This window comes from Mchenga conophoros, linkage group LG19, assembly GCF_057382185.1.
Source record: "Mchenga conophoros isolate Kocher_MC1m ecotype Shallow Benthic linkage group LG19, M_conophoros_male_GT1.1, whole genome shotgun sequence".
Classification (NCBI taxonomy): domain Eukaryota; kingdom Metazoa; phylum Chordata; class Actinopteri; order Cichliformes; family Cichlidae; genus Mchenga; species Mchenga conophoros.
The window spans coordinates 6,281,735-6,352,403 of NC_140544.1; the positions used below are offsets into that span (position 1 = coordinate 6,281,735).

Below are 70,669 nucleotides of genomic sequence, written 5' to 3' on the forward strand. Positions count from 1 at the left end.
CTCCAGCACCCATTATGCATCAGCCAGTGTCCTTAAATACAGCTAAGTTTCCACTGACTCTCCTCAGCTAGTATTAGACTGGAATCATGAGACTTTGCTCTTTGTTTTGGGAAACACTGATGCAAATGTCTCAGACATGTAATTTAACCCTATCTTGGTGCAGATAGCACCGTTGAATTCAGTGAAGTTGGTGATAGAAGCAACTTGCAGGTAATTTTTTTTTTTCCCCTCAAACCTTTGAGGCAAAGTTGGGAAACTTTGTTTAAGAGACCTGAATGAATAAACAAGCAGATGTCCCAACATGCACTGACATCAAATGTAATTTAGATGAAGCTGGAAACAAAAGCCCAACACTGATCAGACTCGAGGTTTAGGTTGACAGACACTTTAATTGAGACATGAGTGACCCTTAACCATGTGGGCATTTACATGGACTCCCCATCTCTACTTTTTAACAAAATACAAAAGGAGAAGAAAAAACAAAATGAGTATTGCAGAGAAGCCATCTTCAAAGTAAGATACATTATTTACACTGAAAACAGAACGCTACGTCATTTTCCTTTTTCCAGGAGAGAGAAAAATAAAGGTGAAATAAATAAGACCAGAAATGCTTTTTTGTCCACATTCACAGCATGACAAATCATATTCAACTCATTAATGTCGACCCTGTGCGGTCAGAACAGACTGAGATATTAGTAGGTAATTCGGTGATTATTGCCAAAAGCCTTAATCTATACATTATAATATTCAATACATACTCTGTGTTTTGTTTAGAAAAAGGAGACATTTGGAAACTGCTACTTGGATGATTGTACAGCTTAAATACTTCTAGATATATATATATGTATACTTTAAACCCTTTTGTTCATAGCTTTAACTCATTGGCAACTTTGGAAGCAATGTTTTTGAAAGCGATGGATGAGCCGGATATCCTTTTGAACCTGACGCCATTGAGGGAGAGACGGGGAAGCTTGCAAACCTCCATCTCCCACTGCACCAGGTTTTCAGCTCGCCCGTCTCCATGGACGCAAAGAAGCAGGAAACTCTCTTGCTGTTCGTAGTCGCAGTTGTTGGCGTCAAGCACCTTGCGAATCTCCCGCATGATATCACAGGGCTCCATGGAGCTGGTGGTCCTCATACTCCAAGTGAATCTGAGGGAGCGGGGTTTACTGTCTTTATTTTCCCCTTTTTGATCCCCAGGTACATGGCGACTGTTGGGAGAAAGAGACACGGAGGAGAGGTTTTAGCCTCACACAGTATTCCTCCTGCATTTTACAAAGCAGGATCTGTGAATATATTTGAAAGAAAAACATTTTATTTTGAAAAAAATATGTTTTAAACAGGCAGAAGCAGCAGGAATTAGTTTGAATTAAATCATGTTTTACACAGCTCTGATGCATTTCCACATGAGATTTTCTAGCCCCAGTTTGTTTATTTTCATATGAGGGGAAACAAGCAACATGAAAAAAAAAAAAATCATTTAAGTCTCAGCATGAAGCTGAAAAGCAGTGAAACTGACAAAATGCAGTAAAAACTTAAGATTGCACTTTATTTAAAGAAGCAAACCTCAAAGGTTTAGATTTCTTTCTACACAACTTTTATCATCATTCTTTACTCACCATTTGTTTGCATTTTGAACTCAAATATTTCACGTTTACTACATTTTGTCAGTTGTTTGATAGTGAGCAGCAAGTCTGAAAAACCCAGAAGACCGCTGCACTTTCTGCAAGCAACTTAAATCTGAGCCCACGTTTGACTCATTTCTTCAGGACCTACATCTCGTTGTTTTTATTATATTAGACACTTAGATTAGTCACACTTTTGTCCGCTTTACATTACTTCTAAATCTGGGATCCCATCTTTTTGCAGTTTTATATCCAGTGTGTTGACTTAATATTGAGTCAAGATGAGGCGCGCAAACTGTGACTGAATGTCATTTATTTAGTTTTATAATCATATAAAAGATAACCAGTCTGGCATATTGGACAAATTAAGCCCCTACGATATTTATACACTACAGCAGTCAAATATTTTTGAGAGTATTAATTAAAAGACTCTAGTGGAACAGATTAAGCAATAAAGGACAGTAATCACTGGATGAAGCTGTGATTAAAAGACCATCACCATCATCCACCATAGTCTTGTAAATTATCTGTAATTCAAAGATATTAGGGTTAGTAATGTAAGTACTGGGTAACAATGAAAAGCAAAATTATCCTGTACGCATTAGAAATGGTTCTGTTCTAGTCCTCGTCTATATTTTGACCTGTTTTTGCTCCTCCCATCACTTCATTTTGAATTTAATTTTCATTTCTTATGTTCATTAGTTTCAAATTCATTTACATTGTAACCAATATGATCATTCAGAGGATTAAAACGTTTCTGGGTTTTTCCACATATAAATTTTTATTCTCTGGAAATTAACTTGTATGTAAACTGGAGCTAGACACATGGCGGCAGTCTTTGAGCTTCAGGAGTGACAAAATAAACAAGCATGCCATGCTAACAAAAGTAGCTCACAAATACAGTGCCATGCAAAAAACAAAAAACAAAAAAAACATTATGTCAAAAAACACTCAAAGACGAGGCTTTAAAGATGCAACAGTACATTCAAACGTCCCTGAAGGGAGTAAGCACAAAGTGGTTCCTATGCAGGGGGAAGGGGATTGAGCAAATTGGATGATGGTGCAGACGGAGACAAACTGAAGCCTACGTTCGGAAGGGAAGACACACTGAACGTGGGGGAGGTAACCTCACCTTGAGCCCTCAAGTCTCCCGTTTCTCTCAAACTCGGTGGAGACTCTGGGGCGTACAAGAAGATCAGACGGGGAGGAGGAGTCAGGGCGGGGGGGAAAAAAGAAGAAACAAAAAAAAGATGTGGGTCTTGCATGACAATCATTTTTTTTTATCATTTCCAGTGAAAAATCATATTTAAAAATGAGAGAACGTGACGAATACTTGAACGACGACGAGAGCCACCACCAAAAAACAGAAAAAGAAATGGAAGCTTTGACTTCCATTGAAATCAACAAAGAGTCGTGAGAGAGAGAGAGGAGAATAAATAAAGAAATCAAACAAAGAAGTGATGACCTTTATGTCCCAGACTGAAGCCAACAGGAGCACACACAAAGAAAAGCTTGACAGCGGTGTGTCGACGCAAAACAGCAGCAAAATAAGAGGAGATGCAGCCTGCAGGCCACATTCAGGTGAGGTAGGAAGTGAAGGCAGTGATGCAGCGCTACTTGACTGGACTTTATCGCCTCTCAAAAAGAAAAAAAAAAAAAGATTTTAATCTACATCTGAACAGCACACAGCTAAAATAATAAAAAAGCAGATCCTTCCACTGGCCTATAGGATGACAGGAGATAATAGGGGGGTAAAAAAATAAAATAAAAAAGTAAAAAATTACAAGAAAGCTGATTATTGCTCTGCAAACACGTCCTTTGACGATGTATCGTACAGTAAATGTATATAAAATCCCAGTTTAAGCCTTTTAAATACACTGTTAGTGAACACGTGACCCATCTATTCTTTCTATTTAACAATTCGACACGTGACATTTTAAAGACGTCTACTTGCATTTGGACTAATTATCAGAATTATTTGATCACTTTAAATATTACATTTAAAACAGCTTCTGAAATGCTTACCTTTCCTAATATTAACAGTAATTATTATTATTTTTTTAAAAGGCAACTGATGATTAAATCCTGATTTGAGCCGTGTGTGTGACGCACATGAAAACAGACACCGTTTAGAGAAAAGCTCCCTCCAACATGAAGCTCAGGCTCTAAAAACCAAACCAAATGTTCACAGTTTGTCCCTGTGACCGAAGCTGCAGCACGTTCAGCCGCGCTGCAGAAGCGCGCTCGCTCTGATCGACAGAACAAAAAGCTCACCAACTATTTTTAAGTCACAAACGTGAGCCGTAGACAGGACTTTGTGTATATGTGCGGTTCTGTAATGGCTCTCCTACCAGCTAGAAGACAAGCTGACAAACTGGGCAGTGAGATGACATGCGGGACATTTTAAGGAAAGCACGATGAAATCTTCTGCATTAGTCAGAAGTAATTTGCCTTCCTTGTTTGTCCTCATACAAGTATTTCTATGGCAGGCATAATGAAGAAAATTCTTTACATAATGTGTTTCATGTGCAGTTTTTCCCCTCCATAAAGCAAAAATGACCTCTTTGGCTTACCGCTGGATTCATTCTGAATCCTTTACTGTTCCTGTGCATCTTATACACAGGAAAAATTAATTTCCTAGCCTCACTAGACTCAAGACAAAGACTCAAACAAAGACTCGAGATAAAGCAGGGGATTCCTTCCTACTAACCAGGTTGATTTCACAGGAAAATTTACTGGATTGCAATAAAAATTTAGACCTCCTGCAAGATCTTTCGCTCAAAGTCTTGACTGCCAGAAAAGACTTTTTGGGAGGATGCTGAACGACTACAAACAAGAAAAAAAAAAGTCTGTACTGTAAGACAAGATTAGATTAAAAGCGAATAGTCAGTAATCTCCCCGTTTCTCGGACAGGATGGGTGTACTGTGTCAGGCTCCCAGCATGCATTGCAGCCTGCAGAACAGAAAACAGGACGGGGTTGTGGAGGAGGGACAGAGTCCAAACTCCTGACAGCTTGAGGGACTCGACAACAAGAAGACGAGCGAACAGACAGGACTGACAGCAGGTCCTGGGTCGGCCAGAGAGGCTGTGAAAAATCACAAGACCGAGGGGGGAGGGTGAGGCAAGGCGGGGTGAGGCAATGTAGGAAGGGAAGTCTGAAACTCAGACTTTAATCTCAGGAGAAATTGAGGGATGGAAACAGCCCCTTACTCTAGATCTTCATCTTCCTACAACTCTCTATATCTTCCGCTCCTGAATCTGAAAGAAAAAACGTGAATCTGAGGATGTGCCGGAAATCTCAGTGGACTCATGACAAGAAAAGAAAGAGAAGGAAAGAATATTTAAATGAATGGCATGAGGACAGGCTGAAAAGAAAAAAAAGAAAAGAAAGAAAAACATGGAAGATAATGAGAAGGAAGGAAAGAAGGAAAGGCTGAAAGAGACTGGAGGGCAGAAGACTTACTAAGGGTCTTTCCTCCCTGGGTAGAAGGGTTGGCAGGCCCTGTTTTGGCCGACTGCCGTTTGGCCGGGTCAATACTGACCCTAGGCAGAGAGGAAGAGCAGCAAGAGGTCAAGGTTAAAGGACACAAGAAGGTAAGGAAGACAAAAAACACACCGGGAGGAGAATGTGAGTGAACCTAAAATGTCCCGAGGACGAGGAAAATAAAGAAAACTCGTTAAGATCAGAGATGAGTTTTTAGCAGAAATGTACGGCGGCCCAAACCGGACAAAATGAAGTTAATGCCTATAAGACGAGTCAAAAATGGAACCAAGTAAATAAATAATATTGTTGGTTAAAATGGAGATTTTTTAAAAAAAGTGTAGCTAAGACTTTTCATCTTCAGAGGAAATTGAACATAAGACAGTTTAATAACTCCACTTTTCAGTTTGTTATTTTTATGTCTGTTCTTTGTAGCATGAAAAAAAATAATCATGCAATTGTTCCACATTTTCTGATTAATCCTTATTTAGATAATTAATATAATTGGACTCATTTTTAAGCTAGTGAACTTACTATTTTTGCTCTTTGTTGTGAACTTTTGCAATTGATATTTTCAGTTATTTTTACTTAACAGCAAGATCTTAAAATTGATGTCGCAGACCAAGATTGAAATAGTGACTGCACCAGGGTTCACAGGACAATAAAGATAACTTTAAACTAAAAAGAAATTAAGCTCAACTCTTATTTGAATACTCCATTATATTCATTTAACCAACTATACAATTTATTACTGTATTCGGTTTTATTTTCGACTCATCTTATAGTCTTTTGCTCTATTTTGTCACAGTGAGTGCTCCACAGAAATGAGGACAAACACAAAAACCCTAGTGAGACGCCATGAGTGGGAATGCAGGATGGTGATGACACCTGAGCAGAACCGACAGGAGGCTCTGGATGACGATGATGCTGCCAAAGGAAGATGACAGTTTACAAATCAGCCACCAGAGGGAGCCATGGGCCTCAAGACAGCTCCCTGAGAAGGCCGCAAAGCTCCTCTGATCTTTTGATATGTACATCAATGACTGGTTCAGTTTGGCCACAGCTACCATGCTGTTTCACAAGATCCGTTTGAGGAATTCAGTGTTTAATAGCCTCCTCTCTTAAATCCCAACCCCTATTGGAATGGCTGATCCGACTACTTGGAACGTCCGCAGGAAACCATCAGCATGTCCAAACAAAATAAGGCCTCCTTTTATAAAGTGGGACATTAAGAAAAGTTAAGAAAATGTCTGAAGAGACCCATTTACACTATCGTGTCACCACACACCCATTTTAAAACAAAAAACACCTTGTCGTAGTGAAAAAGTCTTACACATTGTTTAGTATGGGCCCAAATGCTGGAAGACACTAAACGGAAAGCAACGAGGGGAGAATATTTCCAGCACCTGCGTCTAAAACAACTTTCTGAAGACACAAAAATACTTTGAGAATTAGTATTTTTGTGTCTTCAAACATTCTCTGCAGCTTTTGCTTGCCTGACAGATAACCGTGAGACAAATGAAGTGCACTGAAAGCAAAACATGTTACAGAAGAAGTTTTCATTTTCTTCAGTAAAAACAACCTTGCTGATTTAAAAAGAATCACAAAATTAGAAAATATTTAACAGAGCATTTTAAATAAGGTCATTTCCATGTTAAGTTTAGGAACTGTGGAGTTTTTATGTTGATTTCTAAGTTAAAATCCTAATCTGTGATTTGTATTAGTACTAGTGCTGTCAGTGTTAACCTCGTTAGAATGACGTTAACGTCATGCTGACAGCACTAATTAGTACATTACAAAAAATTTAATAAAAATAGCCAAAAATGGTCAGTAAATAAATGCTGTATTATATACCTGTGTGATCCCCCCCTTTTTTTTGTTCTTCTGACTTAAACTGAAAGTAAAAAACTAAAGCCCAGAAAACCTTCAAAGCGAAAATAAAGGGCAACGAGACAAAAGCTGAGCGACGTGCCTTTTAGAAGACCCTTTCTCTGAACATGATGTTTGTACCCACCAAGGGAATGAACCAAGTCTACAAAAAACATCAGTGTATACAAAGTTGCATTTATAAATGTACTAAACGGCTTAGAAACAGATAAAAATATAATCCTTGGTGGTTTCTTACTGACACAACTGGGTCAAAGAAAGTAAGAAAATATATATTTTGGTGAATAATGCAGCAGCAGAATAACCTACGATGAGTTCAGTCATTAAAATCAAGAATCAATGGCAGCTGTAAGAAGCAACCTCATGCATGCAATGACGACTGATTAGTAGCAAGCTGCTTTGTTTTTGCTGTATGGGTAATTGACTGATTGTTCAAGGAGTCCGGTCTGCTTTCCCAATCAGCCTTTATCCACCCAGACCAACCGTGGCCACCCCGAGCACATTTACACACAGAGACCAGGTAAAACCCAATCAAAGCAAAAGGAAGTTTCAATTTTTATTTAAATTGCAATGCATTCATCTTAAAGGAATAGTTTGCCATTGTGATAAATTTCAATTAAGTCACTTTTTTAAATAAAAAAAGATGAAATGATTGACAGCTCCCTTATGTACAATAGATATATACGTGTATTAAAAATAAAAAACCAACACATCTCAGACAACGCCGTCAACAAAAGCTAACTGATACAACCTACCACCAATACTCAGTTGCTAGTTTTTTACTACACCTGGCTACGAAGTCTAATCGTCCCACAGTAAATCCTCCTGTCCTCGTGAAAGCTTAAAATTCAGAGCTTCTGATTCTTCTGTATATTCGTTCTGCAGGATGTTGAGCTTGAGGAGGAGGAGCTTAAAAAGGTCCACAACATAGCTCCTCCAGAACAAACACCTCCATAAAACTGTTTATACACAAAACAGCACAGATAGCGTTGGGCGATCCAGTATCCAGGGCAGGACGGGGAGTTTAATTTCCACTTGAAAGATTAAGAGAAAGAAAGTGGGCTACACCTGCATCACAGCCTCCTTCGCATACAAAAGGTGACAGATTTAGTCTAATCATCTGACTGCACTTAATGACCATAAATGGGCGGATATCAGCCGAACAGCTAAAACAGTACTGAGACCTAATGTCTGCCCAGGTCTTTTTTGCTTCCCCTGCTTTAAGCCAACAGTTCTGCTGACTCATGTAAGCTGTTTGTATGTGTGTAAAATGAGTTTGGTTGTTTCCACATACGCACGCTTATCTTAAACTCAAATTTAAAAGACAAAAAAACCCCAAGAAGAGTCAAACCAGAGACAGAAATCCTCTCAATCTGAACAGGAACTTGTGCTCATGCACACAAATGACAAAACAAGCCCACGTCCTAAGTGTCATTTACAATAGTGAAACATAATGAGACAACAGTGAGTCTGGTTACATTTAAAATGAATCTAGTAATCAGGAAGTGAAATATCACCGCCATCACTGACCTATGAGATCATCATCCATCTCCACCATCTAAAAGTATAACCTTCATGAAGGGAGGACTGCACGCACAAGTCCTCTAATACATAACACATAAAACCAAACTATTCCTTTAAGGACAATCTTACCTAGACATTAAATTATGTTACTGTGGGTTACTTAGAGTCACGTCAGTAGACCTAATATGTGAGAACAGAAATCTGTCACGTTAATCTGATTGTAAGCAGTGTGTGTAAATGCACCCAGAGAGCGTTACTGTTCTGCTAAGCAATGTGTTAGTTCAGTGCCAGCAGCCCCACACGTCTAAAGAGTTTCAGAGGAAGTTGTTCTGTGAGACTGTTGTCATTGTTTTGGTACAGAGTGAAAGGCAGTACAAGAGTCCTACCTTTTGGTAAACCTGAATGACATGTTTCTACAACAGAATCAGACAAAGAAACAGTGAAAATGGTGAAAGAGAAGTGAAGGAAAGGGGAGGGGGAGATCGAATGAGTGAACAAAAATGGGGTGATTGGAATCATTAACAGTGAAAGGTAAAGATTCATTTGTAATTTTTTTTTAAAAATTCAGTATTAAATGATTTCAATTCCTCATTTTAGGTCAGTCATTGCAGGTGGGATGTCACTGGCTTGGCTGCTGCTTTCAGTACCTGAACTCGAGACTCTCACTGTGACAATATTAACCACAATAAGAAGTGCACAAGAATCTGATGTCGAGATTTCAGGGAGGCCTGAAAATGCAATTTAAAGAAAAGCTATACAAGACTAACCTCGATTCAAAATGTATGCTTTCACTTTGTTTTGTTTTTAATGGACTATATCAAACTACAAGTATAATAGTAACACATCAGCCCTAAAGCACGCATAGTGCAGGAAATGATTACCGTATAAAAACATTACCACCCAAGATCTTTAAAGAATCATGGAAGTGAAATGATCTAAAATGGTCTGCTGTGTGTAATGAATAAAATGTTTGAATATCCAATCAGTTTCTTTACGGTGTTTGTAGGTTTTCTGGCAGCAACCAGGCAGCGACACACAACAAATGTAGACTTGAGCATAAATCACATTGTACAGGACAGTGAAGTGTTCCTCCAGCATGTAATTATTTATCTTAACTCTACATGGCACTGTGCTGATTGGCTTCAAATCTGAACAGAGTCACAGTAGATTATAAGGCACAGAGCAGAGCAGCGCTGGAGTCTTTCCTCTTTATATTCAAGCTTTAATGTTTTTAATCACTTAAAAAAAAATTTGCTTTAGAACAAATTAAACCTTTAAACTGACTGAACAGAAAGGAGCTAAACATCAACCCGTCACACTTCTCTACAAAATGTGCGCAGACGCTTTTCCTCGCCTACCTGCGGGTGAGTTTAGAGGTGAGTTTGGAGAAAAGGTTGCTGGTTCCACGGCTCCGGGTCTGAGACAGAGGCGTGGCATCGTGGGAGAGAGTAGGGGAGGCCGGCGGCCCGTTGTACGTGGCCGTGCGGCGGTCTCTCAGCTGGCCACCGTGGAAGGTGCTGCGGCTGGCTGTGCCTCGGGGGAAGCGGAGACGGTCGGGCGTAGTGGTGTTGGCGACGCTGTGGGTGGACGCCACCGGGTTCCTCTGACTGCCGGGAGACACGGCAACGTTGCTGAAGTGGACGGAGGGGGAAGTTACAATTAAAGCAGGTTTTACACTCCGTTTTTCCAGAGCAGACGTGTACTTCAACACACTGAACATTTCCACGTATTTGTGCAGGTAGAGTGTGATGGAGCCAGATTATACACAGTCACAGAAGCTGTGACTGTGCAACATACTCGAGTACACTTCTGCAATGGAAAAATGTTTGTGCAGAGTCACTGCACGTGCCTCTGCATTCCTAAAATGTGTGGTCTGGTTATTCTACGTGGACTTCTAAAACTGCCATGGGTTTCAAATACTGCAGGTTAGACATCAGCAGGGTAGGAAATTAAAATCACAACAGGACAAAGCCGCACATCAGCTGGTGGATTTAGACGCAACAGCCAGTCTGTGAATAACTAATTTGCAATACATTTTTTTTTTAAATTACAGCGAATGTTTTAGTCTTGCGACCACTGGCCTCACACAGCTGACCAACCACAAGCAGAAGCTGCATGTAGCACAGAGTAAGATCATCATTCCCTATAAACTGCTGAGCAGTTGTAGCCATAACTAACAGATTAGAACAGAGATGTCAAACGTCCGTTACCTTAGGGGACACATACAGCCCACTTTGATCTTAAGTGGGCCGGACCAATGAAACTCCCCTTTCTGTCAGTCTAAAGAAGTGCACATTTAATCTCTGAGGTATCTCAAGAAGAAGAAGTGCAATTTCAACAGCACATCTCAGTTTTACTAAGTGATAAAGAAATGTTGCTCTATTTAATGAAAGAAATCTTAGTTTATCTATTACTTTGGTGTATTATGGATGGTTGTGGGAGGTTTTCATCAGTAAGACAAGCTGTGAAAGTTATGAAAATACAGTTAAAAGTCTAAAACGTATGTCCTCCTTCACATTTACCAAAGACCGCCAGTGGGCCAGATTGGCATCTTTGCTGGGCCATTTCTAGCCCCTGGGCCTTATGTTTGAGACCCCTTGATTAGAGCATAAGTGTTTATTTAAACTGAATCCATAAAGCAGTGTCTGGTAGTACCAACAAGAGGCAGATTTATGATAGAGAGATTATCAGTAAACAAATACAGCTGGAAGATTAATTTTATGCATTTCATACCCACAGATGTGCAAGTATTTTGTGCAAACTGAGCTCCAGCACAGATCTGGTCTAAGAACCCAGCTTTAGTGCCTCCCTTTGGATTAAACGACTAATGCGCCACAAGGACTTCTGTCCTCATGTGTCTGTGAGTCATTTGAAGATTCTTCAAAGCAGAAAAATAACAGGAGAAATCTTTATAAGATCATTACATTGTTTGAGACCAAACTGAAGAGTTGGGACTTTCTGGGAGCAGAAACAAAATTAGGTTAACCTATTAAAATGGCGGCAGGGCAAGAAAAATAGTATAAGTGAGGTCACATGACCAAAACATCTTTATGATAATATTTAAGGCCAGTGTGTGAGATTTATTTCATTAAATTCGGAGCAATTTTAGAACAGGAAACGTATATAAAGCAGCTGGAACCAAAATTCACCAGCAATGAGCTGTTAATTTCACACCCCAGATGTCAAGCTGTTGATATGTACAATGAAACAGTGAGTTGTGAGCCTGATCACTTAAGAGTCTAAACAGAAACAGACGAGGGTCTGAGGAAGCTGGGACAGCAGGGGAGCCGTGAGCAGTGGGGGCTTTTCCATCATTTCGGAGACCAACAGGTGCAGGACCCAGACAGAGAAAATCAGGGGTCAAAGTTCACAGCAGAGGATGGAGGAGAGATCAGGAGCAGAGCTGTGTGAGTGCGTTACTGCAATGTCGCAAGGAGGGGGGGGGGCCCAAGCGGTCCTCTGGTTTATGGCTGGCAGAGGGATGATGGAAACATGGAAAAATATTATCACACACTGAGTTTAACCTATCGCTCGATTTCAGTGTGTAGATGCATATTTTTCTCCACTTCTCCTCTGGTTTGATCAGCGTCTGAAATAAACACTCAGAAATTTATCTGTCTAACTGACCTGCTTGGTCTCCCTGCTTCATTTATCATCTGGATTTTGGACAGTTTTGTGGAAATTAAATCTGGAAAAAAAATGTCTTTATTTAGCCACCTCCTGAAAAAGAAAGTGGCTAGTCCTAGTCTATGTGTCTGACTTTATAGCAGTGCAGTTACATGTCAGATTGACTACAAGCACCTTGACTAAGCCTCATTTTTAAGTCTGTTTATGTTGTGGAAAACTAATGATTCTTTTGATTCAGTAACACTAGCATACAGATAATACGTACTGAGGTGTTTTGCAGATCCGAGTATACAAATGCTTCTTCCTATCAACACCACCTCAGCAGTGTTACCAAACATCAGGTAAACCAAACAGTAGCACTAAGGCTCGTGTTTATATCTAAAAAGGTCTTCATTCTGACCATGAATCAGCACGTTAGACCGGCTAGACTTTGGTAGAGTAACAATAAAAAGAAGGAGGACATATTTTATTGAGGTATACCAGTCATTAGAGCAATTCATTTTACCTGCTCCTGCTGATGAGCATACATTTCAGACTCTGGCACCAAAAACCACTTTGCTTACTGTTTGTTGCAGGAAATGGTGTCCATGGTTTAGTTGTAGGGTTACAGAGTGTGAAGCTGGCTGGATGTGTGGGTTAGCAAGGGGCCAAACAGGGGCTGAGACATGAGAGGAGACAGACAGGGGGGTTTGGAGACCCTGTCGTCTTACTTGGGCGAGCAGTAGTCCAGAGCGTAGTAGGAGTGGGGCAGTGTGGCCCAGCCTGCCTGGCAAGCGTACAAAGGGCCGACAGTTTGATACCTCAGCCGCACCGAACTGGACGAGGCACCGAATGCAGCGGCTGCAAAGGCAGACGGGGGGCTAGTGGCACAAGCCATCTCAGTCATGCTGGTCATGCCGTAACAGGGGGGGGGACAAAAAACAAAAACCCCACCCCGAATCACAAACACACAGGCAGAAATGGAAGATAAGTTGATGAGAAAAGGGGAAGTAAACAGAAAGAAAGGAGTAGAAAAATCAGGGACTGAGACAAAGGAAATCTTTTCTAGGGATCCCATGTAGGTCCTTTTTTCCTCTATTAACAAGAAAAAGGGGTTTAAATAACTTCGACCAGTGTGAGTTTGAAATACCATACAAATATACATTTTCACACAGGTTGAGTAGAAGAGTCTCTAAAACAGTATTTATCTAAATCTAAAGAACTACATACAGACTTCAGGACCCACAACAATGATCTCACTAACAACAGTTTACTGACAAGTGGGAAAACTCAAATTCTGCTCCCTGTACTGATTAAGATTTACAATCATCCTCCTCTCACCTGTTCTCTTTCCCGTTAGGAATGACGGAGAGGCGGTCTGTGTTGTTTCTGTCACTGCAGACATACGTGTTCCTCCTGGTCATACCCGCAGATGCAGTGTTATTCTGCAAACAGACAAATGCATTGCTTCAGTGGATAACCTTTTTTTTTAAATGAAAGGCTCAAAGAAACATGTGTTACAGCAATTAAAGCACAGTGCACTTAAATTCAGTCTATCATGCTGCCAATCTCACCAAATTCGAATGAGTTTTGTTTAAACTTGGAAACAATGCGGCAGACTTTAGAAGTAAAACTTGTTTCCTTTGTACTGTACTGATATGTCCCTCGTGTCTTTGATCTCTTAAACATTTGCATTACTCGATTGTATATTAGTAGTACTCGTCTGTCACATTTTGTATCGCCACAGAGGCTCACTGTGGTCGATGTGGACAGGTGGATTAATCGGAAGTGACTCACACAGAGACTGCCACGTCATGGTTTGGTGGCTTTAAAGTGATAGAGTGCAGCTTAAAAACATTTCCTAATCTCCAGACCATGAGACTGAATCACATTGTTAAACAATACTCGGGCATTGTTCGTTGTGTAAATCTGGACAACTACATCGACACACAAAACCAGAGCTCAGGAGTCGATTGCTCACTTCTTTGATCTTTTGTTTTTTTTCCTTACAAGGTGGGATCACATGTGATGTCACCTGTTAGAGGAAGCTTTACCCATTTATGCATCATTTTCTCACAGATGCATCTGAACACAATAAAGTCTTTACACCATTATTTCCCCTTAAATGTAGTGGACTTCCCCAACGCCAGGAAGTACACACTGATGTGTAAAATTGGAATTTCCTTTTAAGTAACCATGACAGCCACTGTCACTAAACACTCTCATTTAGCTTAACTCCCCCTCCCCAAAACTCTCATACAAAAACAGAGCAAACAATCAAGTTTAACTTTTAAGCCAACTGCTGAAACACTCACGCTCGGGGCCGTGGTGGCTCCTTTCCTGCGGTCAGGAATGTCAGCCTTGTTGGGGTTGTTGGCGTTGCCCAGCAGAGGGCTGGAGGGTGGTGCCCCGCGGGTTCCTGGGATGCTCGGTTTACGGAGCTGGACTCCACCTTCCTCTTTCACGCTGTTCTCAGCAGTAGTTGTCTGACTCCTCTTCGGATGAGCCATCCCTGGAGGGAGGTTCTGACCAACTATAGAAAGAGAAAGTATAATTATCAGAGTAACGTTTGCGGGATGACTCAAGAATACGTCTACCTCTGTCAGCAAATACAATTTTTAAAGTAGTTCTATCTAACCTACATTTTGAAAAAAAAAAAAAATATGACCCAGACTTAGTCAAACATAATTATAGTTACAATTTACAATATAATCATCATCACATTAATGTTTGTTTTTCTTTTAATCCATGGTGGCCTTGAATCAGGTTTCACCATTTACTAAATGAATAAAGTCGTCTTCTTAAATTCCCAAAATATCAGAAACACAAGGCTGAAAATGCCACAGCAGTTTTTGAAATCACAGTTAACAATGTTTGAATGTTGGGTTTCTGCTGGAGTATAAAAAGGTTCTCAGCGTTGCCACTTAAGCTGCAGATCTCACAGACAGGAAGCATCGCAAACTGAGGTTACTGACAAAGCATTATATCACAGTGGACAACACAGAGCTGTGCAAACAAAGGAAAGGCTAAAGTGCCTCTACCATGTGACAGGTTTCGATTTGGCTTCTTTTATCAGCTGAAAACAAGCAACTGACAGAAAAGTACTTTTATTATTAGAGGTGACGTACAGCAGAGTTTCAAGTCTGTTCCTTTTCACGTGACATTGAAAAGGAAAGCTAGGACCACGACACTGTGTTTCACACAATGAAGAAAACAACACACCTTGCTCGCTGTAACGTCTCTGTTTGTGGTTGGAGGAGACGCTCCTCTGGACTTTGAGGTGGGAGGGCGACTGGCCGTTGAGCTCACTGCTTGGCCTCGGTTTGGCCAGAGACAAGTTGCTGCTGGAGGCCGAGTCGCCGGGCTCCAGCTGAGAGACAAAGGACACATACAGAACATACAAAAACCCTCAGTTTCTACAGTTTTACTACAGTGAATGTGATTTATGAGTCAAGACAGACCAAAAATCTAGGGCACATGATACGCGATCAAAAGAATTTTTGTGTACAAAGGATCATTTTAAAACTATTATTTCTGATGAGTGAGAAAGCTGTCATTTGTGAGCTTAGAGCTTCAGATGGCGACTTCAGACCCACTTTGTTTCAATTCCTGCACCTTTATTTATATCAGAACCAAGCCCTCATGGACAGTAAGGGGACTTACATGACTGCTTAATTAGCCGTCTGAAAAAAATGCCCCAAATGCCAAGTCTTTGACAACGAACTATTTCACATGATCAAATTTAAAACCATTAGGCTTAACAAACGGAAAAAAGCCCCCAAATGCTTCAAATCAATTATTTTAATGCACTTTAATATGTGGCGAGAGTCTGCAAACAAGGTAGAAGTCTATAAATAGCCGAGTCACACACTGGTTTACGAACCACTGATAGCTGAACGACTGAAGAACTAAGACGTTTGTTATGTTTGTACCTCAGAGGCCTTCCTGCCCAAGAGCAGGTAGGTGGCTGTGATCTCATCATACTTCATCTTGGCCAGAGACTCCTGGATTTCCTCCAAGTTGTAGCCCATCCCGACCATCACGTCTGCACAAGCAAAAATGATCAAAGGCTCAATTTAATAACCACTTTTCACGACACCACTGAAACTAAAAGGGACACTGTAGATAACTGCGATCATTGACAGTTCATTGGGGTCTACATTCACCACAAAGTGAGTGAGAGAGTGCTTAATTTTAGACCCTTTCACAGTGATCTCTGGCGATTACAGCACAAAACCAAAACATGACTATTTCTTTTAAAAAACTTGTTTTAAAGTTATGTGGTTATCAACTTTATGTCAAATCTATGTTATTAAACTGACTTCTCTTAATGTGATTTTGCACATTCAAGAATTGTGTGTGTTTATTCTGGTGACTGAGCCGTGCAGGTTTATGATCCCGTGATATGCGGTGGCGCTACAGCGGATATCACGGGATCGACTACATTACACTAGAAGTTTGTAATTTAGTCAAGCTAGACACGCAACGTCAGAAGCTTCAGGCAGTGAAGTTCAGCTAATCAACTTCCTGCCTTTCTGGTTCACCTTTGAAGCAAAGCAATGCTGACTGGAAAGGGTTTGGAGTGTGAGGACAACATTTTTTTCCTGAAAGTCTAATCCGAAAGTTAAACTCAGACTACTTTTAAATTCCAAATCACAGCTGTAGTTGGGTTCAGAGCAGTCAGGTATGTAATCTGCTGTGTCTCATCTGAACAAATAGACACCTAACAAGTTTTTAATGAATGTCCACACATCAAAGCTGCGTGAAAAACGAGAAAAAGAGTCCCAACAAAGGAGAGATCATCGTCCATCTGTGATTTGTGGGTATAGTTTGATCTAGTCTTAAGCCAAACTTGAATCTGTTTCTAACCCTTACCTACCCTTTCAATGTTGGTCAAGCAGCGAAGACACAAGAGAATTGTCTCCACTCGCAATGTATGAAACTCAAATTTGTCCCCAGGAGACAGATTTACAGAGAAAGACATGCACAGCTTTGACATTAAGCTTCCTCATTGTCCAGGTCACATGTGTGGCAGCACACCAGGTAAAGCTGTACAGATCCAACATGATTTGTAAATATATTTGTGCTGTGTGTGTACACGCATGTTTTGTTCATTTTAAAAAAAGGTACATGAATCTCTGCAAAAAGCAAAAGCAAATACCTGCAATGTAATTCATTAAATTGTAGTAGGAACACTTGGTTTTTCACTGTAGCACTCATTTGTAAAGAAAAGAAAAAAAATGCAGCAATGTCGTCTGAAGTAATGGAAATATGACTTTGTTACGCCACCATGCATCACATGAAAGCTTTTTACACGCTGTGCAGTCTATAAATCTTTGAAAACGCTCTTCTATCTGAGACACGTTGGAGAGCTTTTTTATGCAGATTCCATCTTCAGAGATGGAGCGTCTGGTCTCCAAGGAAAGGTGTAGAAATGAGTCACCGGCTTCGCAGTGACCTGTGATGGGCTCTGACTTCCTGCCAGTAACCGTTCTGTCAGTGCAGGCTGTTTGTGTCCGACAGGAGATCGTTTTTTAAAATCACACTCTTTTTAGTGCAGATGATGTGCTGCCGTAGCCAAAAATGTATTTCTCAACCACAAACTCAGCTGCCAGACTTGACAACAAGAGAGAGGTGTGACCGCTTCATCATCATTTCAGACTCTTTACCCAGCATCCTCAGGGGTTTATGAATTGATTTTAAAATGTTACCTATTACTACTAAATATTTTCATGGCTTCTCTTTCTACTACACTTCTAAAGGCTTAAAATGTATAATTTTCAGCACCACTCGAGGGTTTCTTTGTGCTTTAATGATTTTAGTTTTTGAAACAAAAAGCTCAGCACAATAATTTTAAAATATCTTCATTCCTTTGTTAATTGCTAAGTATCTACTTCACCTGGGCACGAACACTTTGAGTCTAACACCAGGTTTCACGCGTGGGAAGAGAGAAAGCGAGCAAAAAACGAGCTGCGCCTCTGTAACCAGGCAGAACCACTGATCTGCCATCTTTTCCCGTCCTTTGTTGGATCAAGCTCATCTTTCTCACTTTCACACTCCTGCGTCCCAACACTTGTGTTTCCCTCTCTGATTCTCGGCTCATTAGATGGTTTATGGCTGCAATCTTTGACAAAATGCTCATAGCTGAAAGAAGAAAGGACATTTTAACACTTATCTGGTAACACTCTACCTAAGAAGAAAAAAGGATTACTTTCTAGGCTTGAATTATGTAACATTACTGGCTTTATTCATCTGTTAACGCTACTTTTTTTTTAGTCATTCTGACATAGGCTACACAGGTTAGGTCAGTTATGTAAAAGTTCTGTGTGGCTATATTCAGATACACCAGGACCTTTAAAGGAATAAGAGCGCCTTGGTTGCCTCCTGATATTTAGCTATGAGCTGATCACGCTGTCAGTGATAGATTGTGCTTTTCCTTTTTTCCCCTAAATAATTCCCACTGAGCTCATTGCTTTTCACAGTTAATCAACACGGTATACTACAAGCACAGAAAATTAATCTAGAGAGGCATGTAATTCTTATGTGCTCAGGTTTAAAGCCACATATGCATTCATTCATCTATGCAGCTGGCATGAATCAAAACTAAAAATATCAAGACTCATGTCACTGTGGAAGAATTATGGAGAATGTCCTCCAGGTCTACTACTTCCTTACACGCATCACATAAAATCAGACATTTAAAAACTAAATGGTGAAAAATGTTTATCCAAGAGTCCACCCATCCCCTACCCCAATAAATAAATATATCAGTTATGAATTCAATAATGTAACAGGCATTTGAGGATTTGGGGCCTTCGAGGTTGAGGATTTCCTTTAAATTGATCAGCTAATAGTTTCACCTTTAAGCTGGCCTGTTCACAGTGTTTCCTGGTGTTAAGAAAATAAATGCTCTCTCTATTGGCCCTTGTGCTGCTGAAGCCTTTAGATAAATTAGATGTCATCCACACTGAAAATTCGAAGCCTTTTCCTGTGTAAGACAGCATCTGCTCCACAATGCATTGTTTTCATTCAGTAATAATTTTAGGTAAACTTTTGCAGGCATTGTTTAGAATCCAGAGACTAGTCGGCAACTTCAAGACCTCATTCTCTCCCCTCCTCCATCTTTCTTTTTTCCGTTTTCCTGGGTGATTGGGAGTTCGCACCGACACATGTGCACCAACGGCCGACCCCAGCTGCAGTTATGTAAGAGCTTTCATCCAGGGCATGATGGGGAGGCTTCTCTGGTTCTCTTCTCTGCGTGCAGCAGCGCTGCTCGAATTTATTTATTCATCGTCACGTTTCATCTTTTTTCCTTTTCAAGCTCTTCAGCACTGAAATAATGAGACTGCCTCTGCACTGTGGAGCCGTAACCCCACTAACGTTCGACATCTCACGTCTTCTCACTACTGACGAAAATTACCGACTGAGCTTTTACAGTAATAATGGAGGAGGGGGTGTGTACTTTTTTCTTTTGATTATAGAACAGTGTATATGACAGGCCTGAAAGTCAGAAAACTGACTTAAAAAGAACTTCAATGATGAAGCAATCCATCCTTCAAAAGGGGAAAACAAACAAGCAAAAAAGCAGTTACGATATTAATAGTAACATCAGCCTTACCTATTCTCTTCTGATCTGTGATGTCCAGCTCTGGTTCAGTGTAAGGTTTGAGCTCGTCATCATCAAATCCTGCATTGATCCATCGATCCTTCATAATTTGCTGTAAAAATAAAGACAGACAATTAGAACAGATGTGGCTACACATACGTAAGAGAAACAAACAAAAAACAAACGCCGACGGCACACATGCATACCACCGAATAAAAAGTGGCATTTTCTTTTTCCCCAGCACAGAAGTTTACAGGGTTTTGTAGGCAAAACAGGCAAACCTGAATAAACTGTGAGAAACTAATAGTTTGAAACGTTTGAGAGTGCTCAATCCTCCAGGTAAGGAAATCCCAAAAAAGGTGATCCATTCATCTGGACACCTTTTCAATGGGAGAAACTGGCGAACAATGGGCTGTGAGGCCACAGTCCATTGTTATTCAGTGGGCTGGTTTCAGTCATTATGCAAATGTACTGTTTCTAAGGTTGTAGAAACCTGCAGTCAGCTGAGACTGAGGAAGTCACTCCCACTGAAATTGCTAAGTAGTTCTATGATACTAGAACTATAACCTTTGTCTCAGCTTTTAAAGAAAAAAAAAAAGTGAATCAAATCAACATATATTGGGGGCACCACAGCTCATGAGGTTAAACCTTTAGTAGCTCTTAAGGTGCATCTTCAAATATTATCTGGTGTTATCAGAAAAGGCTTAGTCCAAAATAACTGGTGTGGACAGATGTTACAGTTTAACAATATTGAAATGAAATTTTAGTTCAAGTCTAAACTTGACAGATTTATATTTCTAACAATGCATTTAACATCCACTGTAATAACAGATCAAACAGTAAGTCGAGTGCATGAGGCATTCCACTCAGGTTTAATTACAATTCAGTCCTTTCCCAGAAACACTACACATTGAACTGTGCTCCATCACATTTGCGTGCACCCTTATTTTATTTCGCTAATCAATCATCAGCTGATCAATTGGTCCCTGGGGTTTTACTGAGGACAGAGCCAAACTAATTATCACGCTCTGCTGTGGCTGCCATAATCCAGGTCAATCGTGTGGCATCAAACGCCAACAGATGTGACCCCGACATTCGAGCCAGCACTATTTATTTTAACTCACGTACTGTCTGCTCTAAAGAATTCAGCAAAATGCAATCAAGCCATTTCCTTGAAATGAAAGGCGAAAATCAGCTTTGAGATTAAATAGCAAGTTCAGAGCTTACATGCCAAAAATAACTGTGAAAAGAACGATTTTTCTTTGTGTGAATGATTTACTGCGGAGTGTGAACAGCTAAAAGATGATCATTCACACATTGATCTGTGGAACAATTCTCTCTGTCCTCTCTTCCTCTTACATTTAACACTTGGATTATTCCAACCACCGCAGATGTTCTGACGGAAATAAAACGTCCAGGTATTTCTGCCATTTTCTGTCAATCAACTTTGGAAAACTGATTTATTTTTGTCCAGTAATATTTAACTTAGTATGTGGACTCTGAGGACCTTTAATGCTTTTGGTTAAGAGGTCAAAATTTCATTTGGCTCATCAGAGAACATGCTGAAGTCTGATCGTACAACACCGCTGTTCGTTATCCTCCTACTTCTGCTGGAACTTTGAAATGTACTACAGACACATTTCTACTTATACATGAATGTTTTTTTTTTTAACATGTTTGCATTTACAGTTTTGTAGCTTTTGCTGCTCATCTATCATTTAATACTGTGACAAAAAGCACAAATGTTTTCTTAACAATAACTGGAGGATTTCTTGGACCCCAAATATTTGATCAAACAACATTATATGCTGCTCAAAAGGCAATGCACAATTACAAAAACAATGTAATGAAACTCATTTACAGTCAAACGGGCAATTTCATATTATATTTTGCTAACAGAAGAGTTTTGAACTCCTATTATGTTCACTTTAGAATCATGTGCTGATTAAAAGCCAAAGATATTTCACATGTCATCTATTAACCAGCTAATCCTCACATCCATGATGCTCGATGGATTTTAGGTGTGAGCACATTTCTGGACACCAGATTTACTGATAACAGATGGATTGTTTTCAGCAATGTTCCTGTTAAGTTAAAGCAAAATGAAATGTACTCGTGAGGACTGTGTGCTGTTTCTACTCAAAGCGAACTGAAGTGTTCGCTAGCACACTGCACGTTTTGATCTTGCTTAAACCGGGAGATAAATAAAATGCATTAAAAACGCAGCTGTACTTTGTGCTCATAATGACGCAGACTTAAATAAGTAGGTTATATGCACCCTCTTGAAAACTGATGTATACTCGAGGCACAAATGAAGGCAGAGAAGTGATCACAGAAGCCAATTTTGGCACAAACACAAAAACGTCGATGCATTATTCATGGTTACAACATCATAAGAGGAGGAGTAGAGTGTGGGCCGGGCACACACGCACAAAACAGGACGCCGTCGGCGTCAGAGGAGATGATGCAGTGGGGAGATGCAGGGACTGAGAGGAGGGGTTTGAGGATGGATGGCATTCTCCAATGGTGCAGACGTGCTCTGGGAGTGCGTTAAGAACTAAGAGGTATATTTACATTTTCTGCGTCCTCCCTCACCTCGAGAGTACCCCGCTTGGCCGGGTTGAGCACCAGGAAGCGTTTGAGGAGGTTCTCGCAGTCTGTGGACATGTAGAAAGGGATGCGGTACTTCCCTCTGAGCACACGCTCCCGCAGCTCCTGCAGAGAAGGATGAACGGACTGATCTCAGATCATTGCTAGAAGAAATGTAGGGGCTGGTTTGTAGACTGTAACATCGTGCATAAGCTTTACTTTAATCATTTAAGAGAACCTGGAACAGCTTCCACAGGATTTGCACCATATAAACCCATGGTACATGTGACACTAGACAGTACCAACAGTTATATATAACAGCATTTAAATGACAACTATGATTGTTTTTATTATCGCTTTCTCAGTTGCTCTAATTGGACTGCTAAATGTAAAAACATCTTGTATTGTGTAACCTAGGATCCAATATAATAAGGTAGTCACTTTTATTTATAGAAAATATGGAGAAAGAGCATCATCTCTCTCCTTCTGCTATGAGAAAGAAGCTGCAGCATCATGTCATCCACACGCTACCTTAAGATTCTGTCCGTCAAAGGGCAGCGAGCCGCTGACCAGCGTGTACAGTATCACCCCCAGACTCCAAACGTCCACCTCTGGCCCGTCGTACTTCTTTCCCTGGAAAAGCTCCGGTGCTGCGTACGGCGGAGAGCCGCAAAACGTATCCAGCTTGTTGCCCAGAGTGAACTCGTTGCTGAAGCCGAAATCTGCGATCTTGATATTCATGTCTGCGTCGAGGAGCAGGTTCTCAGCCTTTGAACAGACAAACCAGTAACTTTTAGGCAATCTGCTGAGCACTGAACACTGGTCAGTGTTGGAGAGGCAGCCACATGAAGGCCAAAATGTTTAAATAATTATTTCTTCTGTATTGCTGTCATTCAGCAGCATGAAGTTTGTTTTTGATGATATTATTGATAGACTTTATTAGTGATTATTTTTTAGACAAAGCCAAACACGATAAGCACTTTTTCTGCAGTCGCTTGATTAATCATTTTGTCCATAAAGTGTCAAGAAAAGTGCCAAAAATCAAAAAACCTGTTTATTTATTTATGAGTCCAAAAATCCAGGATTATAAGGCTTTAAAAAACACATAATTTCTCCTTTGTGAATGAATGAAGATTTCAACCCAGCCATCTGCTCTTTGCTGACATGTAGCTGTAGGCGAAAGACTAATTAGAAAGCTGAGATGAGTACACAGAGGACTCATCCTTCCAGCTGAAACACTGAACTGACATCCTGAGAGGCTTGCAGCTGCATGCAAACAGCACTCATCACAACATGTCTGACCGTCAAAATCTCAGCAGGTGTTGCTGCTGAAGCCACAAAAAGCCCAGAATTCCTCAGAGGCACAAAATGACCTACAAGCCCGAGGGACAGTGTTTGGTTAAAATGTGGCTTGTATACCTCTTCTACATCGAGTGTGACATTTGGACGCGCGCTGAGCAGCTCCGTGCTGCTCTGTCATCTCCCTACTCATTGATCATTGATGAAGCTTCGCAGAGGAAACACTTTGGATGTGCAGCTGCTGGCAGAGCAGATACACGGGCCTCTCTTCTCTTAGCTACTCCCACTGATGCCGAGATAAAAATACAGAGGCATCAATATTTATAGTTGGAGAACTAAAATGGAGAGCATCACGGCTGTGAAACAGAAGAGGCGGGAGAACATGTAGACAATTTATAGGGCCACCTACTTTTTCTTTTTTTTTAACACTCCTCCCACCTCTATGGTGCAAAGATTTGTTTCATGGTGGCCATAGTGGCCAAGGACACTGTCGGAAAAGGGAAAAGATGAGCCTCACTAGCTGTGTGTGTGTTGGATTCATCTGTGGGAACATGGGAGTTAAGACGGGAATCATAAAACAGGGACTGATGTGACCTTTAATTCATGATGGACAGCAAACTCTTTAAAATCTACTGACCCTAATATAATATGTACAGTATATCAGCTTCTTAAATGTGAAGATTCTGAGGACAGAAAGAGGAGTTCAGATGGGGATCAAGTTCCTCAAATACTTCAAGTTGAAGTAGAAATACATACAATACAAATACCAGCTGGATACAAAAATAACAGTGATCCCTTTTAATCTGAATTAATGACTTTCAACTGAATGATGCATGATGCACACCACAGTGTGACCTATAAAGGCTTTTGGATAAATACTGAAAATTCAAGTTCGATCTTTTTTTTTTTTGCTGTGTTTGCATTTTTAACCACTCACCTTGAGGTCTCTGTGAACAATGTGCTTCTGGTGGCAGTACTGCACCGCCGATACAATCTGTGCCGAACGAAACACAAGTACAGCTTAGTTAAATGTTCTCAGACTGTGATAAAGGATGTGGTGTAGGAGGAGATGTGGTTGAAACTAACAGGAAAGATACAACTCAGCTAAGGTGGGGCTGACGACACCAGAGCGGTGAGAAAACAGGTTTGTGCAGTAGCTCTGTCGTACATTCGTCTGACTCGTGAGGCACGTACGAGTATTGCTAGTATCAGGGCACAAGGAGTTCCTTTGAGTGACACATTTTAGAGCTTTTAAAATGATCATTTTTGAGTCTTCAGTTCCCTTCATTTTTAAGGCTTCAAGATTTGCACAGAATTTTATTTGTGTTGTCTTGAGAAACCAACACTACAAAACGCAAAATGTTAGTATATCCACCAACTCAGATGCACAGAGTTTATAACTTAAACACTGGCAAAAAACACCACCAAACTGAGTTTTTTGCATGTTTTCAAACTGCATCAAGGTTGTGTCACTTTTATGAGCATTATCAAAACAGTTCATAAAGTAGAATGGTAACAGGATGGGGGGGTTACATAAACTTCTTCAACTGAAATTGCAGCTAGATCTGATTATCAAGGGATTGTTTCTCATTACACAATTTAAGATAGTTTTAATCTAAAATCTGATCACACCAGAGGCTGTTTCATTTATGATGCCAGATCACTGTCGTTCACTACTAATTAAACCAATACCAACACAGGCAAAAAGATACAGAGAGTCTGAGTGTTGAACATGAATACATAACAGCCAGGTGTTTTGGACCAGCTTCTTAGCACTTCACACAACAGTCGATGGCTTGTTTGTGACAGTCATGAAGAGGTAAGTGATGGGGAAGCAAGTGTGTTTAGACATTTCATCAGTCTCAACACAACAGAGACGCTTCTGTCCTCCGAGGACACACAGAGGACAGCGTCCTGTCTGAAGCACAGCCAGGAGCAGAGGTGTGAAACCAGAACACTGCAGGGGGAGAAAGCTGGGTACCTGTCTAAATTTAGCTCTGGCCTCTTTTTCCTTCATTCTTCCGTGTGCAACCAGGTAGTCAAACACCTCTCCTGCAAAAGAGCAGAAAGAGAGAAATTGAGGAAAACACTAAAAGTAGAGAATAAGCAGTGAGGAAAACGGATACGAAAAAAGTAGACAAACACAAAGTGAATCGCAGCTTCTAAAAATCTGCAGATAAAAATAACTTATACGCAGCTGGCCTGCACCATCGCCCATGTGCATGGTTCGAGGGCGTTTCTTGACCATATTGAGTTGAGCTCGGCAACGCTTCCTCCACACTGAGCCTCTCCTGGAGGCACAAAGCTGCCGCCGAGCTGAGCTCCACAGCAGCAGACCCTTCCCTCGGCCCACACGCACAACCAAAACGTGACTACACTCCCTCGTGTGTTAATTGAACTCGAGTTGCTGGTGCGTGCATGTGCACGCCCATACTCGGGTGATAGGAAAAAGAGAGAGAAAAAAACAAAACAAAACAGAAAAAACCTCCCCCACTTCTCTTGAATCCTCAAAACCCTTCCGCGCTCTCGGCGCTGACCTGCAGAGGCAGCCAGAGTGTGCGATTCTGTACTTATAAGCATCAATTCATCAGCGGTCTCTGACTCAACCGCTAAAGACAGAATGAGCGTGCTGAAACTCTGCATGTCAGAGGTAAATAGCATGTCGTATGTTGTACATAAAGATGAGCTTTAATAAAAACTGCATGCAGAACAAAACTATAATTTTGTTGTCTTAAATTCATTTGAGGCACAAGACTGTAAGGCTTCTTAAATTCTGCCATCACTTTTCTGCACTATCAAATAATCCTGGGGCAACTTATCAAGTCGGACTCAGCCACAGTTAGAAAAGACGAATACAATAAACTTGTCACTTTGTCATTCAGCACATACAGTTTTACAAATTTACTAATAAATCTAAAAAATTTAAAAAAAAAGGATCTAGGATATACACATGTAAGAATCTAAGAGAAATGAGCTGTATACATTATGGAAAAAATGTACAAAATATCAGGACATAATGATATTGCACAGCAATAACAGCATTCCAGGTATGAAATTGCACTGCCCTAAATACAGTCTCATGTGCATATATACTGGAGTGGGCAGTTTGGTTAGTTATTACACGCCACCTCTTTGCACCGAGTTTTCTGCTCTTAAACATCACACAGCAACTTACTGCCAATGGTAACACTAATATTCTGACACTAAGCAGGTATTCTATCATGACAACATTAGTTAAGCTGCACTTTTTTTTCAAGCAACCTGACAGGGTCACCTTAAGATCCTGCATGACTTCTGAGAAAAATCAATGACGAACTGAAACAAGTATTCGATTTACGTCACTAAGAGCTAATGCAATTGGCCAGTGATCAGAGTTCCCATCTCAGTGATAATGTGATTTGGTACCCAACAAGCATGTCTTCACAATTTGTCGTCTCTGCTCAGCTCAGCAGTCCAATAATGAACAGCTCAAGCAATCGATGGAAAGATGTGGCATGACATGACATGAAATGAGAATTCAGAAAAAGAAAATTTCCCCCAGCTGAAGACTTCCAAGAGAAAACTCTTTGGGGGTCTTACAGCTACATATATCTCAAGTTGGAGGGTAGGCATAGTTTATTGTAGCTGTTGCATGCTCCCCTTCACTCCTCTTCATTTACTGCAGCACAAAACCCACCTCACCTCTTTCACAAGCTGCCTCAAGCAGACTGGGAGAGAAACCCTCAGCTATCCTGTGACCACGGCACCCACAGGCAAATGTATTTGGATGTCAGTGTTCGCAAAAGTATGTATTGAAGGATTGTTTCAAGGCTCTGAGTGACAGTTTGCACGCCCTAAAAGGTAGTATGACTGAGACTTTGATAAGGTAAGGCATGAGGAACTGTAACAGCTGACCGTGTGAACAAGACCATAATCCCAAATTCACCTACAGAAACATTTTAATCTCCTTCATTCTTGATAAATCTTGTTCACTAAGGTTTTTTCTCTTGTCTTAGCTGAAGCTAATCTAAGAGCAAGTTAGTCTTAGCTTTTAAAGGATGCTTTTCCAACAAAGTCATTTATCCAGTGAACAACTGAAACTAATGTTTACTTTAGTGGAAGACAAAATGTTCAAATCGCAAACATGCAACACTGTAGGAACTTTCAGACATGCAGTGTCCCACAGAGCTGATGGTAGCTGACCAACATGTTTTTCCTGCTCTGACTCGTCTCCTGTGTGTTGAGTGGATTTGTTCATTTTCCGCATGGATTAATACTCATGTCACTATGTTTCAACGTTTGGGGAGTAGCTTTAAACTTTACATTCCTTTTCATATATACTGCATGTGGGATACAAATGTCTCAGAATGTGGCAATAGTTTCATGAGAGCTTTCATATAAGCATTTTGTAATTTTGGTAATAAGTATAAAAGAATGTGTTTGAACTCTACGTCTAATTAACTTATGTTTAACTTAAATTTGGTAGTTTATAAATTATAGTAAATTTTCTGAGAATAAAAATATGTCAATGCCTATCATACAGCGCTGCACAAAAGTCTTGAGTCACCGCTCATTTCTATACATTGCGGTAGGAAAATAGGTTCATTGCGTTAATAAAACATGCAAACATATAAAACAGAGTTTGTACAATTCCAATGTGCTCGAAAGCGAATATTTGGTGTGAACACCTTTAATCTTCAGTACAGCTTGAACTCTCTAAGGCAGCTTTCTTATCAAGTAGTGTTCAGGCTTCTTGAAGGACATTCAAAGCTCTACTTTAGATGTTGGCTGCCTTTTTGTTGTGCCACAATTCTTCAAAAATGTTGCTTTTCTGGCTCTGGGGAGGCCAATCCATGACTGATCGTGTCCCACTGTGTGTTTTTCTATCCAGATGTGCTTTTACTGCACTGGCACAGTTCTTATGATCACTGTCATCCTAAAAAATGAAGCCATTGCCAATCAGATGCTTTCCAGATGGCACTATGTGGTGGATTAAAATCTGACAGTATTCTTTTGAATTCATAATTACATCAATTTTACAAGATCCTTAACACCACTGGCTGAAATGCAGCCCCAAATCATGACACAGCCTCCGCCGTGTTTTATACATGACAAAAAAGGCACAATGCACACCATGCCGAGATATGCCACATTTGTCTGATAGCTCTATTTTATGCTGATCCAACTGTGTTATGATTGTCATTTTTCATAGATTCAGCAAAAGAGTGTTTTGGTGACAGGCTGCTAGTAACAAAGTGCCTGAAAATAAAAGACCAATAGAAAGCTTAGAGAACTATTCCTGAAGACAACCTTTAAAACAAATTACAAAAAAAGTCCTTGGAAGCAAAATATATAGACATGAATGAGGGTTCAAGACTTTTTCCACATTACTGTATACTTCGTGCAGAAGTCAGGTTAAAGCTCAGGCTATGGTATAAAACTGTTGTTGAGCTCTTTGTACAAGTAATCTTGTTCCTTTTTTCCCCTTTCAGCTACAAGTGCAGTTTGCAGATGATATGCTGCTCCAAAGATATATTAATTATTAACATGCACATTTATCACATTGGGCATTAATAAATTATTCTCGGGAGCAGCACAGAGAGCAGATTTCTACCAACTATGTGGTCTTGAGTGCAGCAGCTGTTAGTGGAGTTGTTTTTCACATTATTTATTTTCATGGGGGTCTAGGAAATTCTTAAAGTTCTTGGCATTATAAAACCATAACATTTGTTTAAAACCAAAATTTATTATGCAATTATATTTACTAAATGGCTGCCTGGGGGTGTAATAGTACATGGTTCATATTTACTTACATTTTGAGGATGCGTTCAAATCTGACCAGTTCGAAGTATAAAATAAATTACAACAACCATAACAAACTCTTAATCAACTTCAAAGAATCCATTAAAACCAGAACTGCAATGTCAGCTTTAACACAGCACAAAGTCACAGGACCTCGCACTTTCTTCGCTATCACAGAGAAACTTTATTGGAATTGCCGGTGGACAAAGTGAGTGGGGGCTCGTTGCTCGTGTTCAGAGTGAGCACCACATGGCGACCAGTCGACTGAGCCGTAGAGTGTGAGCACAGAACTTGCAAGTTCTGGCATTTCCATTTCACCATGTTGTGAGTTAAAGTGTCGTGCAAAATAAAAACCACACAGCATCTGCCAGCTGTCAAGACAGAACCTCGACTTCAGGCAAATATCATCCAGGAGTTCGAGCACGGCAACATAAAGGGACTTCTGCAGCCAAACTCTTGAACCAAATGTTGCACTTACAGCTACTGTTACAATCCTAATGGTTGTAATTCACAAGTTTGACATGTTGGAGATACTTTGCTAACCACTGCATCTATGTCTCACCTCCACTGGCGTACTCCATTACCAGGTAGAGCGTCCTCTCGGTCTCAATAACTTCAAAAAGCTTGACTGCAGGAGGGAGAGAAAGAGAGAGAGAGAGGAATTATAAATTCAATTATGTCAAAAGACGAGAGAGATCCAGACAGAGGCAGTAATGAATTCATGCTCATGAACACGGAAAAATTGTTTCCAAACACACACCCCGAGTGAGTCGAAGAAAAAGTGAAGTCACGTGGAACTGTGCGTGTCGTGACCATGTAAGCACATCATAGTTGAGCTGAGCAGCACTCGGTATTTACTGTACAGTCCAAATTCTTTTTTCTTTCTTTTTCCCCCTCCCTTCCTTCTTTTACTGCAGTAGCTCACCGATATAAAGGACTGTGACGAGCAGCTGAGAGCTGCACTGCTAAATATAGACAAGGTGGGATGAAAAACAAAGGGAATGCAGGAGGGGAGAGAGAGTTTATGGGCTGGTGATAGCATTTACTATCACTCTGATAATTACTATTATACTTTTGTAGAGGAACTCAAGCAGAGAGGACATGGGGAAAAAACAAAACAAAAAACCAAACAAACAGGAAATTCACATTTCAAGAACAAAATGCACTGTGGCAGACTTCTCTAATCTGTTTCATGACAAATAAATTTGTCAGATTTTACTAGTATATACTTATATGGTCATAGTACATATAAGTGCACTTTCATGCCTAGAAACATTACCAGAGTTGAGGGGAATACAAAGAAAGGAGAGGAAGGAAAAAAAAAAAGAAAAGAAAAAAAAAAAAAAAATCCAAAAACTTAAAATTTCACCCCATTAAAAATCATCTGCTACACTGGCAACATCTGTATTTCCTCTAAAACGTACATATAAATAAAGTCATCATCAATAGGACTTTTGGTAAGCTTTATAATACCTGAGGATAAAATATTTTTCTTACATTTTTTTGGAATAATAATTCATGAAGATAAAATATAATATTAATTATTCATTTCAGCACAAAAGCTTTCCTGTGGCTACACATTCCATAGTCAGGCGCTCCACAGCTAAGGTTTGTTTGTAATGTAGGTTCCTTGTTGTTGCTGTGGTTTGGCGTTTGTTGGCATTTTTGGCTCTCGCAGACGACTCAGTGTTTCCAGCGTTCATTATGGCTCCGAGCAGCATGCGCTCTCTTGTTTACCGATCATACTCCGATTCCAAAACAAAGCGGGACGAACGGTCCTCCAGTTTCAGCCTCAATTACCGGCAGTTAACAGCAGATGAAGGTAGTAAAGTCTGAATGTCATCTGGGACAGCTTCCTGTTTTATAGTTTCTCTTTCACAAGCATTTTATAAAATGCCAAGAATGCAGGCTTCGACCTTGTTACTGAAAATGTTCCTGGTACTTTAGATGGCTTGTTACATGTATGCTACAAATCCATCTGCTCAAATCTCCTGACTTCTTTTATGTTTCAGTTCATGTAGAAGTAAAAAGTTTAACGAGTCATATCTAGTTAGATAGATACTTTATTGATCCTACAAGGGAAATTAAAGCAATGACAAAATGCATAGCAGGAACTTGTTGTTTCATGTCCACCAACAGAAAGGTCCAAAGGTTGAACCTGCATGTCAGTCGTCCTCGTCATTATAAAGCTCATATACTTAAAATTCTTATTTCTAAACAAGATGCACTTACCTATATTGGGATGATTCAAGATCTTCATTATTCTAACTTCTCTGAAGAGCTGAAAATTAGAAAAATTCAGAGTTTAGACTTCAGCATATAGTCTACTGAGCAACAAAGCACATTATTCAACCTCAGAAGATAAAAACCACAATAATAAAAGCTGCTGTATGTCTTTGAGCACTGAGCACTTTCATGAGGGAGTCAGCATGAAGTCAGACTATCCCAGTGGACTGTGTGAGTTAACCTGTCCCTTTTCTTCATGACAAAACAACTTCAAAGCAAAGAAAACAGAGGCTTCATGTCAAAGTGTTTTAGTGCAAATGCTTTTTTTAAGAAATATTTTTAGATAGCAGGCTACAGACATGCCATGTCATTACACAGGCGCAGGAGATAAACACATTCTGAATAAACTTTGAAAAACATTTGCAATGTTTTTCCTCGGCTGATTGCTTTGGGGAGGCAGGAGGTTTTACATGAACCAATCAAAAGCTTCCATGCAACCTGTCCAACTGCAGTCACAGACTGCCTGTCTTATTTCAGAGAGCGTAGCACTTGTTTGGGAGCTTTTGCTACACTTGCAGTAGGCTAAGGAGTTCTCAACAACACAAGTAAGCCATCTTGTCTTCTACCTGTCTTTACTCAACGTTATGCTGTGTGCAATGCTCCACCCCCCCGACACACACACACACACACACACACACACACACACACACACACACACACACACGACAACAGCATTAGAGTTAAATCATGACGACAAACTAGTGCAACTACATGATTATTTGGGCATAGGTTTAAGAGATGTGGCTCACTGGTTTTGTTCATATAGTGAGGGGTGAAAAACTCCGAAAGCCCCCCCAAACTGTGCATTAATACATTTTTAAGAACACATTCTCAAAATGTGTGACCATTCTTAATATATTAAGACTTTTTAAAACTATTATTAACACTGCTTTCCTGAGTGCTAACATGGCATTTCAAGCTCTGGTCTCTACTAAACATCCTCAGCATATTTGTCAAAGAAATGTGGTCATTATGTCGCTGCTGCTGACACAGTGACAGGATTACAGGAAATTCTGCAACATAGTGGTGGTTTCAGAGCCACTGACGGGCAAAGGTAATCTAAACTAAGTTCAACATGTGGTGTCAGATCTCCATCCCTCAGAAAAGGAAGACACTTAGCTGACATGCTTCCTCATTATGCTTCAGAGTGATCAGACAAGGAGATCTTTAGTGGCCAAAAATCCTTTTTAGTGTTTCGCTTTAGGAGGCATAAAGAGCACCACATGGGATTTATTATTGAGCTGCTGAAAACTACACCTCACTTTCTTCTCTTCCATAAAAATATAAAACAAGGTATCAATCTTTCATGAGGCAGGAGAAGTCCCAATGTGCTGGTTCGCTTGCTGACAAACAGATCTTGGACAGCCCGAAAACACAAAAAGTCTTCAATCAAATGAAGAAGTACATGTTTCAGGAAAGATTTATCCACTGCGTTTAGATTTTTTGGCTAAAAAGTGGAAACCTATAAAACATTCATTACATAAAACTGTCATCTTTTCCATAAATGAAGAAATGTTTCAGCAGCACCATAAAGGATCCTTTATAGCATCACTTTTGCTGAAAATTCAGAGAGGCAATGAAACATGAAATATGAACCAGGAAGTCCAGTTTGAAAACTGTAAGGTGGCAAAACATGGTGCACTGTATCAATGACACCTATTGCATAGTTACCTATAGCAGCAGAAATTGTGACTGTAAAAATACATCATTCAGTCATTACAGTTTCTGCCACAGATGATCACTTCTGCATCACAAGTCTAATATTTATCCAGTTGTTGAATAATTGACTATTATTAATCCTCTTAGTTCACAGAAAATGTAAACGCTCCAAGTACGGCTTTGTTAGAACTTCCCCTACAAGATTTCTTGGTTTTCCTTTCATACCTTGGATAATAAGATCTGAAATATTAATAAAGGTTTCTCACAGGTGACTACAGAGTAGGTTCACTAATTATTTACATCTAAAAGGATTCGCTCTTTTTTGTCAGATTTCAGAAAGAATACATTCTATTATCAACTCTGCATCCCCTATACTTAAAAACAAAACAAACAAACAAAAACAAACGATTAACAGTAATTTTAAATGTTCAGATCATGTAGAGAATTCCAGCTGTGGGCAGTTGTTGACTTGGATAATAAGTTTCATGTAATTCCTTGCTCAGAGACTGAAGGGAATATTATGAACTCCAGTTAGTGAGGCCTTAAGGAGTTTTTTTATTTTTTGAGAAGCCCCCCAAAAATAAAAAAATTAAAAGACAGAAAAACGAACTGATGCAGGAGTTTTCTGGCCTCTGACAAAGATGACGAGAGGAAGAGGAGCACTGGAGTGAGCTTGAGGTCTCCTCACTGTCATTACACCCTGATCTGCCCGTCATTATACTCAAAATACTCTCCTGAGCTCTCTGAAAGTACAGGGGAATAAATCTAAGCTGGTTTTCTGTGTGACAGTGGAAACCTCTTCACTGCAGCTCAGAGAGGAACTCTTTCCTTCTTACTGAAGAGAAGCTGCTGCAGCTTTGAACAACCTTATCTTTTCTGTGTAACTTTGTGAAGACTTCGGTACAAACTGTGCTGTCCTATATAGCATATACAAGCCTTCTGAAACTTGGGTGGGTTCTAAACACAACACGCCAACAAGTACATGGGAATACTTTGTCAGGTATGTTACGCAGTAAACAGAATTAGTGGAAAAACTCTGGAGAGACGGGGCTGATTCACCACATAATACAGCTATTAGGTCGAGGACTCAAACCTGCTGGTGATCCAGTCATGCCGCTGCAATAATGCACAGCTGTCCTGATTACGCAATCCATCTTATGATCTATACAAGGAACCTTTAGGCCACATGACACACAATTCGAGGGTGAAGTCACACCTAAAACTAGTTTTTGTCAGACTACATTTTTAGTTGCTGCATTTTTCTGTTTAGATTGAAACAGCCTCAATTAAAACAGATCTGAGGCCTGTAAACAAAATCTCACGGGTGCTACATTAGATCATTTACTGGATGTTTTCTTTATAAACTCTCATCCCACCAGGTTAGACGCTTTGAGCTGAATCATATCAAATCAGATTACAGCCCCTGCAACTTCAGCTAAGAACGATGGATGTCTGTGCACTTTTTGAGGTAATCGACCCCGGCTGTTTACTTCAGCTAAGAGAAAATATATCCCGACGGCAGTTTTACTTTACTGTGTTTTGTTAAGTTCACCTCCTCAGTGGGCTTATTTTGTCCCTTCAAAGCTCCACGGTTATTGTTTTCATCCGGGCAAACAAATCAACCTGAAGGAATAACACTATGGTTCAAATTAATGGCTACTATCACACCATGTTTATGAGATTCAGAGAAGTCACCAGTGGTAAAAACAAACTTGAACGCTGGCTTCTCCAATTCTCTTTCCTTAGTCTCCATATAAAAGAAGGACGTAACAAACCAGTGGCTTATGTTGCGGTGGCTAAGTGCCATTTTTTAAAGATTTAAAGTCAGCATTTTGGTCGTCACCATGTTGGTTCCTGGAGCCACGTGTGACCATATTTGGACATGAGTGTATAGTGTTAGGTTATTATTAAAATGAGCTGTATCTGTAGATGAAGTTTGGATCTACAAAAAAATGGTTGATAAGTCTAGCTTCGCCCTTAAAACTATGTTTTAACATGGGAGTCTTTTGGTTCAATTTTGGAGCTACTTTTGAAAAACTTTTACTTTTTGTTTCCATTTTAAATGGTAAATGACCCCAAAGTGCTTTACACTACATTCAGTCATCCACACATTCACACACTGGTGATGGCAAGCTACATTGTAGCCACAGCTGCCCTGGGGCGCACTGACAGAGGCGAGGCTGTCGGACACTGGCGCCACCGGGCCCTCTGACCACCACCAGTAGGCAACGGGTGAAGTGTCCTGCCCAAGGACAAGACCGGAACCGGAAACCTTCCGATTACAAGACAAACTGCCAACTCTTGAGCCACGATTGCCCCATTTTAACAGCTCCCAACATCTAAAACTATGTAAACACTTAAGTGACTAAGATAGTTTTCTTGAGGATTGAAAACCTACAAATAAAACAATGCTGGGGAAAAAAAAAACTTTCTCCCCAGTAACTTTTTGAAGGCACTTCTTTCTCTTAAAAAAAATGACATTTCTTACTTTTTTGATATTATGAGGTTTTGTTGTCAATGTCTTATGTGAACCAGTTTGATTCATACATTTGGCTCAAATTCTTTTACATCCAACTGATTCTTCTTCAGTGCCAGTAACTAAGTCTTACTGACAGCTCAGGAAAAATTTCATGGAAAAAACGTCATGTTAAAAGCTTTTAATAACAATCCTCCAACCACTAAAGGCAAAAACAAACCTGACACTGGACGTTGTCACAGACTAAGCTTCTTACCAACACTGTTTACATTTAATCAAGACTTCCAAGCATCATACTCCCACCCTGACCCCTGACAAGGATAACAAGACCACCACAGCAGGTTGAATCAGGACAGAAAGACAAGAACAGAGCGGGAAGCTGGAAGCAGTTTGCCAGGAGCCGGTGACAGATGTGAATGTCGACTCATCTCCGCCAAACTATTAAGAACAGAGGCTGAAAATAAACATTTAGGCTTCAGAGACGATACACCCCCTCCACCCCCACCGCTATCAGCCTCTCGCCAAGTCTTTCAGTTACATAAGAGGTCAGGACACAGCGGTGCTGGCTCTGATGCAGGTTGGCTGTTTCACCAGCACCAGCTCAAAGGTAAGACTTGTGCAAAGAAAAATAGAAGAGATCCAGACATTCAAAACCCATCTGAACCGAAAAACGTCACCACATTGACAAACTTGGAGCTGTGCGATGACAGTCGGCTGTTAAAATACTCAAGAGATTCAGCTGGCATTTTTGGATATTTTTCTCATGATCAACAAAGCCAATGAAAAGACCCACCCCCTTTAATCTTCATCCAGGCTGTCTGTGGCTCTGTGCCCATTGGTTACTACTGCAGAAGTAAACACTTAAAAAACACATAACTTTACTCTAATAAGCAAGTCCACAAAAACCATAACAAATTACATTAAATAACACTCATTTTCACAACTAAAATGCATCTCTTTAGCAGTGGATTCGTCTTTGTGGCATTTTGTAATGTCATTGATAACATGCTCTCACATTCAGGAACTTTATTTTTCAGTCCGTGTATTTGATTAAGTTATCGGATGTTAGCAGTTCTTGAAAGAAACTCACTTATGACTCATCTACTGAAAAGAAGGAGCTGCGAAATAAAACTGCTGGACTACAGCACAGGTGATGAGGATGTAACAGTACTTTTAGATGGATAGTCTTCAGGTTCCTGTCAGATGGACCGAGTCAGTTGTGAGATTAATGATGATGCTCCATTTAAATCATCCTCTGGATTTTTAAAGAAATACCACTGTGAACTTTTACAGATACCTCCAACAGAGGTGCATTTTAAATGCAAATTTCTGGAGCAAAGTGCAACAAATCAGCTACAAAGTTGACACCATATTCTACTCTTTGTGATGTCCTTCTGTGCAAATGCAGGCACAGTGCAGGGCAGGGGTGGGCAACTCCAGGCCTCAAGGGCCGGTGTCCTGCAGGTTTTAGATGTGTCCTTCATCCAACACAGCTGATTTAAAAGGCTAAATTACCTCCTCAACATGTCTTGAAGTTCTCCAGAGGCCTGGTAATGAACTAATCATTTGATTCAGGTGTGGTGATCCAGGGTGAGATCTAAAACCTGCAGGACACCGGCTCTTGAGGTCTGGAGTTCGACACCCATGGTGTAGGCAATAATCCAAACAAGTCAGGGTCATGTGCCTTTTCCACCCTTTTCCCAGCGTTGTTCCTTAAAACATCGGTATGATTTTTTTGTGTGATATAAAAGTGTTATAGTGAATATCATTACCATAACAATGGCATGTAATTACACTCCCTACAGTACATGACCAGACAAGCCCAGGCATGTCTGACAGGAAGATCTGGGCATCAGCCTAGGATGACTTTTAGCTCCTAAAAATGAACTACTTCAGCAACCTCCAACAGAGCACAGTACTTATAATTAAAGTTAACAAATTAGTTGTGTAGTACGACTATACAACAGAGGATATTCTGGCTCTTATGAAAGCCAGATATATTTATTAAAAAACAAAACAAACAAAAAAAACAATAACACCTTGATGACACACACACTGGCCAGTGACATAAACATGTACTGCGTTTCTTAGTGCTCACCTAGATCCCTGCTCGCTTGCTGCCAAAGAAACAGCCATCTGTTTCTGTAGGTGGTGTTAAGTCTAATGATCCACTAGGTTTTACTGTTTTTGAAGGATTGGTTAAAACAAACAAACAAACAAAAAAAATACAATAATTACCTTTTCAAAGCCCTCATCTTATGCAGTTGTGAGCTGGTTTACAAGTGTGGTTACAACACAGTGGCTTAGTTTAGCTTAAGGACCAAAAGGAGAAAACAGCTACCCTTGCAACTACCAGGCCTGCTATGGCTCAATTAAATATATTCTAATTGTCTAATACATTAAAAGAAAAAAAAAGGTCCTGTTAGCATGGAGCTGGCAGGAACCAGCATCTCCCCCATCCTCATTCTTTATGCTAAGTTATTGTATAAATGGCTGAGCTTCAAGTTTGCCAAAAGAGTTAGGGTTGGGCCAAAAATGACTCCTTTAACAGGAGTGGTCCTCCTTATTATGAATCTTGCTGGATTCATTTCTCACGCAATTACTGCTCCAATTATCTAGGCCAAGTCAGGATTTCCTTTAACTCTAAAACTCAAAATCAACAACAACAAAAAAAAGTGGGAAAAAAGAGATAGTTAGCCTATAAATGGCATCAGGTGACAGGAATGAGAACATTTAATGTGTCAGTCATGAAAAGACTTTAAAAAGCCTTTAAATGTGGCTTCTTTTCCCAGCTCGTTCCAATTGCTTAAAATAAACAGTAAAAAAATAAATAAATCTAAATCTCTTGTGGAACAGTAGGAAAAATAACTTGACAAGCACCTAAAAGAGTTTTTATTCTTGAGTGTGACAAAGCAGTAACCTAAAAACAACAAGGATTGCCAACAAAAGCCTCACGCTTTGTGTTTCTGTGAACAGCGCTGTCATGACTCAGTGTTTTTCTGTCAACGTAGTGTCACAGCCAACGCCAAAGGGCCCGGGCCTCTGAGATACAAAGGCCGCAATCAATGGAGCTTTGGAAAAACTGATGGAAAACCACTGGCCGACTGCTGAGAGGGATGAGGGAGAGAGGAGCCGAGCAGCAGGGTCCAGCTCAACATCAACACCCGACATCATAAGCGTCACCACCAGCTGCAGCCGCATTGCTCCGCTTCATCCCCTCTTATCTGTCTAACGATGGGGGAGAAAAAAGAAAAAAGGGCCTCGGGAGCTGCAGCAGAGTCGATATCGTTCCGACTTCCCCGAAACCACTTCCAGGCCCAGAGACAGAACCAAAACTCACGGCGGCACAGATCAAAACGACCACGCACACACATTTCTACTGCTAACGATTAGAAACAAAAAAGGAAAAGGACAAACACTGCAACGGGCAGCTCACTCTCAACTCGCTGACTTCAAACTGTAAAGTTAGACTGCCATTCACTAAACTGCAAAAAAAAAAAAAAAAAAGGCATTCACCCTCAGTCTGTGAAATTTGCATTTTAAAAGAAAGCCCACTTCCTGATTTGGTTGATTTAACAAGGAAAACCAAACCGTGGCTCCCAAGTTCCATGACAACCATGCAACATGAACTGGGAAAAGGTAGCGGGAGGAAAAAACAAACAAACAAACAAACAAAAAAGACCAAACTATTTTTGTTTCCAACACATCAGGAAAACCACCATCTAAAAACCTTCAAATGGGACAAATCTACAGCTATATCTTATAAGCCTGTTAAAACAGTTCCACTAAGAATTCTTCAAGCAAATTCAAAATCAAAGAAAACAAGCCTCAACAAACCATACAATCCTTTTTTAAAGGCCTCAGTCTGAAACATGTATCAGGCAACTTGGAACAAAGTGATCTTTACTGCAGCAAAAGCCTTATACCTAATCATAAAAAGAAGCTCCTAATTCACCCCAGGAAGCTCTATGGAGAACATAGCTCAGTCTCAGAATGCCCTGCTTCCCATTTACACAATTAATACGCAATCTGTTGTGCTTCATGAATTAGTAAATGAGTTCTGCCACATTATAACAGGAGAGAGAGAGAGAGAGAGAAAGGGAAGGAGGGGTAAATTACCTTCTGAAGGCTGTTTGGGTTCAGCTGTGTCTTGTCTATTATTTTAATTGCCACCTGTAGAGAGGGAAAAAATAGAAAGTTAGCTAAGTGGCAAATAATAGCAGAGGAGAAGTGTGGCACAGAGGAAGAGGAACATGGCACCGAAAACAAAAACCAAAAACGAGAAAGAAAAGAGCTGAGAAAAGGAACGTGATGCTGATGTTTTTCCAAACTGCCGTTTTAAGACTTGAAAACTAAACAGGGAGGGTTATAAAATAGTTTCAACATCCTCTTTGAGTTAAAAATATGTCTAAATGCACCTGCCAAATTATTATCTACAGAACAGAGAGGACAAAGGCAGCAGAGACGCTTCCTTTCCTTAAATGTCACAGGCTGCATTAAGAAGACGCTTGCCCTTTCTCCTCATCAATTATGAACAAATCAAATGTTCAGCTGCTACACACTGCACTGAAAACAACCATTACTGCCTACAAGATTTACAGCGATGAATGGGTTGGTGTACAAAGCTGGCAGCACTGTTTTTATGTTCCAATAACATACACATTTATGAAAAATGCATTTCAAGGCTCTAAATTGTAAAAACTAAAGCTAAAAGCAGTATTATAAATCAGGATCAATCTAACTGAAAAACAGGCAAGCAAAATTACAAATCTGACCAGACATTCAATGTTAGTGCTTGACAGTTTGTGAGACACTGCCACACACAAACACACACACAGGTCACCATCAAAGAGGAACTGAGATACAAATTAGGTGTGAGCTCAGCAAAGACATCCAGCTCCTTAACCGCAGCTATTTCGCAGCGTGAGGGAGAAGCAAACAGTGATAAAAACTTTTTATCTGTAAAGCTTTGTACTGTTTTGGATCCTTTCTTAAAGAGAGAGAACAAAAATAGTTAGCATCACTGTACATCTTACCTCTCTGCCGGTGAGCATGTGTCGGGCCAGTTTGACCTTGGCAAAGTTGCCCTTGCCAATGGTTTTGAGCAGCCGGTAGTTGCCTACGTGGGGCTGCTGCGGCTCCTCGGAGCTGCGGGCCGGACGCACGCCCGTCCGGCCTGAGCGTGTGCTGATCTCCTGACGGCCATTGCTGTGAGAGGTGTGCTGTGGAAAAGGCACAATGTTAGACAAGCACTGGCTGTTGAATGGCTCTTATGTGTTGCAACATCTACTTGTAATCAATGGTGACTCATGTTGACCTGCTGTGGCACCTCGGCTCAGCAGGAAAAAAACACTACTGATATTTATAGTTCTGATGCACACAAAGAAAGTAAGCTTTTCTTCCAGCGGCCACAGATGGCTGATAAACTCTGTGCTTATCCCAGCAGTTTCAGAGTTTCATCAACCAAACATCCAAAAGTACAGATATTCCCATGAATATTATTATTATTATTATTATTATTATATTAGCTGAACAAGATCCAGCTAAATAATGTTAGTCAAATATTGTCCCACTAAATACTGTTTATATTGAAGTGACATTAGAACCCATTAATCGCATTTTTCAAAAAAGAAATCAATTTCAACCGTCACTGAAATGTGTAATATTATGGACCATGCACAAAGCCAAATGTGGATAATGCCAGCACCACTAACGGTCTCTCCTTACAGGTTTAAGTCCACATAAGTGCACTGAACAGGTTTATGCATCACCATGTTTGAGTGCTTGCATGCTACGTTTATTCGAAAAGCCTATTTTCATTTTCTGGTTGCAGCAAACCTGCCTTCCCCCACATTTTTCCACTGGTGCATAGCAAACACCACTACTTGCTTTCCTTTTAGATGCTTCTTTAAACCAACTTAATTATTGCATTTTCTCCAAAACTATGAAATATGAACATCATGATCAGTTTTAAATAATGTCAATATGGATAGAATATGTTGAAATCATAATTAGATTCATGTAAAGTTTGTAAATTGTGAGCATGACAAGGCTGTTAGTTATAATTTGGTATTAAGAGATGAACATAACAGTCACTTGGCTTCTTGTTTATGTGGCCAAGAATTTCAGGGCCACTTAATCAAGTCCTTGGACACAGATTTATTTGTTATTGTTTTGGGGAGGGTGGGCAAGGGGTAGAAGCTGCTAAACTACCCATTAATTCACTGTTAGAGATATTGTTCCAATGCAGTGCTTTGTCACATGCTTACAGAATGTCCTTATCAATCAACTAAAACTGAAAAAAGTAGCATATCCTTTGATGGGCATACAACAGTTCCATTAACATAAGGGTCTTTCTCACAGTGCTACCACAGCACCAGTGGTAGAAACTACAGAGAGGAATCTGCAAACCAACAACGTCTCCTTGCAACTTCTTTTTAAAACAGTTTAAACAATATGCACACCAATATTTGGCGTTTTCTGCTAACTAGCTGAAGCTAACCCTTGATACCCTGAAAAGTGTTCCTTTTTCTTGCCAATGTTTTCACCTGGTCAAAGTTTCATGTCAGGACTTTGAGGCTAGCAAAAGAGAGATGTCATGGAAAACACAGCACATGTGGGTGGGGGGAGGCAACAATGGTGGTTTCTACCGCTCAGTCTGCTGGCGATTACATACAACAATCACACAAAGCTCTGCATATGCTCTGAGCGCAATTGATCAACTAGTCATTTAATTCCAGTCGACTTCTTTCTTCATACATTTTCATTCTAATAAATGTTTTGGGTTAACAAGGTGCCATCTCAAACCTGCGAACTGCCACTTTAAAAACAGAAGTGAGGTGATGGAGAAACGTGCCTCTACACACATTTCCTGATTCTGTATGAGCACGCTGAGCTGTCGAGTACAAAAAAAAAAAAAAAAAAGTGGTGATAAAACACAATAATGACATTAATTGCACAGAGGTGGGACCTTCTCCTTGGTTAGAGGCTACACCAGATTACACATGCGGCAGCATCATGATGTGTGCCCTGTAAGCATTAGGATTACAGGGCAAATTGTAAGTGTTCCACAAACAATTTATAGTCTTAATGAAAAAGAAAATTTAAATTATTTTATTCACATTGCTCATTTTAAAGCAGAGCCGCTGTATGTATCACAAACAGACAATGTTATGACAGCAATTTAAAAAAATTCTACAATACTTTTTAAACAAAATAATCTCATCAGTCTTGCAGGAATAAGTAATCACAGGCCACTTTATAAGGTACACTTGTGAAATATAAAATAATCTAGCCAAATCGAAATTCTGCTTTTATGAAGCGGTGACTTCCTGTTTTTGTTGAGATTGGCAGATTAAACTTTGTTTTAATTATTCAGGTTGTAGTAGCATGTAGTGGCTAACTGGACTACACTGCACCAAGCTTTTAAGATTTTGCAACAGTAAAACTTTGGATAACCACATTTCTGCTCGGGATACTTCTGGAACGCAGCAAACAAACAGAAAACCTAACACACTCTCCCCCGCATCGTTATCATGTAATCAAAGAGAAACTGCACAGCCTTGTGATTTTGAGGTGGTGTACTCTGACAGCACAGCTGATAGATGGATCAATTCTTGGGTGCTGTGCCCAAAAACTGGAACAACAATCTGGCAGATACTAAGTGTGGCCTCAGTATCGACCACCTTACCAAAGCCTCATTAAGGGTAGTGATGCACTCTGCCCCACCCGGTTCTCCCCATCCCCTACAGTCCCTAACCTGGTTGACCCCATTCACTAAGCAGACAAAAGAAAGAGACACTGATAAAGTGGGAAATTAAACAGACGTGTAGTTGCTGCAAAATTAAACATTTAAGAAACTGTGCACAGATTGCACCTCATATCAAGGCAAGGTCAGTTAAAACTTAATTAACACTGCAGAGTATTAAAAAGTATCAGAGCAGTTACAACACAGCAACTCTCAGTAAGAAACCCATAATTTGGTTATACATGTACAATGACAATAAAGTGCTATTCTATTCTAGTCTATAAGGTCACTTTAACAGCACAGACATACTTTTAAGTCACTACAGGAATATTTTAGGACTTCTACAGCGATAGCAGAGGAGATAAAAATACCATCAACTAGGATAAGGTCACTGTTGGATACCAGAGACAGACTGGGAACAAATGCAGTGGAAACACTCAGATGAAGTTTTCATTATCTTTGAACCACACAGAAAACATCCACCTGTGTTACCATCGTGTTATTTTTCCAGCTAACAACTTGTAAGAATTAAAACAAGAACAACAACAACAAAAAGTCCCTTTTTATTGGTTACTCACAAAGCTGCGGTGTCTCCTGGCTGCCTGGGAGCCAGTCATGTTTCGACAGGAAAGCACTGCGCCCCGCTGACGATGCCCACAGAGATTCCCACAACACCAGATTTTTCCCAACTCAGAGCCCCGATAACCGCAGAGACACAGAGAGGGAGACGGCAGGAGGGGGAAGCCACTGATCCCAGTCAAGCCAGCGACAGCCAGACACACCCAAACCGGAAACCAGACGATAGGCTTTCATAATAAAGGCTTCCTGTCGGCTCCGTTCTCATTGTTGCCAAAACGGAGGAAAACGCCAGTATCGAATTTCGTACAAACCTTTAACGCTTCCAGAGCTGCCCCTAACACTTTATTTGGTACTGCTTAATCTTTTGCCAATCAACGTCAGCGCCTATGAAGATATTAGAAAAATGCCAATCACAGTACCACATAGTACAAATGATATGAGGTGTTTATTTCTGTCCACATATACAAATATTAAAAAAGAAGGTCTTAGACCCCCCCCCCCCCCCCAAAAAACAAAACAAAAACAAATTATCAGCACTTTACAACAAAAATGTTTTAAAATGCTGATTAATTCCCTTTTAATCCCTGTGACGTGAAATGAGCCCTTGTATTTACTGTTGCCTCTACTGATTTAGTATTTCAGTGCCTGCTGGTCAGTAATAGATCACCAGAATTCTCTGGCGTCTTATCACCCACATGCTTCTCTCGTGCAGTATAACCCTTATCACCATCCCGCTCTATACTGCAACTCAGATGAGTCATAAGAATCTGGTGGTAGTTCTTGCATATTTGTACCCATGGAATATGGGGGGTAAATGTGTGACAGAGAAAAAGCGTAGGGGAGATAAGTTGCAAAAGACCTCCAGGATACACACAGTCTTCCATAAAAAAAATCAAATAAAATGAATAAATACAGATAAAAACTTTGCAGCTAAAATATTCAGGACATTAAATTTTGTAGTAAAGATTTGATTTTCAGTGGAACAAGGCTTGAGGTCTATTAAAGAGTGCCTAAAAATTTCCACTATAGTCACTTCCACTTTAAAAAGGAGAGAACTATAGGTATACTTTAAAAAAAAACAACAACAAACAAAACAAAAAACAAAAAAACAAAAAAAAACAAAAAAAAAAAAACAGCCCTTTGGTGATTTCTGTTTATTTAAATGTACTATATAAATAAATTTGAAATTAAGAAAAATAGCGGAGAGTCAAATTGACCAATCCTGCATATACATTATGCTCATTTTGCAGCTTTTATGATTAAGTACGCTTAAGTTCTCCATTTTAGTTCAATTCTAATTTTGAAAATCCCGACCGGAAGCTCAAATGGCTACATTGTCACTACCTTCACACCGGAGGTTCTGTTAGTCACGAGGGGCGGACTCACGAGGCCCTTATTTGGAAGCTGAACGGGTGAAACCTCTGAGCGACAGCTGGGGGAGCCAATAGACAGGCTGAAGACAAACTACTGTTGCCTGCCAGAACCAGCAAGCAAAGTACTGTAGTTTTGTTCACCGTTGGGCCTGAATATTCTTAGTACAGTCTAATTACCTACAGTCATATCGATACTTCTCACACACCAACAAAAAATACACACCAAGGCGCAAATAAAGCCCATTACTAACACTCATTAACAGAGACGTGTTTGACGTAGAAGATATGCTTGTTTACGATTTACCAACCAAGTGTGAAACAACCATCTATCATCCGGTCTAACAAGGCAGCAAAAAGCTATTGAGGATCTACGTTTTTTTGGCAATCCCGTGATATTTTTACATGTACTTAAAGAAAACAACCCAAGAAAAAACAGCCCCCTTCTACTTACACTTTCCGTCACCTTCTCGTTGACTGTAGGTAAAGGAGTTTTTGTTGACATCTTTTATTCCTTCTTCCTCAGCCAGTCGCCGTTTTAAGTCCAAAATACACAGTCTTCAGCCCGACAGCCGAAGAATGAAATTATTGCTTTGCTTTTCGGCTTCCTCCGGAGAAACAGTCTCAGCATGGATCGTGACAATTTTCAAACGAGACCGGACGTGTTAGAGTCGAGCACCTGAACAGCTATGGGCAGGAAAAACCCTCACTAAAGAGCATAACAATCCCTCTTACAGCATTTACACGGCGTGTACAAACCGTGCATGGCCTGTGCTAAACTCGGCAGGGAAACGAAATCAGTGTCCGTCTGTCCGTTTAGGTTTGAGTCACTGGAGCTAACTATAATAACGTTAAGGCGCTGTCGGTCGCCACTTCCAAAAATCGCCACAGGCTTTTCTTCCACAAAACCACTCTGTCTAGAACCGTGCCATGGCGTCGAGTGTCACCTCTGGATAATTCTCGGAGTGATTCAAAAGATTCAGGTAGCTGAAATACTCGTCGTCGGCTCGGTTTCTTCCATCTCCGGCGGCCCAAAGTGAAGCGGGTCTGTCTGTTTTAGGTGGGACCAAAATGGCTACTCAGCGGCTGGGCTGGATTATGCTGCCTTCACGGACACCAACTGAGCTCCGACATTAGAAATTATTCTAAAATGTCGGTCAACCGACCTAATAATGGCATTTCTTTGTTCGACTGGGTGATTCAAGAAAGATCAAAGAAAAATATTTTTTCTCTTAGGAATAAGATTGAAGCTTTTGTGTGCAACATACTACTTAACAACCTTAATAAAAAGTAAGAGATTGTCATAGGATTTAGCCTGCAGTTAAATTGCTTTTATTAATAAATATTTTGTTGATTATTTTCAGTCTCTCTGCAAAGTTATTATTATTTGACCAACATCAAAATGTATTAATTATCCTTATAAAACACAGTGTGTTTTCTAGTACTACAACTCAACTGTAGCAATCAGAAATTGCGTTACAAATACTAGTTGTTGTTTTTTAAACCCCACATTATCTGAATTAAATTAAAACCATAACAGTGTGGGATAAAGTTATATAACAGCTACATTTATAAATGTTTCTGACGTGTTTGTGTGTGTGGTAGTTTAAAAACATTAGAATCAGTTTACATTCTACAAATAGACACATTACATATGGTAGGTGTTACTGCTTAGTTATATTTTTGTAGGTCGGACTGGATGTTTCAAAACTAAACTGCGGAGGGATTTAGGGTTAAATGCCTTAGACAATAAGGAGTTGTTTTTCTAAGCCTTGCTTATTTTCATGTTTGATTCCATACACTAAGACGACGCCAAGTTCCCCGTTTTGGGTTTAATGTCGAATTCAGAGATTTGTTTGTGATGGAATGTGAGTATCTTATTTCCCAAAGCACCTGAAGGCAGCACGACTGTGTCCAGTTGAACGGGTGGAGGAAGTGAGGAAACCGACTGACCTCAGTCCCACAGGACCACAAGTACAGAGAGGCCTGTCATCAGTCGGGAGGAAATGGGAATTTAGTGAGCTTCAAAGGAAAACAGTTGTGCGCCTTTGTCAAATATTAGCGAGACAGAAAAGAATATCAACACCATCCTTTTATTCTTCGAATTCAATTCGAATAAATGAGAGCTTTAAAGGTCGCTAGTATCTTTTTGTTTTTTTTTTTTAAACACAAAGTCTTATAGGTTTCATACAGGATACAACATTTACAGGTCGTAGATATACCTTTTGGATTTCTAGGCTGTGAATTTCTACACCACAGTTTAAGTTTGAGCTAATAAGTTCACCGTTTCCACTGCTGGAAAAGTGCAATATAATAAGTTTGTCCGTGACATGCAGCTCTAAATCAGTAAAACTGAATAAACAGTAGAGCTGCCAAGTGTAATGAAGGAGTTTTCGTTTTACAAAGCATCCGTCTGCAGGTTTTTCAGCCTAGCAACAGTTGTTCTTACCAGTGTTTTAAGTAAACCAGTCGCAAATATAACACCATCACCAATGTCACCTTATTCAAAGTTCTATTTCAATGTGAGATGAGGAAGAGTGGTATAAAACAAAGCTCAGTATAACTGGATTAAAAACCACATTAGTTACATTCTGGCTTTTTATCTCAAAAATAGACTAAGTTTTATGTGAAACTGCCATTTGGGTTCCTTACTTTGCAAATTAATTCTCAGTCAGTTTCCAGGTCTCTTTCTGTAACATGAGGCGAACGTGTATGTTTAGTTTAGTACGACCAGTGGCGTTACAGATAGTTGATCTAGTGTTGTTTGAACTTTGGTTTCCTATTACAAAACATGGACACATGCATATTTTCCCTCCCTCACAGAGCTGCAGTGCAGATTTTTAAAAACACACCATCATGCTCTGAAGATGAATCTGATCACTTTTTTTTTTAATGATTTAACAATTATGTTATTTTATTTATGATATAGAAAACATCTGGCTTCACAGCACAACATTTAAGGGAAGAGGTTTCCCCTCAGATTCTCTGTTAATCACCTACCAGAGAAAAACTGTCCAATCTCACAGATGAAACAGTCAAATGTGCTGGATAGCAAAACATTCATTCTTTATTGACTGGAAAAATACAAGGACCAAAAGAAAAAAAAAAAAAGTGCAGTCAAAACAAAATTCCCAAATCACCCGTGATTAAAACCCCCAAAAGAGACTTCATTTCATCAACTGAATACACTTCAAAATGACAGCGTTAATGTGCAGCAGATAAAGCGCTATGTTAAATCATGCCACTAAGCGGAGAAGGGATCGCAGAGAGGGCTGGTGGTGGGACAGGTAGTAAAGGAGGGAAAAGGCCAGCCATTTAGCTAGTGCAGGGCATCGTGAGTCAAAGCCGCAAGTCAGGAAAAGCATCATCACTCGAGTCTCTCAGATCGCATCGATGTCAATGTCGTCCTCTTCTTTCTCTGGCGTGTCTGGTTTCACAGTCTCCACTTTGAGCTCGCGGGCAGAGGACGAGTACACCACCTGAGGACAGGAAAACATGCAGCTGCTCAATAAACACCCCCGACTGCATCAGCATCAGTCCTCTCACAACAGAAACAAATCTGTCGCTTTTTAAAAATTAGTGCAACTCTAACCTTCATGCTTACTGTCATTTTTAAAAATTGACTTTCAAGCTGCTAACGAGCGAGGTGTCAGTAGACCGGAGTCACCCGGTGGTCAGCCGGTGAAACGGAATATTGGAATTTTATGCAGGTTTCATACTCAGTCTCCAAGTATAGTCTACAGGTATTAAAGTGATTTGATTTTCATACTAAATTGCAGTTTTTATATTCGTACGGAGCAAAACAAAAAACAAACAAAAAGCCACTAAAAGTCGGCATCCATTTTAAACTGAGTGACGCAATAGTCACAGGACTGGCCTCTTTGTGCTTCCTCCTTTCGGGGTGCAGCTTCCTTGTTAGAAATGTTATTCCTAATTCTTCCAGGAACTAGTGGGTGGAGCTGACCCAGTTAATGATGCAGCACACCTGAGCAGGCTGACAGACTGGTGTGAGTGCATGCATGCATATATGGATATAAGTATACAAGTAAATGCACTCACTTATATACACACCTATATCCATAATGCACACTCTGACTACATGTGGCAGCTGGAAGCAGCTGTGACAATGACGCGATTAATTTTTGCTTTAATCTGGACGTTCTCAGTAACTCCTGAACTACAGCTGTTTTTTTTTTTTTTTTTTTTTAACTGTACTTCACGGCACACAGCCAAGTGACCACTTCAGATAACTCTACCTCAACATTCTCATCATCTTCCTCCTCCTCTTCTTCGCTACCCTCGCTCTCCTCCTCTGCCTCCTTCAGCCATTTGACAAAAGGAGCGGCCTTGGCATGGATCTCTTTGGCAAGTTCCTTGGAGACGTACTTCTTAGAAACCTGATGAAGAAGAAAATGGATTTAATGCAATGACTGATTTCAGTGTAAAAGACCTCAAATAAACAAGCCCTTGGGGTTATTTGAACTGTAGTCTTCATGCTGCTGTTGCAGTATTTAGCATCTAACAGTTAATGTGTATCCAAAGTAAATAAAATACCGTAACAAAAGTCACAGTTAAGGGAAATCTAGCTCAAATTTTCAGGACGTAAAGACTTAGCAAAACTCAAGTAATTCTGTATTTATTAATAGCACTTTTTATCTTTATACCTATTCCTCCACTTCTTTGTTTAATATATTTAATTCACACATTTTGAATTGATTACAATTCAATTTGCTCTCAGCTGTGTCTATTCATTCCTAAACCAGCTTGATTGCATTTAAAATATGCCACACACACAACTATTAGGGGCCTCAATAGTGCACCCGAATCTCAGCCCACACACAAAGCCCCTTTAAAAAGACCAGGTCTTACATTTCTTTGTTAGTGGCCTTTTTAGGCTTTCTTTGGTGTAACACTGTCTGAAAGGATGTGTTGAGCCCAACACTCTGCTTTTGTTATGCAGTGCAGGTTAGGTGTGTCACTCTCACTCCCCACTTGTGGTGGGAGATGGGGAGTCAATGTATGGTCAGACTGGTGTAACAAAACAGACTAGTTTGGGCTCACACACACACACACACACACACACACACACACACACACGGGAAGAGTGAATTCATTCTTTGTCAAAGGCGGCCCTAGTCCACTGCACTTCCTGCTGTTTGATGTATTAATGTCCTAAAAGCTCTTGACCTCAACTTTTTGGCAGCATTATACTTTCAGCTTAATATAGTCGTACTCCTGCAGCTAAGGACCTGGAACCAGACACATATTAGAGCTCATGTTGTTTCATTTGCAGAATGAATCTGTTCAAACAGATTCCAACCACCTCTTCCTCACGCTACTCCAATCATCAATATTACCAGAGAGGTTTGATATGACGACTGACACCTCTGCATACTGCAGTCTGTTAGGTGTTTTTAGTGGCTCAGTGCTACAGTTTGAGGTTGGAGGTTTATCCAAGTGTCCCCTGAAGCATTTCAGTCTTTCAGAGTCAGGGTATAAGACAAGCTCTAATTTCACCAATTTAACAAATACCAGCTTTCAGTAGAATACAGTTTAGATTTTTATTGTTTGTTACTCTAATGAAGGCTCTGTGCTGCAAAGAATAAGCCTAAATCTAATTTAATTTGCCATTTCCCTTTTAAAGATCTATCAGTGAGTGCTCATAACCGATTCATGGGGTAACGATTAACTACCATCTGCTCCCAGATCACCTTTAGGCTTTTAATTTCTGGGCAAAATGGGATCAAGTTCAGCAGGCATTTCTTTTTGTGATTCAGAACACAGAGTTTAACTTGACATTAGTAGTTAAGTCCCTCACCTTCTCTGCCCAGGCGAAAATCACGTCCTCCTCCAGCAGGTCAGCGTCGTACAGGTCTTTGAGGATGATGGGAACACGTGGCAGGAGCTGGACCTGATGCAGCTTCACGACACACTCAAAACCTCCCAGCAGATACTTCTGGGCTTTCTTGTTGTTGTGGCAGAACTAAGGAAAAGGTTAGGAAAGCCATGAGACATGTGAAACACACCCTAATGTGAGGAAGAGGACAAGACAGCACCATAAGGACACGCAGCACAGACTTGAAAATGACTTACACGCAGGAAGTGACGTTTGTACTTCTTGATCTGGTCACGGATGTTTTCGTTGAACAGCAGTTCGCTCAGGATGAGCGGGCCCATGGCCTTCACATCCAGGCGCTCTGCCTCCGCCAAGATCTCTTTATCAGCTGCGTCAATCGTTCCGCTTTCCTTTTTGTTCTGCACATTTAAAGAACAAATGGTTACAGGGGAGGAACTAAAGTATCTCCAATTCTTGTGTGTGCAAATAAAATCTATGCGTAAAGGCCAAGCACCGAACACCGGTTCTTCATTTTTAAAGTGTACTTTTGATGTTTCACAAACTCCTGCCGAGAAAAATTCAGGACAATCGGGGGACCCTTACTTTCACAAAGCTGTAGAAGAGGTTGACCCTATCCTCCAGGGGTTTCTCCAGGTCCTCGCTGAGCGTCAGGTTCTTGGCGTGATCGCTGATCTCCTCCATCCTCCGCCTCTGTGCCTCCTCTGTAGTCTCCTCTGCCCAGTCTTCATCATCGTCATCTCGATCCTAAACAGGAAACCACAGAGGATTCAGGCAAAGCGAGATGGTGCAGAAACACTCGGGCTTGCTTGGATTTTGCATCTTAGTGGGTCATATTATGGTGAAATGCAAAAGAGGGCTGTGCAGCCAATAATAGTAATAATAATAATAGAAAAAGAAAATTAAATTCAACCAGAACCCCCCCCCCCCCCCCCCAAAAAAAAAAATTGCATTAAAAAAAAAAAAGAAAAAAGAAAAAAGAAATTGCTGATGTAAACTCAGTCTAAAGAGAAACTCTTTCATTTGAACTGGAGGAAGTGGTTCCGGTTGAGAGCTTCGAGGACACGTATACTGCAAACGTGGAAGTTGCTAGACTCCCTTTTTATGCAAACGCAAACTCTTTTTGGAGGTCTTTGGGTGACGGCCCCACCCTTTCAGTGAAAAATCCATTACAAAGAATGTTTCACAACACACGTGTCAGTGTGGACCTTAATCATTATTACCATTCCTGTGAAGGGGGAAATGTGGGATACATATCATGAATTGTGAATACTAAGGAGTTTGAACAGTTCTACAACACTGATGCTTCACTAGGAAATCTGCACCACAAATCACTACCAAGCATCAAACCTGAGCAAACTGTCAACTCTGAGCTTCTTATTTTGACGGGGTTGGTTGCTGAGAACTTTTCAGAGTAAGGGTCATCGGGGAAAAGTTACAATTTACACCAAAATAAAAACAGCATACGAGCACGAGAAGACCCCTGAATCTCTACTCAAAAGCCACTAGACTGTGTGGCATTAGTGTCTAAAATAAAAGCTGGCACTTTGCTGACTACTACTGACTTCAATGGTGTCTGAGAAAACCGTGTGTGAAGTGAAGAGAAACGTTTTGTGCTAGTGTCCCGTGGCTGTAGAAGCCCAGCGGGTGTCTGGGAGCACAGCAGACGCACCACAGCCTCGGGAGCATCAAAGTTGTCATGGTTTCCAGCCTCGCCACTGCCAGAGCCGTTCTCCTTGTCCTTCTTGCGGTTCTTCTTCTCCTTCTCTTTCTTCACAGATGCAGATCCACTATCATTGCTCTCTGTGTTAGGAAAGACAAAAGTCTTCATTAGCAAGTCTGTCTTGGGGTTTTGGCTGCAGTTCCCTTTTCTGGATTCACCACAGAGAAAAAAAAAAAAGAAGTCTCACCAGGTGGGTTTTTGAGGATGAATGTGCAGAGTTTGTGTCTGGTGTCTAGCATGCCACGGTATCCACAGGCCTTACAGGAAGTACCAATAGTTTGTTTCTTGGGATTGACATGCTGCAAGGACAAAAAAAATAAATTATTTTGTACCTAAAAAACTGCCACACAATCTAGTACTCTTCTTTACACAGGCAACTTTTCTTATACTGAATCTAAAGTGGGAAGTATCTTTATTTAGTAATTTAATATTTATTTATTAACCACGTGATTTTCATAGTCACAAGGTGCTGTAAACACAAAGGAAATAAATGAAAAAAATTTCGGGTCATAATAGCCAATAAAAGGGGACACATTATCATCATTAAGTCATATAGTTGTATTAAATTATTACTTTGTTCTTTCCCTTTCTGTCGCCCACCCACAAAAAAAAACAAATAAATACTCTGCACCTGCCCCGGAGATGCTGTGAAATATTTACCAGATCAGTTTCAGGGTTGTCACACTCGGCACACAGCACAAATTTTCTGATGAACCCATCAAGCATGTCCTGCAACTTGTTCGCCTCGTGGGATCCGTTGACGATGTAACGATCGTTTTTGGTATCAAACTGGGTCTGAGCGCCGAGTTCACAACCAAAAAACTTGGTCGGGTCTGCGGAGGAGAGGAAAAGCAGCACATGAGGCCACCATGACCCAGCAAAAAAAAAAAAAAAAAAAAAAAAAAACAAAACGAGGAGACTTTGCCCTGGTAATTATTGATTTTGAAGAACGTTACTGTTTTTTTATCTTTAAAGGAAGATGTTAAACATTAGGTGTTTGTTTGCTTTTAAACTGGTAATGAACATGAGACATTTAAGCTTGATCATCAAATACTCCAACTACAAAATTGTGTAAACGAAAAATGTCAAGAGTACACAAACTTGTCGACCAAGCCAAACAGCCTTTCCCCCCCCTAACGTGCCGGCACATCTTACAGTCTCAATCGAACGGGGTCATTTCATTTGAGTAATTGCCACATCATCATGTTTAAAGAATTATATAAACAAAACATCTCTCCTTCACCTGGGGTGAATATTACAACGATGAATTCAAAAGAGAAAAATGAGAGAATATAAAAGTGACAGTCAAAACGTCAAAAATGTCATTGTGAAAATAAACAGACTTTAACAAGCTCTAGTTCAATTCCAGCTAAACACTAAGATTTACATGTTGTTACTCACATGTTGGAGGCCTGTTCAGAGCCTTTGCAACATCAACCATGTTGACAATGACCGTCTTGATTCCATTCCCTTTGCCTTCAACCTGGATTGAAAGGAAAAACCCACATGTTATATTCACACCCAAACATTTCTTCCTACAGGACTCAGGAAACTTTAGACCAATTCCAACCACTATTCTGATGCTGTTTTTCTCTCCCCAATGGACAAATCTAAAAAAAAAAAAACAATAATGAGTGGTTACCTTGGCAATCAGACGGGGCATCTTGTAGCGATAGAACTGGTCTGACACGCTGCGGTTGACGTTGACAGACATTTTGGCTGGATGTTAGCACTATCAGTAAGATAAAAGGATCTTGGTTGGGGATTTTTCGGGATCTTCTGTCTGGAAAAGAGGGGATGACATAAACGACTGCAAGCGTGCTCGGTCTCTGACATGAAAAACGCTGTGCCGCTGTGGCTGCAAGCTCCTTGCTTGAAGTCTAGATTTCCACCACACAGGTTCCAACGGCTGCGCAACAGCTCTGAAAGACGAGAGGGACAAACATCAATATTTAATAAGGAAACCCCACAGTTCATGTGGGTGTTGCAATCCTACATTGGGTGCAAATACAGGGTTTTGCCCCCCCCCCAGATTTGTAGACATGCACTCATGTTACACTTCTAGTCTGTCTTTACAGAACTTGGTTAACCATCTAGTCTCTGGAGGAGTTTGTTTATATTCTAGTTCTACAAAGTAACAACTTGATGACTGCTGCAATTGCATAAAGACAGCAGTGCAAATATTACATTTCAGATGACTTATCATGTAAAATAAACATCTTTTCACCACTGTCAGTTTATATACCATCCAATTGAGAAAAGGTACCATGATGACAACAATAAGATGCAGCCTAGTTCATTTTGTGAACCCAGTGGTTTGTAGCCTTGGTAGCATCTAATCCACAAGAAAACAGTTAAAGATTCCTGTGGTGCAGGCCTGCTCTTGAGTGACTGCCACTATTAAGAAAGACCAGACTCCATTACGACACAGATCCAAGCCAGAGGGAGAGGCAATCGAGGACCCAGTGGCTCCCAGAGACGACTTATTCAAATCATTTTCTCAATTTAACAGGAATTCCCACAAAAATGGGTCAAGACTGAAAATATCCCAGCAAATCCAAATCATAATCATGTGATCCAACAGTGAGCAAGCATGATGTGGGCCCAAAGAAAAATAAAAGCTCTGCCACAAATCTGGATGTTTCTCCCACCTTTTGTTGCCATATAATGCACAAAAAAAGAGCTTTGTGGACACCCTTTGTCTTACATGAGGGCCCCTGGCTTTAGTCATATAAGGCACTTTTTTACTAGGTCACAAACAGGGAGGCCTAGCAGCTGCCAAACAACTCCCCCCGCTGATGGTTTTAATATCAACAACAAAGTCTGCAGCAGTTATTGTCTCACACACGCAAGTGCGAGTCTCAATGAAATGCCTCCCAACTTGTTTGCGACTGACACAGTGGTGTCCGATTTTAAGATCTTTGAGAAGGGCAGAGGTCGAGCCTATTTCAGGAGGAGGCTAGCTAACTAGCTTAGCAGCTTGGTGCAGAGTGCGTCATACAGTCACTGCACACGAGTGACGGACTGGAAGACGCCATTTTGATACAGTGGCACAGAAATCGTGTCATATTGCTCAATAACGCTGACTAAAGCGTTAGCTTTGACAAACACATAACACGACACCAAATATCGCGCAAGAAAGTTGAAATAAATCGTAGATTGCGTCCAAAAACTTACCGTTTTCGCAAAACAAAGACATAAACACAACGCTGATCTTCCAAGAGCCGCAGTGAACGGTGGTCGATGCCTGGTGCTGGTTGATGTTATTGACTGCAACAGGGTTTCTTAATGATTTTGATGCTCTCAAAGAGGCACGATTAAAGACCATAAATATCCAAAGTGCGGCTGCTCTTCCTCAAAGGCAGAAGGAGGTTATCTGGAACGTCCTCGGGCTTTGGGGACCTGTGGGTGGGGGGTGGGGGGGGAGAGATAGTTTCGTTATTCACACAAACTGCGAAGTAAACTGTTTATGTCGAGCGAGACAGCCATCTGTGTTCACTGGGTGGGTATTTGAATAGTCACGTACAGCATAACTGCCACGAGGATTAAACGCTCCATTACCCCCGTTAGCGATTTACCCCCGTTAGCGATAGTGCCACACCGTGAAAAGATAACGTCAGCCAGCTAACTGGCTATGGTTAACATTGCACGTGTTACGCAGTAAAATTCCCCATAAATTATCTTATAGATATAACAATGAAAGCGGGACAATTAGAGTTAATCCACTAATTTGTACCTTCAAATTGACCTTCATTGTTAGCATTATCCGACGCGAAAACAGTAGCTTGAGGGCCAGTAAATAGTCAGATCCCATGCGTTAAAATGAAACGAGTGGACGTCACACAGCTAACGCAGTTATTAGCCAAGTCCAATCAACGCGGTTGACGGAAGATAACGTGATTAAAATTGTCCTCGGTGGTAGCTAGCAGCTATTTCTTTGTAAAATTACAGTCATCGCTGTGAAATCGTCGTTAGGATGAGACCATGTAAATGTGATGAAATAATTTCGGACCTACCTCTCGAATGTTCTGCGAAATGCTGCTACACTCGTCGCTTTTACCAACGAACGTCAAGCTAACAGCTGCAATAAGTTTAGCAATATCCGGGTCTCAGCATTAATTTTAAATTAAAAGTCTGCTGAAGTCGCACTCCATGTGTATGCGAAACATGAACTTAGAAAATTTAGGGGAAAACCCCATCCTTTAGGTTTTAAACAAACGAATTAGAAATAGAGGCATAAAATCGTTTTAGCCACCTGATTTTTCTTTCAATGCCAGACTGCAACTGTTACCCCCTCAATACTTCTCTCAATTCCTCCATACTTTAGCTGTTTTATTTTGAAAGGAAAAGGAAACAATAAGCTTCTATTGACACATCCTCGTTCCCCATTGGCTGACGTCGTGACGCTGTACGTGCGTAGGCGCTTCCTCAACTTGACTGCCTGCAAGCCGAAACATTGAAGATGGTGAGTATGAAATGGCGAAAAGGCCACGGGTTCTCACGTTTTCATTCGGTGTATCGAGCGCTCGACTTTTTATGAAACTAGCTGTCGACGTAAAGGGACCGTGATCATGGCTTCAGTTTCAGGCTGTGTTGCATTAAAGCTCAGTTCCGAGATGGATCAACGGATCACATGACAGTTGAGCAATTTAGTCTCCAAAATTCACCGGAACAAACTGCAAACACCCATAAAGTCACACATTTCCATTGCACAGCGGGCTCCCAGTGTGTCTTGCTTGTTCGTGAATCATTTTGTTATGTGTTTGATGGATATAACGACTTCTTTTACTTTTCCCTTTTTGTCAATGAGTTAGCTTCCGGAGCTAATAGAGCTAACACTTCATCTTACGATTTTACGAAGCACTTTCCTGGTCTGCTTTAATGTTTATCATCCAGCTAGCAGCCCGCACATGAGCAGTCATTTTAAAAATTTATTTATTTAATAACCCAGCTAAACAAGACTGTTGCTACTTTGGAACTACAACTCATAGGACTACATTCATTTTGTTATGTTTTATAATTTCCAGGTTCTGTAGTTCGACATATTTATAAACACAAATACTTCGACACTAGACGATTCATCAGAGCTTAATTGCAGCCATCTATTTAATTTGCTTCACCGCATTATTTTTCATTTGCTCACTGTCAGGCGACTACAATATGTTTTGCTTAATGATTATCACTAACCATCGACCATTAACAACTGTTTCAACCACATTGTTGTTTTAACCTTTTTTTTTTTTTTGGTTTGTTTGAATGATTAATATCTGTCTACTTAATCCATTCACTTTTTAATTTCTAATTTCAGTTTCCCTTTCTTGTCCCCACTGTTTCTTGTCTTTATTTTCATTTTTAAAATTTTGTTTTTGTATTTCTTTACCCCAATCTCTGATCACGCCTCATGTTGATCTCTCCACGCACATCATGCCTTCCTCTCTATCTCACCCCACCACCGCACTCTGCCTTTTTTGCCTGTCTCCAAACAACCAGGCTGGTCACCGGGTAAGTGTTCCCGCTCTGTCCTGGATCCCTGTTTTCTGATCGCTCCTCTGCCTGGCTCACTAACATGGGACTGGGATTGCACAGCCCCAGAGGTCTGCTGTTTCTGCATCTCTTGCACAAGTAGCTGCTGCTCCTATAGCAACTGCAGTGCACTGAACTGTTGCCTAAGCAATATTAATAAGACACTAATCAGTTACAAGAAATCCACTAAACGTAACACAGCAGGAAGCTAAAGATGTTTCAAAGTCTAAACTACTAAATTATATTATCTTTTCTTTTTTTGGGGGGGGGGGGATTCATCTGTTTTTAGAGAGGGTAAACTGGTCTTTACTAGGACAGAAGATAACATGATTGCACAAATTCAGATCAAGTGTAATATTGTAATATAAAATTTTGAACATGGTCTAACATACTTTTGTGCATCAGTCCTGGTTTGTCTTAATGTTCACCAGTTGAATTCAGACTTTTCTTTTTTTTCTACCCAAGTCATCACATACGATCACAGCCATTGCTCAGAATTTCTGTGCTGGCTAGTAGTTAAAAATATTTGTAGGTTTAATGTTTAATATAAACTCCCGGTTTTAATGGTGTTTGTTTCTCATAGACTCTTGGTGCAGTGTAAAAACATAACTACCTCTTTTATCTGCCATTGAGCGTCTGAAATCCAGCTGTGCCAATTCAAACCATATTTTTCTGCCGTGGGCTGTCTTCCAGTTGTGTCGAAAGTTACTTTCACAATCATCATCATCATCATCGTCGTTTATTTGTATAGCACTCTAAGAACACACCAGGCAGACCAAAGTGCTGAACAACACAGATCAAAACAACTACCAAATTAAAAATACCTTAAAATCATTACATACAATAAAATAAATAAGAAGGTGTCAGTTTCCTACAGTTAAAAGCCAGGGAATAAAAATAGGTTTTCAATCTGGACAATGCCCAGTTTGGACTCAGACACTCAATTTAGTCAGATCTTTACTCACAACTGTTGCTTTTTTCCCCCAGATTTGAGCTTTTTGAGTGAAACCTGTTTATCCACTGTACTAAATTAATCTGTGCAATAATATTAAACTGTTCTGAAAAAAGTACAGGAGAATTTAACAATAACTAACAGAGGAGTGTAGCGGTTATGGTGGAATCTGTTTGCATTATTCTCTCCTGCAGAATTGACCAGTGGCGTCCCGCAGGGCTCTGTCCTCGGCCCACTTCCCCTTTCTGTATTCTTATGCTGCAGCATGCAGGCTGTAGCAGGGATGGGGCATAAATTTCTTTTCAAGGGACCACATGAGAAATTGGGATTGTTGTGCCACACCAATAAGCTGAACTCGGCTCTGCTCAATATGAATTTTATCTCTTTATAAGCTTATTGGTGCACCCCTTCTCAGCTGTCCCATTTTCTAATCTGGCCCACTGGGAAAATGAAATGCTCAGCTATGGCAGAGAGCTCATCGGTGGGTAACTAACCTGTCTGTGTGTGTCTGTGCGATGATATCAGTTGGTCCTGGTGTTAGGTGACCTGCACATCCCTCACCGATGCAACACGTTGCCAGCCAAGTTCAAAAAACTGTTAGTGCCGGGGAAGATCCAGCACATTCTCTGCACAGGGAACCTCTGCACCAAGGAGAGCTATGACTACCTGAAAACCCTCGCTGGGGACGTCCACATCGTCAGAGGAGACTTTGATGAGGTTTGCGTCTGTGTGTGTGAACAATAAAATAAACCACGTAGAACATACTAATCACCATAAAACAATTTTATTTCAAAGAATGTTCAAAAACAGGGTTCAAATTATGTCTACAAATTGTGTTTCTGCATATTAATAGCACTGATGAAGAACATCATTTGCTGTTCCTAAAGACTGATTGCTCTGTAATTAAATTGTAATTGCTGTTCTCTCAAACTGAGATTTATCCATGTAGATCATGATTTTCAAAAATGATCCCATTGAGGACACGACATCTTTTAAATATAGCTCATTCTGCCATTTGCTGTCTGTTTTAAATGTGTGTATAATTAGTACTTTATTCCATAATTGGACTTGTCAGATAAAAGCAGTGTATAAAACTTACTTTACTCCATGTTTTTCCCATCTCTCATTTGTCCTCCTGATATTTTCTCAGAACCTGAACTACCCAGAGCAGAAGGTGGTCACAGTGGGCCAGTTTAAGATTGGACTCATCCACGGCCATCAAGTGATCCCCTGGGGCGACATGGCCAGCCTGGCACTCCTCCAGAGACAACTTGACGTTGACATCCTTATCTCTGGGCACACACACAAGTTTGAGGCATTTGAGAATGAAAATAAGTTTTACATAAACCCTGGTTCTGCAACTGGAGCCTACAGCGCCCTGGAAAGGTGGGAGCCAATATAAACCATGAATTGAGCTCTATTTAGGAGGCGAGTTAGCCATGTTTTCATGATTTTGACATTGGAAGGTTGGTGGTTTGAACCCTGGCTGCTTCAGCGAAAGTATCAGTATCTAGGTGCAAGATACTGAACCCAGAGTTTCTCTTATTGAAATGTGAATATTAGATAGAAAGCAGTTACATTTCTACTTGAGTGCTCAAGTAGAGTAAAAGAGCACTGTATAAGATACACTTATAGAAAAAGTAGTAGAATATTTGGAACAATTTCATATTTTGATAACTGATTCTAATTGGAGAACTGATCATCAGCAACTAAGAAAACTGATTGCTTCAAGCCAAATTATGGCATCTTTTAACATGAACTAGTTTTCCCACATTATAACAAAAACAGATTTTTGCTCATGTCGCATAATAGATCTCCATGCAGATAGTTCTGGATTGATGTTTGAGGTCTTTAGATATTTGTCTCTGAATTTTCTCATCCACACAGACGTAATGGCAGCAACTGAAATTCTGTAAATCCCACTCAAAGCGTTTACGTTTAACACAGATCTTCTAGGAAAGAAACACTGTTGTGGATGTTTTTAATACTGAGGTGTTTGCAGTTAAAGGTTTTTTCATTAAACTGGGTGTAATTAAAGAAATGCATCTGTTTTTTTTCTCTCTCACAGCAACATCATCCCCTCTTTTGTATTAATGGACATCCAGGCATCTACAGTGGTCACGTACGTTTATCAGCTGATCGGCGATGACGTCAAGGTGGAGCGAATTGAGTACAAGAAATCTTAAAGGAGAGCACAAAGAGATGGAGAAAAATTTGCATTAACAAGCCTCAGATTATATTTCATTCCTGTCCACCAGGGGGCGGCAGCTCCCTCAGAGTCACCACAGTGTTAATGCTATGACTTCTGTAAGTTAACTCTAAAAGACCTGTGTATTATATTGTTTATATGTCATCAGCATTTGCTTATACCTGAGCTGTCTTTTGGTAATTGTAGAGAATGCAATAATATTGGGTGCCATTTTTTTTTCCTTTGGGTTTTTTTGTTGTTGTTTTAATAAACACCCTCCTCACATCCTGTACATGTAACAGGCCATTGCTTCCTGTAGTTAGCCTCCTTTTATTCATTTCTTTCCCACAATAAAGATGTAATTTCACTCCATCTGTTGCTGTGTGTTAAATTATATTGACAGCAATAGCTGTGCGTAAATAGTGTTTTGATATTTCATTTGGGAAATTCAAATTTATTTATACTTTTACTCTTCTGTCTTGAAAAATTTGAGGATAACGCAACGTGCTTATTTGAAAAAGAAATCCCCCTAAGTATCAATGCACATAATACTGGAGCTTTGTGATACCACACAGACAGAAAAAGCCTCCCTGTTCCTGATTTCAGGCTACTGAAATGTTTAAACCTCTGTCTGGCTTGGTGTACATCGCTCTTTTATACTCAAAGCTGTTTGCTTCTCTGAAAATTGCAAAGCATTGATTTTTTGCCATGAGGGAATTATGATCATCTTTGCATATATTATAGTATTGTCTAAATAAAAATAGTTATGCCCCCATTAAATAACACACCTGGTACAAATCATGATTACAAAAAGGTGGAAATGATTATTAAAATGGCTTTGAACCACATAATAACATTATTGGCGGGGCCATGGCAAACATAAGCAGGATACATTAGGTTTCAGGTTACCTTAAATAATAGTTTAAAAAAGGCCCCTAACTCAAGTGATGAACCAGTGTTGTCTCTGCACATAACAGACAACTTGGCAAATCTATGAAAAATGCCCAAGAAAGCAGTCTGACAGACATGAAATAGTATTTTTGCACGAAAGAATGTGATTCGTAAAAAGCTATCAGCTAAAAACTTGGCATATCTCAGCACAGTGTGCAGTGTGGCCTTCACAAATTTGGGGAAACTGGACCAGTAGAGGACAAAAGAAGAAGTGGCAGGTCTAAAAAAATCTATTTACAGCATACATTTTTTGGATATGACTCATCTTTTAGAAATTTAAAAAAAAAAAAATCCAGCAAAGACCTGACACGGGGCTAGAGACTCTTCAGTTGATGAATAAGTGGACTGAAAATCCGTGGCAACAGGTCTTAAGGTGTGGTGAGTCGAAATCTGAAATTTTTGGTTCTAATCAGCTGCTTGTGAAAATTAACAGAAATGTGAAAGCAGAAAAGTATCATCAGACTTTAATCCACCATTTAAAACAATCTAGAAAGCATCTGATTGGCAGCACTTTCATTTTTCAGCAGGACAATAATCCTAAACGCTGCCAATTCAGTAAAAGCATACCCGGACAGAAAACCCCCATCAGTCATTGACTGGCCTTTCCCAAACCCCAGAACATTACTGAAGCAGTGTGAGATCATCTTGGCAGAGAACAGAAGAAACAACAGCCAACATCCAAAGATGAGAGTTGAATGTCCTTGAAGAAGCCCGGAGAACTATTCCTGAACACCAAAGAAATGACAGGAAAGCTGCCTTTTCTTGCAAAATATATTAAGAAATGATGGGGTGGCTAAAGACTTTTTCACAGGACTGTAAAACAGATGAGTAGAAATTAATAGCAGTGACTATTAAAGTGAAAATACAAGTTCCTAAACAGATAAAACAAAAGAGACAGTCACACACAACTATAAACATATACATTTAAGAATTGCACATGCAGAACATAGATGTCAATGACTTTATTCTAAGTGAAAATAAAAAAAAACAATACAGTTATCAGACCTCAGCATATCATCAATGCCTCTCTCAGAGAGTTTTCATCCATACTAGTTCACGTGAAGAATTTGAAGATTTTAAACTTTCCTGAATTCCGGAGGTACTTATGCAACTAATGCATCCCAAAACATCTGTTTCATATCAACAATGGGAAACCTGTGTTAGCAGCAAAAAAGGGGGGGAAAAGGCTTTACTTTTTCCGTTAACACTAAGAAAAAAACATCCAAGTCGGCTTCATTTAGCCAAGGAAATGAAAAATGAAAGCAAACTCTTCTTTAAAGCAGCCAAAGAAACAGTATCTGCTCGTGATGAGCCTGTGGCCAGCACCAAGCGCTAAGCACGCCAGCACAGGCACGCACTTCCCATTATTCCTCTCTTTAATGGTAGCGATCACGTGACTTCATGGAAATCAAGTCTTCCAAAGGATTTCCCCCAGTCACAGAGGGCGCTACATTAACTTCATCTTTACGTCTTACAAAAACTGATCTTGCAGATGCATAAAACATCGTTTAAAGCTTAAATAGGCTTTAAAAAAAAGAAAAACAGTTACACATTCTGATAAGGAGGAATTCTAACTTAACACAAAACTAAGACACAGCTGTACATTTAGAAGCTCACATACAGAGTATTTATTTCAACAAATACAAATAATGCATGATCCAGATAACTGTAAACAATTTCTAGATGCAAGTGAAAATCTCAATTCAAAATTCCTGAAGCTTTCCTTTAAACACCAGTAGTGTCTGATCAGTATATACAGTATATATACTGGAAACTGCATTTTGTGGCATTTAAGTAGCAGAAAGCGTCACTATATTATTATAAAAGAATCACAAATCAGATAAGCTGTCACCGTCCCATCCTCCCACAGAGAGGGAGCTCAGACATTCACTCAGAGAATCATTTGGTCCTCCCTGCTCTTCTTTCTCATCCGACAGTCTGATCCTGGCTCCTGGCGAAAAATGAAATGTTTAACTCTACAGAAGAAAGTGAATATTTATAAGATAGTTGATAATATTCTTGGTAACTGGCATACTCTCACTGGCTGCCTTATTATGTTGATTCTCTGTGGCAAAGATTCAACAAAGTGCAGGAAACATTGCTCAGAAGCTTTGGTTCATGTTGCTAAACATCCATGATGTAAATCTCCCATCTCACTAAAAAAATTGCTCTACTTGACTGAGATCTGGTGACTGTGGAGGCCGTTTGAGTAGAGTGAACTCATCTTCATGTTCAAGAAACCAGTTTGACATGATTTATAACATGATACCCTATCATGGAGATGTAGCGTTCATAAAGGGTCAGACATGCGCAACACCCAGGTAGGCTGTGGCATTTACACAATGCTTGGCTAGTACTAAAGACCAAAAGTGTGCCAAGAAAAACATGAAAAAATGATATCCTCGCACTAGCATCTACCTGTACTGTTGATCCAAGGCAGAATGGAGCCATGCTTTCATGTTGAATACTCCAAAATCTGTCAGTCTTCTATTGTCCAATTTTGGTGAGCCATCAGTTTCCCGTTCTTAGCTACAGGAGTGTCACCCAGTCTGCTGCTGTAGCCCATGTGCCTCAAAGTTTGATGTGTTGTATATTTAGAGATGCTCTTCTGCATATCTGGATTGAAATAAGCTGATTTGTGAGTTACTGTTGCCTTCCTATCAGCTTAAATCGGTCTGGCCATTCTCCTCTGACATTAACAAGGCATTTTCATTTTGCCTCTCACTGAAGACTTTCGTTTTCAAACGTTCTCTGTAAAGCCTAGAGATGCCTGTGTGGGAAAATCCCAGTAGATCAGCCATTTCTGAAATACCAGCCTATCTGTCACCAACAACTATGCCATGTTCAAAGTTACAAAAGTATCCTTCCTTCCTCATTCTGAGCCTCAGTGTGAACTTCAGCAGGTTATTTAACCATGTGCCTTAATGCAGTGACTTGGCACCGTTTGCGTGTTTATGCGTGCATATTCCCATGTATTTGTGTTTATGAGCAGTTGAACAGGTGTAATTAAACTAAAATATAACATTTTTGAAGAAAGTTCCAAATAATTCCAAATGTTTTGCTGACTTGCTCCTCGGACTTTTCCTTCTCTGTGTTTGTGACCATGTGCACTTCTTAGCCTTTCTATGTGTTGATGCAGATGCATTAAAGGACCTGCAATTTCAAATATGTTACATTAAAAGTTTTGACTTCTCTTTCTTTTTAAAAAACATTTTCAATGTTCTCATTTTGAATAAAGTCTTCTTAAGTTCTCTGTATTGTAAGATCTTAACCTTACAATATGAAGCACTTTGATGCAACTGCTGTTGTGATTTTGCACCATATAAATAAAACTGAATTGAATTGAGAATTCTTTATCATTAAATAATATTATTTATGTTTTTTTAAATTAATAGTTTTTTCTTTTTTTGTTTTCCCTTTCTCAGTGTTTTTCTCTCTTTGCTTTCCTTAGTCGGTACTTTCCAACCCAAGGGGAATTTTCTTTTTTTTCTTCTCCACACTGTTGCCAGTTGTTTGCTTGGGATTCTCGAGTTCCTATCTATAATGTATTGGGAACTTTACAGTATAAATTACCATGAAATGATGGTTCTTATATTTTACATTTTAAAAAATATAAAGATGAGCTAAATATTGTGGCAAAAAGTTTTCATTTTAACTCTTTGCAAGTCTGAAAAGTAAACATGGAAATGAGCTGCTCGTTAAGTGCTTTCAAAATCTCCATACGTGACAACTATAATTATCTACATGTGCAGACTAGTTCAGATGCGTAAGGCGTAAGGGTGTTAGAAGGACATATTAAAAAGGGAAATAAGGTGGGATAAAATAAAGCGATGATCCTTAGGATATTTAAAATATTGTAACTTCAGCTATCACTTGATAGCTCACATCTCACCTGGCTTCTCTGTTCTTTGGGACGGTTTTCTAGAATGTTTTGCACTGGTCTTGATCTTGTTTTTTGACCCTGAAGAAACTTCCGATTGTGTTTTTGATAGATGATCCTCTCTGTCATTCTCAGGTGAGGCCACAGAAGCCTCAAAAAGTATGTCTCTTTTGTGGTTGTAGTCTATGACTACACAAAGACAAAACAAATATACAAAACAAACCACAGTGTGAAAGCCGTTACTCAGCCGTTGCTCAATGACTCACTGTAAAGGACTGTAACAGGATAAGTCAGATGCTTATCAGTGAAAGTGGTTTACAAACAGTTTAGAAAAACAGAGAGATAGCACACAACAACAAGTTACATCTGAATTGTATTTATTTTATTTTGTTTTGGTTCTTCTCACCTGCTCGTATACACCTGTACTGCACGTTCATGTAGTGCTGGGTGACGAGGCGCCGGACATGCTCAGTGCTATAGGAAGCTGCAATGCTGTACAGATACTTCCTCTGAGTTGGTGTTAGTGCTGCATGCTAAGAGGCAGGCAGAGATCACTTTTCACTGGGATCCACACCGAACATATGAATCCACACGTGCAAACACATTTAGGTGTGGATGTTACAGAAGTTACAGAAGAAACAGAAATGTATGCTTTTGCCAGTGCTTCTAAAGTCCTCTGACTATGATGAGGGCACATTATTTGCTGATGATAGTGGACAAAAATGGTCTATAGCCCATACGATCAACAGTTTACCTTCAGAAATGAGGCTGTAGTCACACTTGTGGGGATTTGTATAGCTGTTAGGCGTTGATCAGCTGGTCTGCTGATTTTCAAACCGCTGTTGACGTTTCCAGCACTATTTTGAAATTCTGTTAGTAAATAGAAAACAGACATTTGGAAAAACTTGCATTTGAGGCTAATTGACATTTTTACTTAGAGGCAGGATGTGAGGAACTATGGAGCTTCAGGTGAAACAGAGAGACTGAATAAATCAAGCAGGAAATAATGCACAGGTACTGACCCGCCCCTCTGTGACTGTGACAAAAGGCAACGTTACCACAAAGAGATGCAAAATAGCTACAAAGATACTCAAAGCGACTCCACATTGACCAATAGGAGATGCAAAATAATCGTGTCTGTAATTTCAAAAATGAAAATTTAAAACGGAAGACAAAAAGATGACAATTTTTATGCCATATTGACTTATTTAACTAATGTAACACTGGTTAACTAATGGATGTTGGGTTCGGTTCTTCAGATGATTTCCTGTTGGATTTTGTGCCATGAAGGACTCTCAAATAAAAGATTTTAAAAGCTTAAAATCCACTCAAAGACTTCTGGAGTTTTCTGGAATTCTTGCACACAAATTTGACCCATTTTGATGTTTGACAGCTGTAAAAATGACATAAATCTTCTTTTTTTAACCTGAAATTTGATGACTTTTCCTTAAGTGACCCAAAATACATTTACTATAAGATTATAAAGTGGTTTATAGTAAAGAGAAACCTCATTAATTCTTATTAATTAAGCATTCTTCATCCATGTATTAATGTCAGGTATTTATACATTCTAAATAGATCTGTAGTTCAAAATTTGATATGAACATTAATTAAGGGAAATTTTTGCAGTAGGTCAAATTGACCAGGGTCATATTAGGTCATCTGGAATATAGTCTATATAGTCTGCAAGAACCCAGAGATTTGCACATGGGCTCAGTTACACTGTCAAACCAAAAGGACTTCTAATTAAAAATCAGCACAAGTGAGCTTTCTTCCTGTTACCTATCAGGCCTGACCCCGGTCAGATTCAGGTGTGGGATTTCACCTGGTTTCCACTTGTCCTCAATAACAAAAACCTTCCTCTCAAGTTTCAGTGCAGACAAGATGTAAGATGTTTGGTTTATTTAACCATGGAAGCATATCTGAAATGCATATCTGAAATCTAACCCAAGGAAAAAGACTGAAATAGACACGATACAATGGATTCAATATGCAGAAGGGTTCAGTAGAGTGGCGTCACCGTGTGAGTTTCTTCATAAATCTGCTCATTTTTTTTACTTTACTGCTCACGTGTTCATTTTTAATGATATGCAAAAATTTACACATACCCATTTTCACTGATGCATCAAAATAAACCTGCAACAGAAATGTATGAGTTATATTAACATAAAAATAAAATAAATGCAATAAAGATGGCATGTTCACTTTGGCATGGATTAAATTTCAAACATTACTTTACCTTGGCATAGCCTCATTATGATTGATCCCATGCAACACCTGGTTTTCTGCAGATTTCACTTGCTTTTTCAGTATGAAACGGCACACAAAGCCAAATAGTCCGTGCACAAGCAGCAGCAGCCAGTTTACCTTACCTTTAACACATATCGTCCACGCTGAGGCCAGTCTAGATAATTAAAGAAAAGAGGCGGTCTGATCTAAGGACTTTGAACAGTGGGCGTGTCCTTTCAAAGATGTTGCAATTATAAACTGAAAGAAAGATATGTTTAAATTAATATTGGTAACGTTAACTTAAAGATGTCCTGTAATGCTCAACATGGACAAAGAGTACACTGAGATCCTTGGAAAAAAGCAGTCGCGTTGGGCTGTGGTTATTATATTGTTTTACGCATGCACTACTCTAGTGGCTACTGGAGGCTTGCTCTAAAAGCAAATCAGTCCCTGTGACTCACTCCCATGGTACTCTCATGGCCTCCCCCCTTTGTATGTCTATGTTTAATGATTTCTTTGTTTGTTCATTTGTCCTGTTTTTGCAGTTTTCTTTCCTGGAAAGATCCAACATTTTTAAACAATCATAATTCTTTTGAAAAATAAAATCTTCTGCATACATTTGAAGCTATCAGACTCTGAGAGGGCCATAAATAAGGTGAGCTCTTGTCCCCACAGCGAAGCTTTGTACAGTATTTTCGGTACTTTCATGTAACTATTGGAGCTCTTTTATCTCTTGACGACTCAGCTCCTAGTTAGATATTTGTGTAAACAAATTTCAAGTTGTAAAAATACACCTCATACTCCAGAGAGTCAGTGGGTGTTAAATTGTATTTTCAGTCCATGCAATAATCTTTTACCCAAACAATCAGATTGATTCTATTAAAGCATGCATCAAATAAAAATGCAGACTACTTGTGACTGTTTTACCATTTACCTTTCAAGTTTGCCGGCAGTGAGGGGATTATCCAGATCGTCTGCTTGCTGTTGTGCACGCCCATGTTCATAACAGCTTTCTCTCCATAAAATATTTGTAATGGAAATTTCCTCAAGGTTTGCAGAATTAGACACGCCGACTGTAATTAGTTGAGGTAAACGGTTTGCAGCAAGCAGCATCAACAACTGCAGGAAAATTTAAAAATTTGAATGCAGGCAGTTTCATTGGCTCACAGAGGCAACTGTAAAGTGTGATGGCGTAACAGAAAGACTGAGCACCATCAATTGGGTGACTGAAAAATAAATAAAGGGAGCTAATATTTTACAAGATTATTTGCACATTATAGAGTAAGCTAAAGAAAATTCAGCCTCGTGTCCAATGTAGATACAGAGTAAACACATTAAATATCCTCCTGGACAAGGAGGGCTGCCATAAAGAAAGTAAATAATGTATGGTATGTATAAAGTAAATAAAATACCTTTTAAAATACCTATATTCATGCAAGACTGATATGATTAACTATAACTACTGCTTCTCTATAAATTGAATTCCTTTATTGATTCATAATTAAGCCCTTTCAAAGCAATTTTTAGCGAATATTAAAAATAACACTGATCATCTCGTTTACAGGCATTGTTCTTTTGGAAACCATTCCTGTGGATGTTCCTTTGACTCACAACAACTAGTTAAAACTGTTGTATTTGTTGTACTGTTGGGAGACGGTTTTCCTGGGGAAATTCCACTCCCAAGTCCACTCCTAGTCTCTCTCTCACACACCTCTCATCCAGTTGCTGACTTTCAATTCATCATCAAAATGAGATACAGCACTGAGGAGTTGTACTTTGTTGCAAACAATGGCAGTGACAACAGTAATTTTTTAATATAGCGCATTTCATTACACTTAACATAAAACCTAAAA

General features: G+C 39.9%; 4 protein-coding genes across 26 annotated transcripts; 1 reads left to right on the forward strand and 3 right to left on the reverse strand.

Moving 5' to 3' along the window:
• Positions 1 to 369: 369 nt before the first annotated feature.
• On the reverse strand, positions 370 to 46,611 carry mark3a (MAP/microtubule affinity-regulating kinase 3a). Of its 20 annotated transcripts, XM_085256570.1 has the most exons (21): positions 45,971 to 46,611; positions 40,857 to 41,042; positions 39,940 to 39,993; positions 31,632 to 31,680; positions 29,962 to 30,027; positions 25,600 to 25,670; positions 24,556 to 24,612; positions 22,851 to 23,087; positions 22,305 to 22,445; positions 19,743 to 19,842; positions 16,057 to 16,169; positions 15,347 to 15,494; positions 14,440 to 14,657; positions 13,466 to 13,569; positions 12,856 to 13,032; positions 9,877 to 10,149; positions 8,905 to 8,931; positions 5,090 to 5,169; positions 4,837 to 4,884; positions 2,758 to 2,802; positions 1,117 to 1,211 (listed from the first exon to the last, which is right to left on the reverse strand). In XM_085256570.1, exons 1-19 carry the CDS (start codon positions 46,019 to 46,021, stop codon positions 4,838 to 4,840), a joined length of 2,199 nt encoding a protein of 732 aa, XP_085112696.1. In that variant the 5' UTR covers positions 46,022 to 46,611; the 3' UTR covers positions 1,117 to 1,211; positions 2,758 to 2,802; position 4,837. The 20 variants fall into 20 exon arrangements, 18 of the variants coding, with proteins under 18 accessions (XP_085112684.1, XP_085112682.1, XP_085112683.1 ...); XM_085256563.1 differs by lacking the exon at positions 4,837 to 4,884 and having other exon boundaries at positions 994 to 1,211; positions 45,971 to 46,610; XR_014889886.1 differs by lacking the exon at positions 5,090 to 5,169 and having other exon boundaries at positions 45,971 to 46,610.
• Positions 46,612 to 48,558: 1,947 nt separating this feature from the next.
• eif5 (eukaryotic translation initiation factor 5) lies at positions 48,559 to 57,263 on the reverse strand. 2 transcript variants are annotated; one of them, XM_085256508.1, is made up of 12 exons: positions 57,110 to 57,263; positions 56,271 to 56,495; positions 54,736 to 55,015; positions 54,495 to 54,576; positions 53,754 to 53,926; positions 53,281 to 53,392; positions 53,043 to 53,173; positions 51,956 to 52,117; positions 51,610 to 51,771; positions 51,335 to 51,499; positions 49,773 to 49,913; positions 48,559 to 48,995 (listed from the first exon to the last, which is right to left on the reverse strand). In XM_085256508.1, the coding sequence occupies exons 3-12, from the start codon at positions 54,805 to 54,807 to the stop codon at positions 48,897 to 48,899; spliced, it is 1,299 nt and encodes a 432-aa protein (XP_085112634.1). In that variant the 5' UTR covers positions 54,808 to 55,015; positions 56,271 to 56,495; positions 57,110 to 57,263; the 3' UTR covers positions 48,559 to 48,896. The 2 variants fall into 2 exon arrangements, with proteins under 2 accessions (XP_085112634.1, XP_085112635.1); XM_085256509.1 differs by lacking the exon at positions 57,110 to 57,263 and adding an exon at positions 56,830 to 57,071.
• A 186-nt stretch (positions 57,264 to 57,449) lies between these two features.
• vps29 (VPS29 retromer complex component) lies at positions 57,450 to 62,128 on the forward strand. Of its 2 annotated transcripts, none has more exons than XM_085256511.1 (4): positions 57,450 to 57,558; positions 60,094 to 60,285; positions 60,719 to 60,954; positions 61,637 to 62,128. In XM_085256511.1, the coding sequence occupies exons 1-4, from the start codon at positions 57,556 to 57,558 to the stop codon at positions 61,752 to 61,754; spliced, it is 549 nt and encodes a 182-aa protein (XP_085112637.1). In that variant the 5' UTR covers positions 57,450 to 57,555; the 3' UTR covers positions 61,755 to 62,128. The 2 variants fall into 2 exon arrangements, with proteins under 2 accessions (XP_085112637.1, XP_085112636.1); XM_085256510.1 differs by lacking the exon at positions 57,450 to 57,558 and adding an exon at positions 57,585 to 58,595.
• A 659-nt stretch (positions 62,129 to 62,787) lies between these two features.
• fam216a (family with sequence similarity 216 member A) lies at positions 62,788 to 68,991 on the reverse strand. 2 transcript variants are annotated; one of them, XM_085257887.1, is made up of 6 exons: positions 68,827 to 68,991; positions 68,696 to 68,723; positions 67,342 to 67,457; positions 66,994 to 67,120; positions 66,600 to 66,776; positions 62,788 to 65,323 (listed from the first exon to the last, which is right to left on the reverse strand). In XM_085257887.1, the coding sequence occupies exons 2-6, from the start codon at positions 68,697 to 68,699 to the stop codon at positions 65,187 to 65,189; spliced, it is 561 nt and encodes a 186-aa protein (XP_085114013.1). In that variant the 5' UTR covers positions 68,700 to 68,723; positions 68,827 to 68,991; the 3' UTR covers positions 62,788 to 65,186. The 2 variants fall into 2 exon arrangements, with proteins under 2 accessions (XP_085114013.1, XP_085114014.1); XM_085257888.1 differs by having other exon boundaries at positions 62,798 to 64,658.
• Between the last annotated feature and the right edge of the window lie 1,678 nt (positions 68,992 to 70,669).

What these genes read in the sequence shown, in the direction of transcription:
- mark3a (XM_085256556.1), bottom strand. Translation starts at nt 46,021, where the DNA reads ATGTCAACAAAAACTCCTTTACCTACAGTCAACGAGAAGGTGACGGAA. An exon ending in ACGAGAAGGTGACGGAAAGT is followed by an intron (nt 41,043 to 45,970) that starts GTAAGTAGAAGG and finishes CCTTTTCCACAG; the next exon opens with CACACCTCTCACAGCAATGG. An exon ending in ACATGCTCACCGGCAGAGAG is followed by an intron (nt 39,994 to 40,856) that starts GTAAGATGTACA and finishes CCCTCTCTACAG; the next exon opens with GTGGCAATTAAAATAATAGA.
- eif5 (XM_085256508.1), bottom strand. Translation starts at nt 54,807, where the DNA reads ATGTCTGTCAACGTCAACCGCAGCGTGTCAGACCAGTTCTATCGCTAC. An exon ending in ACAAACGTCACTTCCTGCGT is followed by an intron (nt 51,500 to 51,609) that starts GTAAGTCATTTT and finishes CCTTTTCCTTAG; the next exon opens with TTCTGCCACAACAACAAGAA. An exon ending in TTTTCGCCTGGGCAGAGAAG is followed by an intron (nt 49,914 to 51,334) that starts GTGAGGGACTTA and finishes CTTCTTCATCAG; the next exon opens with GTTTCTAAGAAGTACGTCTC.
- vps29 (XM_085256510.1), top strand. Translation starts at nt 58,518, where the DNA reads ATGCCTTCCTCTCTATCTCACCCCACCACCGCACTCTGCCTTTTTTGC. An exon ending in ACAACCAGGCTGGTCACCGG is followed by an intron (nt 58,596 to 60,093) that starts GTAAGTGTTCCC and finishes CGATGATATCAG; the next exon opens with TTGGTCCTGGTGTTAGGTGA. An exon ending in TCAGAGGAGACTTTGATGAG is followed by an intron (nt 60,286 to 60,718) that starts GTTTGCGTCTGT and finishes ATATTTTCTCAG; the next exon opens with AACCTGAACTACCCAGAGCA.
- fam216a (XM_085257887.1), bottom strand. An exon ending in CTACAGCCTCATTTCTGAAG is followed by an intron (nt 67,121 to 67,341) that starts GTAAACTGTTGA and finishes CCTGCCTCTTAG; the next exon opens with CATGCAGCACTAACACCAAC. An exon ending in CCAAAGAACAGAGAAGCCAG is followed by an intron (nt 65,324 to 66,599) that starts GTGAGATGTGAG and finishes ATTTCAATCCAG; the next exon opens with ATATGCAGAAGAGCATCTCT.